The sequence below is a fragment of the Ischnura elegans genome, chromosome 7 (genome assembly GCF_921293095.1).
Source record: "Ischnura elegans chromosome 7, ioIscEleg1.1, whole genome shotgun sequence".
NCBI lineage: Eukaryota > Metazoa > Arthropoda > Insecta > Odonata > Coenagrionidae > Ischnura > Ischnura elegans.
Window position 1 is genome coordinate 104207606 of NC_060252.1, and position 72089 is coordinate 104279694.

General features: G+C 40.1%; 1 protein-coding gene and 2 long non-coding RNA genes across 5 annotated transcripts; all 3 read left to right on the top strand.

Moving 5' to 3' along the window:
- The first annotated feature begins 12220 nt into the window (after window positions 1-12220).
- LOC124162768 lies at window positions 12221-13859 on the top strand. The gene is made up of 2 exons (XR_006865666.1): window positions 12221-13679; window positions 13784-13859. It is a non-coding gene; the product is annotated as an uncharacterized LOC124162768 (long non-coding RNA).
- A 3894-nt stretch (window positions 13860-17753) lies between these two features.
- LOC124162767 lies at window positions 17754-20623 on the top strand. 3 transcript variants are annotated; one of them, XR_006865664.1, is made up of 5 exons: window positions 17754-18839; window positions 18929-19119; window positions 19210-19356; window positions 19441-19919; window positions 20586-20623. It is a non-coding gene; the product is annotated as an uncharacterized LOC124162767 (long non-coding RNA). The 3 variants fall into 3 exon arrangements; XR_006865665.1 differs by lacking the exon at window positions 20586-20623 and having other exon boundaries at window positions 17755-18839; window positions 19441-19508; window positions 19814-20080; XR_006865663.1 differs by lacking the exon at window positions 20586-20623 and having other exon boundaries at window positions 17755-18839; window positions 19441-20080.
- Window positions 20624-22442: 1819 nt separating this feature from the next.
- LOC124162765 lies at window positions 22443-57896 on the top strand. The gene is made up of 4 exons (XM_046539401.1): window positions 22443-22519; window positions 30036-30170; window positions 47958-48281; window positions 54141-57896. Exons 3-4 carry the CDS (start codon window positions 48049-48051, stop codon window positions 55186-55188), a joined length of 1281 nt encoding a protein of 426 aa, XP_046395357.1. The 5' UTR covers window positions 22443-22519; window positions 30036-30170; window positions 47958-48048; the 3' UTR covers window positions 55189-57896.
- Window positions 57897-72089: the final 14193 nt, after the last annotated feature.

Below are 72089 nucleotides of genomic sequence, written 5' to 3' on the forward strand. Positions count from 1 at the left end.
TCCACGGCTTCTTTAGTTTTACGGTCCCAATAGCCCAGTGTTCTTCCAAGTTGGGCAGTTTCTTCCCAGTGGATATTGTGATTTTCCTGGACACAGTGTTCAGCAATGGCCGATTTTTCAAACTGTCCGAGTCGAAGGTGGCGTCGATGCTCCTTCACCCTCGCCTCAATGGTCCTCTCCGTCTCTCCAATATACACTTTACCACATTCGCATGGAATGCGGTAAATGCCGGCTGTCTTGAGACCAATAGGGTTCTTAGCTCGCACCAACTGATCCCGGTGTTTGCCAGGAGGAAGGTGAATGCTACGAATATTGTGTTTAGCAAGAATCCTTGCTATCTTCCCCGAGACCGTGGAGACGTAAGGCAGGATGGCTTTTGATGCTGGAGGCCGTTCTTCGTTTTGTTTGTCTCCTTTGTCTTGTCTAAAGGCCCTTTTGAGGCCTACACCATGAAGGTCCACCAAATATCGAAGAGCAAGCAGGTCTTGTGGCCGCTCAAGGTGCTGCTGTAACAAAGAGAGATGAGATTTGTGATGCACTAATTGTGCGAAATATTAACAATAATTTATATATTTTTATCAATTTTAATTAACTTATTTAGTTATCTTATTAGATTTTATTAATTTTAAATTTCAATAATTAATTTTGGAAAAGTGATAAAATTGATAAGTTAGCAAAAAAAAAATAAAATAAAATAAGAAGAGAGCGCAGAACTGTGAAAATTTTAGGACCATAAGCCTGACGACCCACGCATCGAAGATATTGACGCGGATCATCTACGGGAGATAAAGCGAAAACCGGAAGAGTTCCTGGATGAAGACCAGTTCGGATTCAGGAAGGGCAAGGGTGGAAGCATTTGAAATGTGGTGCTACAGGAGAAAGCTGAAGATAAAATGATTAGACCGAGTGAGTAATGAAGAAGTCCTAAGAAGAACGGGAGAAAATATAAGACTTTTTGAAAACCCTGAGAAAAAGACGCTGCTACTTGATTGGCCACAGCATGAGGCATAATGAGCTGATGAAAATGACCATCATCAAAGGACAAGTGGACGGGAAGAACGGCAGGGGAAGACCTCGCATTAGTTATTTAGGACAAGTAATTAAGGATGTGAAAGAGGAGAAATACGTAGGCATGCAAAAGGTAGCTGATAAGAGTAGAGTGGAGAGCCGCGTCAAACCAATCCTAGGATTGCTGACCCTTGATGATGAATTGCTAACTAGGAAATTCTACCTTGCAAAATCTAATAAATTTATCCTTTTACTTGTCACGTTGAATACTGGATATTTAATTCCAATCCATTGGGAACTAGGAGTTTAAAGGGGTTCCAACCAAGATTTCTTATTTTGAAAGCTGTTTCAACTAAAAGCATGAAAATAAAACGCGATTGATATAAATGAACACAAAATTTATAGTTTATTTATCAAAGCACCTAATTTGTCCAATAATGCGTCCTGTCTTGCCATCCTCTCCCGGTGGCGCCTTTCGTTTCCTTCCTCAGCTATGCGCCGGCTTTCCAATATGGCTGAGGAGAGGTCTTCTGTCTTTTTTCCTAGGCGCTTCTTGGGCGGTGGTGCTGGAGAAGCATCATCCTCCACGTCTTCTTCAGTTCGTCCTCTCCTGGAACTTCCGGAGCTGGATGAGGCCAGTGCCACGGGCTCCATATAAGGGCGTTCGCCCAGGAGACTTTCCGTGGCCTCCAAGTATGGCCACGTTCTAGGGCCGTTGCCAGACTTGGCGTTGTGGTCTTTAAACGACTTGTATGTCCTTTTCATCCCATTTAATTTTGAATGACATTGTGGCCCAGTTACGTCGTGGCCATGGGATTTTAAAGTATTGGTAATGATATTCCAGACCTTCTTCTGGCTCATTTTTCCGCCAACAAGGTCCCCCTCATGGCACCGGTAACTTTCCAATAGGAGGAGGATGGCGGCATGAGGCCACTTGAAGTTGGGTACTTCATCTACGGTACTGCTGGCAGAGCTTCCCGGTCTTGGCTCCTCCGGCTGCTGCTGTCCATCTTGAGCAGCCAATGCAGCCTCCATCTTCTGAGCGAACGCTAAATCTAAAAAATTAATATAAAATAAAATAAAACCTTAAGTCCAAAATCACAAATAGGGGCCGAAACCACAGGAAGATATTATTTCACGGTCGACTGTTAGAAAATCTTAATGAACTGGGATTCCAAATAAATAGTGGGCTATCACTTACCCGAATAGCCCCACCACTTTCTACGACTGGCTTCCATTAAGCAATGTAGCTACCGTGAAGATAATTTCACCGGGAATAACACTAATTCTTTTAATGATTTCGAGGGTGTTTAAAATTAGCGTGTAATAATATGTGCTCTTACGACACATAAAACGTAGATTTCGATCATTCAAAACTACGAATGCTGAACGTGATATAATGTAACTTGCAATTAGCACATTAAAAACGGTATAGTCACATGAAATTATATATTAATAAAAATAAATAATTACCATTTTGTGCTCGTTCGGCATCAAGGGTGCAAGGTTCTGGTGTGCAACGCTCGGGTGTGCAAGGTACTTCCGGTTGAGAGCTAGGATAAGAGACCAGCGGCTGCGTCTGGGGCTCCGGTTGGAGTCCAACCTGCGTTAAGGGTATTCCCTTTCTCGTGCAGGGGACAGGGTCCACGGACGCTGACAGTCCCGGGGCCCTTGGACTCAGTAACTGCCTTGAGAAGAATAGGCAGCCAGGATGGCGGCTCCTCCGGGTTGATGGGCTGCTGCCTCGTGCCAATCAGACTGGATGGTAAGGAAGATGCGTGAGATCCAGCTGGTGAGGTGTTCGGGATCAGAGCTGGCTAAGGTGAGTTGCGCCGTGGTAAGCGGGAGCGCGAGCGGCTGCGACCGGCTCTACTGCGGCCCCCCGGTTCGCAGACCCCTTCTTGGTCTTGGAACCCATGCTGCGATCGTACTTGTCGCTGGTACCAGTGCCGAGAGCGAAACGGTAGGCGCAAGTGTGACAGACAGACTGGGCGCCTGTCGACGTAACCCGTCGTGTTAATCACGAACGTCATGTCCAGCTTTTCCCAGGGGGACTCTGGCGGATTACAATGTCCCATTTTCCCTGGGGAACTAAAATGAGCAATCGCAGCTACCCGCGACACGTCCTCAGGGATGGGTGAGATCCATAATGCCTTTCTCCGGAATCTTCCAGAGGGAGCTTTATTGGAAGTTCTTTTATATTTGAATCAAATTTGGGCAGAGAGAAGCTTTCCACCGTCCTGGCGCGATTCTATAGTTGTTCTAATTTTAAAACAGGGCAAAGATAAATACAATCCGAACAACTATCGTCCAATTTCTCTCGCCAGCTGTCTGTGTAAGGTGATGGAAAGATAGTGAACCGACGACTTGTTTGCTGGCTCCGGCGCCTAAACCTTCTTTCCAATGTCCAATGTGGCTTGCGACGCGGCCGATCGACATTTGACCACCTTGTCAGGACAGAGAACTACATCCAGGAGGCTTTCGTCCTTCGTCAGCACGTTGTAGGTATTTTCTTGGATATAGAGAAGGCTTATGACCGGGTATGGCGTCGAAAAAAACTCATGACGCTCCACAAATGGGGATTTAGAGGCTTCTGCCATTTATAGAAACATTTATAAGAACCGCACCTTTAAGGTTAGAATAGGCCGAGACTTATCGCAATCATATACCTTGGAAAATGGGCACCACAGGGCTCCGTATTGAGCTTGACATTTTTTGCGATAGCCGTCAATGACGTGGCGGATTGTGTCGAAGTCCCTACTATGAGCTCGCTCTTCCTGGATGGCCTGGCAATCTTATGCCGATCGTCCAAACTTGCATCTGTAGCCAGGCAACTACAGCTAGCTTTAAATAACCTGGCTACTGGTCGCGGATGAATGGTTTTAAATTCTCAGCGGAGAAAACCAAATTTGTGCATTTTCACCGGAAGAGAGGTTATTTTGCCCCTCCAGTTTTAAAACTGGATGGCAGACCCCATCCGTACGTGGAGTCGGCTCGGTCCTAGGTATGGCCATAGACCACTGATTAAATTGGCGGGAACATATTCAGTTTTTAGGAAGTAGTTGTCTTAGGACCCTAAATATTGTAAAGTTTTTAACCCACTCCTCATGGGGCGCCGACCGCAACACGATGCTTTTATTATATCGCACACTTATTCGGTCCAAGCTTGACAATGGAAGTTTTATTTAATCGTCTGGCCGCGAGTCAATTTTTTTAATTGGGGCGAAGCCCCCGCGGACCTTCCTCCACCCCCCTAGGTTTCAAGTTTAGAACTTATTTCCTAGGGGCTGCTTTTTCAGCCTTTAATTCTAACATGTATGCCGACTGTTCGTCTGCGCTTAGCGTTTGTATTCGTTTTGCCTCGGCTTACGCCGGGCTAGTGTCCCCCTCCCCTCCCGTATGGCTGCGGCAGGATAATTGGGATCGGCATTAGGCTGTTACACTTATTCTTCTGGTGCATCTTATGTTCTTAGACTGGCTTTTATTTGGGGTAGCTGTTTCATAGTTTTTTTTGTTGTTTCAAATATTTTTGGTTCCACGATTGATTTCCTATTTAGATTCAGATAATGTTGTTGTAATTTTTCAATTAAAGGTCCCCTTGTATTTTGTAATTCACTACATTCTTCTGAAATATGCCTGGCCGTTTCATCTATAATTTTACAGAAAGTGCATTTTCCTAAGTCAGTCAGATTAAAGGATTGTAATTTTTTGTTAAAATTGCCGTGTCCTGTAAAGAATTGGACTGTTAGGTGGTTCAAATCTTTGGCCTTTTTGCGAAGTCTAGCTTGCACGTTATCAAAGTAAAAATAAGTTTCTCTTCCTTTTTCTGAATTTTCCCATTGATTCTGCCATTTTTGAATCGTCTCTGTTGTGTGAGTTTTTCTTCATATGCCGCTGTCCGCGTTCGTCATTTTATCTTCAAACATTTTTATTCTTTCTTCAATTAATAGGTCGATGTGGATGCATCCGGCCAGCACAGACAAGCTTTCCGTGGACACCGTTCAATAGGCCTTTGCAACGACGAGTAATGCGATCCTCTGTGTTCTGAGTAATCTTTGCCTGCTCTTCCTTCTTATGTTTATTTCCTTCCCCCAGGCTTCGCATGCATATAAGATCATTGGCTGTGCAACACCGGTGTACAATTTCCTCAGGGAGTCGCACGTGTATCCCTGGTATTCTTTGGCCAGTCTTCTTGGAGGTAAAACACTTCCTTGATTCTTTTAATTACGTTACTGCAGTGATCGTTAAATTTCAGGCCTTCCGTTATGGTTATTCCTAAATATTTTATTTTTCATTGTATTTTATTGTGACCCCGTTCATTTTTATTATAGGTTTCCTGGTTAGTTTGCCTTTAAGAAGTGTGCATTCCGTCTTCACCAGTGAAAATTGTAACTTTTTAGTGGTGCCCCATTTGCTTATTGTTTCTAGTGATTCATTTCCTTTACTTTCCATTTCTCGTCTGTTTTCATCTTTAATTAAAATCAGGGCGTCGTCTGCGAATGCTAAAATTTCTGAGCCTGCACGTAAGTCAATATTTAAAAGATCATTAAATAAAATATTCCAGAACAAAGGGCCAAGAACTGACCCCTGTGGGCATCCCTTGCTCAGACTCTTTGTCTCAGAAATTCTATTTATCTCCAGTTTGGTTCGTCGGTTGTTAAAATAATCCCTCGTTAAGTTAAAAAGTGTTCGTACATCCCTGCGTCAGAAGTTCATTTAAAATGTTAGGCTACCACGCGTTGTCGAAGGCACTGGCAATGTCTAAAAATAGACCCATTACATATTTTTGCGGTGAATGTTCAGCTATGGATATGACTTTTGCAATGGCGTCTACAGTGCCTTTTCCTGGCATGAAACCATATTGGTTTTGATTAAAATATTTCCTCTGTTCGAGTTCGTGGCTGAGTTGTTTTGCGATCAGCGATAAATTTTTCCAGGCACTGGAAGAAGTCCCCGCACGGGGAGAAGAGAGTAATCTCTTCATTTGGGGAGCCGCGCCCCCACGGACCCGAGCCCACCGAGGAGACAAGCTCGTTAAAAAACCCCGTCGCTCGCTCGGACGGTGTCCAGTCAGCATGTGACTGCTGTTCTGAGTAGCCGTAACATCTGGCGTCCAGAATCACCCACGTGTTTGCCGTGCGTGGAGACCCGTACATGGGGGAGAAAGGGATCCTGGTGGGTGAGTTCTCCGGCACCCAGCTGGGCGTCGGAAACCCGGTATGGGCCGGAGATCAATACCCCACTTCGGCCCTGGATTGACAGAAAAACGGGCGGCCGAGAAGAGCCCAGCTCGGTCAATTGGCTCCTGGCGGCTGGGGAGCTTGGCGGCTCCTTCCGAGCGTACGCCAGGACGGGTTAGTGCTGGAGATATGGGGGTCTCCGTAGGGCGGCCGAAGGCGTGTGGGTTCGGAGGGCCCCCGCGCTGGAGGTTCTAACCCGAAAGAGACCCCCTTTCGAAGGTTCCTATTTCCCTTGGGTAGCCCTGGCGACTCACCGGATCTCGGTGCGGCGTCCCGAATGTGTGGCTCCGTGGTGGGTGGGGAGCCCAGGGGATGAATTTTGTATGTGTGTATGGATAATAACTTCTTACCTCCAACGAAAAGATCCCGTCCGGAAACGGGCGGGGGAGTAAATATAACTTCCGCTTGCCGCAGATTTCTTGTGATGAAATGTGTTAACGAAGGGGAGACCCTTACTAAGGTGTCTCCTTTCTTATTACGTAGAGTCCTTTCAGCAACGGTGACTAATGACCTAAAATCCGCCAAAAAATTAAGAGACGGATCGCTTCTAATACAGACAACAAACGAAGCACAAAGCGAAAAATTACTCGCATTAGAGAAATTTAATAATATTCCTGTCAAGATTCAAGGGCACCGCACCCTTAACATTTGCCGGGGTGTAATCAGCAATTATGACCTCCTCTATGTGTCCGATTAAAAATTAAAAGGAACGGCGAGCTGATAAATAGCACATCTGTAATCCTAACATTCTCACGCGACACACTTCCCGAAAAGATATATGTGGGCTACGAATCTGTGTCAATCCGACCATTCATCCCCAGTCCTATGCGATGCCTCCAATGCCAGCGTTTCGGCCACTTCGCAACAAGATGCCAGGGCAAGGCCACCTGCCCACGCTGTGGCAAAGATAAACATGACGGTGATTCGTGCACCTCAGATCCATCCTGCGTCAATTGCGAGGGTACACACCCAGTGTACGCCCGTGATTGTCCTAAAATGATGGAAGAGAAGAAAATCATGGAAATCAAGACTGTGGAGAAGTTACCCTATTTTGAAGCCCGCAAAAAATTCAGAACGTTAATGGCACCTACCTTTTCAAGATCGTACGCTGCAGTAGTAGACATCTCAGTTAATAATAATAATAACAATGTAAGCCAAGGAAACAAAAAAAAACGTGAAAGAGAACAAAGCAACGGACAACAGCAACAACCATGCCAAACCGGATAAGGCTATTAAATCGGTAACAAAGAACATTATGACAGAAAAAAATGACGCAGTGTTGGATTCTTCGAAGAAGAACCGGAACTCCCGTACACAGCGTGGGAAGAACCGTAAACAAGCGTGGGAAGTCCCAGTCCCCCGGTCCATCTGGTAAGGCTACACATAGCCTACCAGAGTCCATGGATGAAGACGATATCTCGGAGTCAGAGTTAAACCGGGCGAAGGCTAAGGAGAAGAGACGATTTCAGCGTTGAGTCTCCCTCTAGCCTAGTGAACCAGTTTTAGTTTATTTATTTAACTTATTCCCTATTTTAATGACTTTTATCATACAGTGGAACTGTAATGGTTTTTACCGACACAGGGAGGAGCTTACCATTTTAATTCGTGATTTTAACCCTAGTTGTGTTTGTCTCCAAGAGACGCATTTTAAAGTTTCAGAAAAAGGAATTTTAAAGGGTTTTAATGTTTTTTGACACGACGACACCAGTGGTCAAAGAGCCCAAGGTGGAGTGGCAATTGCTATTCGGGAGACCATTTACACCTCCCGATTGCACTTGACCACTCCATTTCAAACAGTAGCGTGACAATCCATGCTCCAGAGACTATAACGTTATGCAACGTTTACCTACCGGAGGGTGCGCCGGTCACGCGGTGCAACTTGGAGAACCTTACCCGCCAACTACCTAACCCCTTTATATTGCTTGGAGATTTTAACGCGCATGACGCCTTGTGGGGTAGCACAAGGACCCAGCAAAACCGGCGAGGAAGAATTTTATCTAATTTTATTATAGATTCTAACCTTATTTTAGTGAACAGCGAGGAAAAGACACGTTATAACAGTTTTAATGGTGAGTACTCCTCCATAGACCTTTGTATTTTATCAAGCAGTCTTATAACGAAGACTAGCGTGGCCGTGCACGACGACCTATGTGGGATTGATCACTTCCCGCTTTTAATTACAGAAGACCACTGTGTAAATGACAATTTTAATCGACCGGTTACCTGGCTTCCCCGTAAAGCCGACTGGGACCATTTTAAAGAATTTTTAAATACTTGCACGATAATAATCGGGACGCTGTACAAAACATCGAGCTCTTAACTTCGGCCATCATAGAAGCTGCAAATGTTAGTGTACCGCGATCTCGAGGTAAGGCAAAACGACCACGGGTACCATGGTGGAACGATGAATGTGCCAGAGCTATTAGTATTCGTAAGAAGGCTCTTCGAATATTTAATAAATACCCCACAGCAACAAACTTGGCCTCTTTCCGCCGCCTGCGATCCAAAGCTCGTCGTGTGGTGAAAGTGGCTAAAAGGATCTCATGGATGGAATTTATTGCCAGTGTTAACTACAAAACACCACTTGCGCAGGTATGGCGCAAGGTCAAATCCATTTTAGCTTCGGGACAGCCTAACAACGTGTCCTACTTGAAAATTGACGGCAATTTATTGACAACAGCGCCCGCCATTTCGGAAGCTTTTGGGCAGGTCCTAGCCAACACAAGCAGCGATGATAACTTTCACGGCTCCTTTCTCCACCGTAAACGTCAACACGAAACCTCTCGCCTTTCTTTCTTAGAAGGAGATACAGATGCTCCGTACAATGACCCGTTCACCCTGTGGGAACTCACTTCCGCCATCGAAGACACCAGGAACACCTCGCCAGGGTTGGACGAGGTACATCATGCATTCCTCCGTAATATTCCGGAAAAGGCATAGGACGAAGTTCTGCTAACTTTAAACCAACTTTGGGTTGACAGGGATTTTCCATCGTCATGGCGGGAGTCAATAGTGGTACCTATCCCTAAACAAGGAAAAGAAAAAGCTGATCCGAATAATTACAGACCCATTTCCCTCACAAGCTGCCTATGTAAAGTCATGGAGAAAATGATAAATCGAAGACTCATGTGGTGGCTGGAAAGTCAAAAGCTTCTCTCAAACATTCAATGTGGCTTCCGCCGAGGTAGATCCACATTACATCACCTCGTCCGCGCAGAAAATTTTATTCAGGAAGCCTTCCTCCTTCGACAGCATGTCGTAGCAGTCTTTTTCGACCTAGAAAAGGCGTATAACAGAGTCTGGCGGAGGAGAATGCTAGACAGGCTTCATGCGTGGGATTTTAGGGGGAACTTGCCGATTTTTATTCAAAACTTTTTAACCGACCGAGTTTTTAAGGTACGAACAGGAAGGCATCTCTCACAATTTTATTCACTTGACAATGGCATACCCCAGGCCTCAGTTTTAAGCGTGACTCTCTTCGCCATTGCTATTGACGACGTAGTCGACTGTATTCAGGAACCGTTGATGGGATCTCTATTTGTAGACGACTTGGTGATATGTTGCCGTTCGTCTAGAGTTGCAACAGCAGGACGGCAGTTGCAAATTACTCTCAACAGGCTGAACGTGTGGTCCAAGCGAAACGGATTTCGATTCTCTGGGGAGAAAACTAAGTGCCTGCATTTCCAATGTTTGCGTGGGATTCATCTCCCACCAAACCCTCGCCTAGGCAATGCTGTACTCCCTTTCGTTGAGTCATAGCGCTTCTTGTGGATGATATTTGACCGACGGTTAAACTGGCGTGAACACACAAAAGACTTGCGGGAGAGATGTCTGAAGATTTTTAAATATTTTACGGTTTTTAACTGGAACGGCTTGGGGAGCGGATCGCTCCTCAATGATTTTACTGTACCGCGCACTAGTACGCTCCAGATTAGATTACGGGTCCATAGTCTATTCGTCCGGACGTGACTCCTACCTGAAACCACTATTAACCGTACACCATGCTGGCCTGCGCTTGGCAACTGGGGCTTTCAGGACGTCACCCATCCTGAGTTTGTGTGCTGAAGCTGGAGAGCCACCTCTCGAAACGCGACGGAAGTTTCTAATGTGCAACTACGCTGCAAAAATTTTAGCGACGAGAAATCACCCAGCGCATAATGTCATTTTCAAACCGCGATTTTTAGAAATATTTAACCGACGACGGAAAGCCACCACACCAGTAAGCGTACGGCTAAGAAACTTTTTAGACGAATGTCCGTTCAACGTTCCCGTATAATTCCCCGCTGTTACTTGTAGACTACCTCCATGGGAGAAGACGAGACCGTTATGCGATACGCAACTCCACAGACGTATTTAGATTTCCACCTCGGCCGCCGAGTTCAAGCAGCTCTTCAACGAATTCTTAGCCCTCAACCCAGAGTTAATTCCCGTGTACACGGACGGGTCGAAAACTGATTCGGCGTGTGCATGTGCCGTGGTCTCAAATCACCACGGTATCATCAAGCGGAAGCTTAGCCCTCTGTGCGGCATTCTCACGGCTAAATTGATTGCTCTGTGGATGGCCCTTCAGGGAATCCATCAAAACGACACACCTTATGTCATCTGCACTGACTCAATGAGCTCTCTGCAGACCATACTCCGTTTCTGTCCATCGCATCCCATTGCAAACGAAATTTATGTTGCCCTCCACTCCCTCCAAATGAGGGGTGCGAAAATCAGTTTCATGTGGATACCAGGGCATATGGGAATACGCGGATACGAAAAGGCAGACAGCGGCGAAAGAGGCTCTATCCGATATAGAACGCAATACACTGCTAGTACCTGCAGGTGGTCTCCAGGTATCGTGGAAGAGAATCGTTTTAAATCAGTGGAAAGAACGCTGGTGTTCCCAAACGGGGAGAAACTCCGTAGCGTGAAACCTGACGTTTCAGAGTGGGCCTCTTCGGTAGGGAATACTCGGAGAGAGGAGGTAGTCATCACACGACTGAGGATAGGGCACTGCGCCATGACTCACTCCTATCTATTCACGGAAGAGAAAATCCCGCCTCATTGTGAGGAATGTGACTATAATCAGTGTGAGACATATCCTTACGGAATGTGACCTATATCGGGTATTGCGATATAGGATGAACCTTGTTGGAGGACTAAACGACATGCTTCGTGACGACCCTAAACGTCTTAGTCGGGTAATAAAATTTCTGAAAACTATTGGTCTGCTGAATGAAATCTAACCTCGTTACACAATTTGTATTCACGCACACACCTTTCTCACCTATTATTTTATATTCCGAGGAAATAAATATCCAGATTCCTTCAGGTTCAGGTTTATGACGTGATCCTTCCAAAATGAATTTTTACGAATGGAATAATGCCGTGCAAAATGACCTAAGATGTCGACGCACCCTAAAAACAACAATAACTAACTAAGATCACAAGCCATCCAAACGGTGAGATAAAAAGCACCACCTCCGTGATCCTCACGTTCGCTATGGAAACTCTCCCCAACAGGGTATTTATTGGGTACGAATCGGATCCCGTGAGACCGTTCATCCCCAGCCCCGTGCGTATTTTCCAGTGCCAGCGCTTCGGCCACATCGCTGCGCGATGTGAGGACAAGGCCACCTGCCCGCGCTGCGGCAAGGACAATCACGATGGGGACAAGTGCGCTGAAGAGGCCTGCTGCGTGAATTGCGAGGGTACCCATGCGGCTTACTCTCGCGGTTGCCCGAAAATGATAGAGGAACGGAAGATAATGGAAATTAAAACTCTGGAAAAAATGTCTTAACTAGAGGCAAGGAAAAAGTTTAAAGCCCTTAGTGCCCCCACTTTCTCGCGTTCCTTTGCCGCAATCGCCTCCGCTCCAGTTAAGAAGTGCACCATCTCCACACAGACTAGCAGCAGACTTTTTCTAGCTAGACTTTTTCTAGGCAATGCCTTAAAGTTAAGGCCTGTCTCGTCAGCATTGTATATTTGCTGCGTTGAATAGTTTCCAGCAGCGATCAGGTCAGCAAATGTATTTACATATTCAGATGCAGCAGCCACATCAGAAGACAGACGCTCCCCAGTTATGGCTAACTGACGAATCCCGTGGCGGTTCTTGAAACGATTAAGCCAACCTGAGCTGGCTTTGAATGAATCGTCTCCGTTCATTAATTCATTTAATTGCAGGGCTTCTTCTTTGACCAAGGACCCACTAATCGGGATACCCTTTTCCCTCTCCTGAGAAAACCAGACAAACAGAGCGCTGTCAAGCTTATCTAGTGATGTGCTTTTAGCTGTTTCACGAGTTTCAGTACACTTACTTGTTGTTGCTATGCTAAACTGTTCGATTTTATTTCGGTTTTTCTTCCAGTCGGCGATTGTTGAATTTCCCACTCCAAACTCCATAGCCAATTTCGATGCACTTTCCCCTTTATCCAAACGTTTTAACACTTCAAGTTTATCCTGCAGTGTAATCGAAGTATGTTTACGTTTAAGGCCATTACACTGCACTAACAAAACTAAAATTGTTTACTGTATAAACATTAAGATAAACAACGGAGATTGCGTAAAATATCGCTTAGTAAAACTACACTTAACTTCAGTCTGTAATTGTAATAAATAACAGTCACAATGTTAACGCAACGCGACGACTCACTGGGCTCAATAAGTGACAAGGAGGCAATGGGCGGGGCGGGATAGGTATCAGCGGTATCAGCACAATCTACAACGTAGGTTTTTCTGCTACCTATCGGATTTCTTTTCAACTACGAACTCAAGCGGTAGCCGTGCAGAGCGTTGCAGTACGGCGTACATAATGAAGTTGGTTGTTTCTCATACCGTATGGACGTGAAACGGCGTTTCGGCGATTAATTTATGTAGTTGCAGGTTGTATTTAATAATTTAGCGTTAAATTAATAACAGTCCGCTTAATCCGAAATATTCGCTAATCCGAAATGGGTCCGGTCCCAATTATTTCGGATTAGCGGGGCTCCACTGTAGTACAATTTTGTTTCTCAAGGAAATAGGTCTTTTTAATAAAATTTAAAAGTTCCCCTCTATTTAATGTAAACAAATTGCGTAGTAGATCCATTTATAATGCGTCTTGAATCAAACCATTGAGTAGTGGCGCAAAATGACCTGCCGTCGACGCACCCTTTCGCTCAATTCTACAACGATTAGAACGACTGGCAAGGAGACGGGGCACCCAGGCGACTTTACAGAGACTGGCAGGCAGACTGGCGACTGACTGAATGACTGCTCCCGGTCAAAAGAGCCTGGACCATAGGGGGCATAAGCGCTCTGAGGTGAAGCCAGGCATAACCAGGCATAACGGTACTTTTGCGCATTTAGCCATCATGCTGTGCCCTGCTTCGTCGATTTGCCGTAAGCTTACATGTTAAGTAAATATTGTTTTTTTCTGAAACCAGTGGCTACAGAGGTCATATAAAGGTACGTAAATATTTATTAGTGTGTTTGTTTTCATGGATATTATTATCTACATCCGGAAACATTCCGTTAGGCAGATATATGCTATTTAAACTTTGCATTCGCAGATGGTTTGCTGCTCGGCTTACGGGTGCAATAATCGCACGGAAAGGAAGAATACAGGCCTTACTTTCCACCGGTGAGTAAAATATAGAATAAAATAGTCAAAAAAATGCAATATAGCGTGAGATGTTCGCTACACCTGATACATATTGAATTTGTTACCTACAACGTGCTAGTGTTTTGGGTGCCTTTTAATGTGAATAGTTGATAATGTTATTAGTCAACGGTAGTAATTAAGTATTTTATTTGTATTTTAAGTGTCATGTTAACTATTTTGTTGCGAGTATAATAGTAACGATGGGAAATAATGCGACTGAAACACGTGCCACACACACCTTTTTGATGGCTTGTAAGGTATTATGCGGAGTTATGTGGTGTTCTGTAATTTTTCAGTTACAATATTGAAGAAGACATAGCAGTTATGATGCCTTGGAAGTGTGTAATATTAATTATTTCAATGACGGAAAGAACTAGTGAAAAAGTGGCCTTAGCGTGCTTTATGCTGTGTTCATCGGTACTCAATGTTTAAAACGTAGAGAAAGAAAGTATGATACCTAGGGATTTGTTACTAAGTTTGTGAATATAGGTATCGGTGAAGAAATAATTGCAGGGAAGTGTGATTATTTAGCAATTTAAATTTCAACTGTAGCTGATCATTTGATCGTTAAACCGACCCTTGTATTTCGTAATGAATTAGGCAATAGTAGCTTTAGTGAGTTACTTTACTTAAGATTCATTACTTCTCGCGTTGCCTTCAATATTATCCCGTATAGTTATGACGTGTAATTAATGAAGTGAATTAGTCAATTTTATTTTTAAACTATCTGTTCCCTAAGATGCTGAAGTAGGATTTTAGAAGTTTTATGTATTAAATCGAAGAAGTAAAGGAAAGTATACTATGCATACACAATCAGGGGTGGAAATGTTGAAATCACGTTAAGTTCACATTACATACTTTCGATTACAGAGGGATGCACACTAACATTGAGATAATTAATCCCGCTAGTTTAACTTTTCTATGTACTGCTGTGTTAGCGGGTATGTTACATTATGGTAAGAGTAACGGCTGGAGGTATTTTTGACTTCCTCTCGATGGCAATGGTGCATGGCCGCTATGTTATCTTAAAGCAACTCTTGTATTATAAGAGGTGGGAGGGATTATGACCTATAACTTTCCCACCGCAGGAAACTATGTTAAAGGATCCACAATATCAAGTTTTCATGAATGGCCCTTGTATAATTAACTCGAAAACTTATTTCTGGATTCATTTTACACTTGATGGGTGTGTGTTCTTATTTATTGTTTGAGCATGACAAGGATATGATGAATTAAATATAAATGAAGTCAGTCACATTCTAAGGTATGCATCTATGAAATTCTGTGGTGACCACATTGAGTGCATTGGTATTTGATGTGCTATTTCAATTGCCGAGTAAATGTAATTATTTATCATTTTCACATTATTTCCACTGCGTAATTGCTGACCCAGTTGACAGTATTAATTCATCAACCTAGCATGGTGAATATAATATTCTACATGTTGCTGCCTTCTGATGATAGAATGAGTGATGGAATTTCTGCAAATAAGTAGCGCATTGTGACTCATTGCATTTGTTGGGTGGAATTTGGTACTCCACTATTTCCTTTCTAGTTTTCCTAAGGATGAGACACGGAGGGCAGCTTGGGTGAAAGCAGTGAGGAGGAAGGATTGGTCTCCAAGCAGCAGCAGTGTTCTATGCTCGGAGCATTTCAATCCAAATGACTTTGACAGGACATCCCTAAGTTGTGTTCGATTGCGGGATGGTGTTGTGCCATCAGTTTTTCCATCGTTTCCATCTCACTTAGCTCCGGTGAGTAGCAAGGAATAAGTTTTGGGAGTGAAATGATAGTTGCATCACCTAATAAAATGGTAATATTAACTGACTTAATGAATATCTCTACTTAAGTTGTTCCCCTGAATCATTAACCATTAGAGAGTGGACTTAACTCTTGGTTGAGGCGGATTTTAATAGCAAACAAAATAAGATATTTCAGCCACATTAGCATTATCTCCCTGAATTATTTAAGAGAGGAAGACCGGTTATTACTTTCAGGGATTACTCCTGCCAGTTATGTCATTCGGTCACTGAGAATTTGGGAATGAGTTTTTCAATTACTTGCAGTGCTGCTGAAGAATTTTTCCATTATTACTCTGTATTTATATCTGTAGTTCACGACTGCTTTTCTTACAGAAAGTATCTAAGAGAGAGCGCACTTCTTCGAAAAGGAGGGCAGAGCAGGCTGGAGGCCTGAGTAAAAGGAAATTGACGGAGGAGGTAACTGCCATATGTGCCCCAGCTTCACCAGGGCAACATGTTATTGAGGTCTGCGTCATTGAGCCTGTGCAGCCTGTTACTTGGTGTCATGGGGTTGACTGCTGCAAGGAAGTTCATAAACTGCGAGTGGAACTGGAGAGGATGGCAAAGCTTTACCAGAGTGCCAGGAGAAAGATTAAGGTGTTTCAGTAAGCGAAGAGGAGACATGGGAAGGCAAATAAGAAATTGGCCAATCTTGTGGGCGACCTGGAGAAGAAAAATTTGATGGATACCAGTGGCCTTGGCATCCTGAAGAACATTCCGGGCTCATGCAGATTTTTAATGCAGAGGCTCATATTAAGTGGAGAGGAAAGGGCACTCCCCCAAAAGTATGAGGCAGAATTGAGAGCTTTTGCGCTAACTCTCCATTTCTATTCGCCCAAGGCATATTGTTACGTAAGGGAGCACTATAATACATGCTTGCCTCACCCAAGGACCATATCTAAGTGGTATGGTAGTGTCCATGGGAATCCTGGGATATCCTTGGAGGCTCTCAGCACATTGAAAAGCAGGGCAGATAGTTGTGCATATAAAATTTTTGTAAATATTGTTATTGACGAAATGGCCATAAGACAGCATGTGGAGTGGGATGGCTACAGGTATTATGGCTACGTGGACTTCGGTCATGACTTTAATTGTGATAGTATGCCTATTGCAAAGGAGGTGCTTGTTGTAATGGCTGTGGGGATAAACGACAAGTGGAAACTGCCTGTGGCCTACTACTTCACTAATGGTGTCTCTGGGGAACAGCGGGCAAATACTGTCAGCCAGGTGCTGACAGAAATTCATCAAACTGGAATGAATGTTAGTTCCCTTACTTTCGATGGGGCAGCATCGAATGTAACAATGGCTAATATACTGGGTTGTCGCTTCACCCCTGGAGATATGATTACATATTTCCAACATCCGGTTACCAGGAGCCCAGTTTATGTTTTTCTTGACCCATGTCATATGTTAAAGTTGGTGAGAAACACTTTGGGGGATAAGAGACTGCTCCGGGATGGTGATGAAGGGGGAATAGACTGGAAGTTTCTAGAGGCGTTAAAAAATCTTCAGGACATGGAGGGTGTTCATCTGGGCAATAAATTGAGGGCTGCCCATATGGACTGGAGGAGGCAGAAGATGAAGGTGCGACTGGCAGCACAAGTCCTAAGTGACTCAGTGGCCGACGCCCTTGCATTTTGTGAAGAATTGGACCTTCCAGATTTTCAAGGATCTGCACCTCTCTGTCCCTTCCTTAAAATTTTTAACCGCCTATTTGATGTACTAAATTCCAGGAATGCACTGCAAAAGGGATGGAAAAAACCAATTCACCGGGGTAACATTGAAGAGGTGTCGGAATTTTTCAGTGAAGCGAAAGAGTACATTCTAACACTGAGAGATGCAACTGGTCAGTTAGTGGTACAGTCCAATAGGAAACTGGGTTTCCTTGTGTGCATATCAAGTACTCTTGGGCTGTATCAATCATTACTGAAGGAGGGCAGTAATGAGGTACGTTTTCTCCCAACGCACAGAATCAGCCAAGACCACTTGGAAATATTCTTCTCCAGCATAAGGTCGCAAGGTGGCTTCAATAACAACCCCACTGCGAGACAGTTTCGAGCGGCTTATAAAAAACTGATAACACATTGTCAAGTAGTTGGAAATGCAAGAGGCAGCTGCATTCCTATTCAAAATATCCCTATTTTATATACAAGCAGTACTTCTGGCAATAGCTCCATAATAACCATCAATGACTCTACGGACATATTTGACATAAACATAGATGATCCTACTCCCATCGATCACTCCTACCTTACTATGCCCCACCCTGTGGAGCTTACTGAAGTATCAGAAAGTGTTGTGGGGTATATAGCTAGATTTGTGGCAAGGAAATTGATGCGAACCTTGAAGTGCTTCGTTTGCAGGCCACTTTTAACTAGCGAGAATAAATCAAGCAAGTTATTAAACAAGAAGAATAGAGGAGGGTTAACACAACCATCATCTGATGTCTTCAAAATATGCAGAATTTGTGAAAAAATTGTGAGAGTGGCAATTAAAATAGGAAACACAAAATTATTGCCTTTAGTTATACGTGCGCAAGAAATCTGTGGAAATAGTAACATATTCCCAAATTTAATTGATCATTCCCTTAACCAGCATCCAGATGAAAATCATCAAATCCATCTCGTGAGGGCTGTATCTATTGCTTATTGCCAAATAAGGTTGACACACCATGCCAAATGTGTAACTGAGACTCTACAGACGAACAAAGTCAGGCAAATTTTCACAAAACTTATACAGTTTAGAGGACAGTAAATTAATTTGTGGAGTAATCGATGAGCACATATAGTTTATTTATATCGTGTGCCTCCTTCTGTTCACCCAAGGCTGCCCCCCTTTGAGTGAATGTACTTTATTGTGGACTCTTTGATGAGCGAACACTGTGTATTTATATAATGTGCCTCCTTCTGTTCACCCAAGGCTGCCTCCCTTTGAGTGAATGTACCTGTATCCATCCTCTTGTACAACCTGCAGGATTTAACATGAACCTGTTCCTAAAATTCTTGATACTGGTAATGACATTGAATAATTAGTTGCCTGCAGTCTACCGGAAATCATCTGTATCCATTGGGTCCATCATCTTTTTGGAGGAGAATGTTGCAAAAGTCATCTTCTTTGATCTGAAAATTGCACACCAAAAGAACTTTCAAGTACTCGTGAAATGTAAGTTTTTCATATCCTTTCCTGGAAATATGCAGCTGCTATTCTTGTCGTTTATTTAAATGATTTTTATCCTCTTGTACAACCTGCAGGATTTAACACGAACCTGTTCCTAAAATTCTTGATGCTGGTAATGACATTGAAGAATTAGTTGCCTGCAGTCTACCTGAAATCATCTGTATATCTATTGGGTCCATCATCTTTTTGGAGGAGAATGTTGCAAAAATCATCCTGTTTGAGCTGAAAATTGCACACTAAAAGAACTTTCAACTACTCGTGAAATGTTTGTCTTTTGTATCCTAATAATGAAATATGTACCTACTATTCGTGTCATAACCTTAAATGATATTTACTCCTCTTTAACACCCTGCAGGATTTAACACGAACCTGGAGCTGGTTATCATTGATGTTTGAAAAAATTATGTGATTTCTGATATCTTGAATGCAATCCATTGTATTTAGTTCCTTCTTCTGCTGGAGATGAATGTTATTACTTGGAAGATTCTCAGTTCTCTCTGGAGTGAGTGTCCTTTCTCCTCTCATTGTTTGATATTTTGGTGTTTGTTGATATTGAATGATATTGAATCTTTTCATTGCCTTGCAGGTTGTATTATGAAGTGTCAGATGATTGCAGGTTGTATAAAGATGTCAGAGAAACTGTTGATGATGGTGGTAAATGTTTAAGAATCAGTTATTTAGCACCTCACTTCTTTATAATCCATTGTATTTGGTTCTATCGTCTTCTTGGATGTCAATGTTAAGCATTATATTTTTATATAGTTTTCCCAGCCTTCATTGTAAGTCCCTTTTGCTGACAGGATACTCAAGGTTAATGTGGTATCATTCCATTTTTGGATATAAGGTGTTAGATTTATCCTTGAAGATCCTCTATTGTACTAATTTTTATAATTGCATGAGAAAATTTTGCGAATTTCTGTTATTTATTCTCTACCATTTAATTCTGTGTTTATTTTCAGGTGTGCGATAACTTGAAATCGTGTGGCATTGGATTCAATTTTGGATTTTGTGTTGAGAGTTACCATTGCATCATTATTTGATTTCCATGAGAATAAACTATGAATGGTAAACTTTCATACAATATTATTTGAATACTGACCCAGTTTCGACGCGTAGTGTCATTATCAAGGTACAAATTTTTGCCTTCCTCGCTTTATATATACCGTCCAGCAAGAGAAGGTTGGGGTGGGAAGGATAGCAAGGGAGTGGGGAGACAGTTTGACTAAAAAGTTCGGTCATTGAAGGAGGGGGGGGGGGGGGTCAAGAGATTCCTTAAGGGTAGTGAATGGGGAAGGTAGGAAGAGAAGTCATAGAAACCATGAAAAGAGCGGGCGTTGGTGAAGGTCAGAAATTTGAAACATCTGTGTAGTCATAGAGTGGGGAGGAATGTTTAGGGTTCAAAGAGGCGATTAAGTAGAATACACTTTATTCTTACAAAGAATATGCGGGCAGTTAACAATGTCAATTTTCTCTTAGGTCCAGCTTCTACCCTTTGTAATTACCTTAACGCATCACAGGACACTGTTAATTACGTTATTTGATTGTTATTCTCAGCATATGTTAAACTTTACGGGGCAGGAAGTGGTAATTATTGCTAGTACCTTAATTTAAATACATTATCTATAGTAATATTTTTTGGAATTGGTGTATTTATAAAAATAATGGTTATTGTAGAGGAAATTTCTTTCCACCTATTCGTATTCACTTTCGCAGCCTTTCTACTTTTTTCAGGATATCCTTGGAAGTTTGCTGGTCCTTTTATTAAGCCATTTCCGAAAACCTTTCACCATTTACTTTCCTGTGATGAATCATGAAGAGTGGCAGTTGCTCACTGGAAAAATTATGAATTGCAATCGCCTTAGCTGTTTGCATTTCGGTTTTGCATTTTTGGCCTCACCCATGCATTGTGTATGTTTACATTTGCTGTTGATCTGCCAAAGTTGAATCTTGTACTTGAACAATGTGAAAATTTTTTGTGTCGTGAATTAATCTTTCTGTAATTTGCCCATTAAATGAATTTTTATGCTTGATTTTGTTTTTCTTTGAAAAATCATAATATTTCGACCTTTTCGTCAAGTTAAATTTAGAGGCACTCACTCAGACGAGTTCACTCGCGTGCAAAGGGGCATTACTTGATGTAGTATGGATATTTTCCAGGGGCTTGGGTAGTAAAAATAAAATAATTTGTATCGAAAACGTAGTGATTTCGCAATCTTTCGTCCGTCAATCTTACTTGAGCATGGTCAACTGCGGACGTACGCACTCGTAGTGCATTAACTTGCATTACGAGAGGTAGCACCGTTCTTTTTCGGGGGCTTTGACAGTGAAAATGGAATTATATGGAACAAAGTCGTGAGTTCTTTCTGCGTAATGTCGTAAAACTTATTTTAACTTCGGGTTTGGTCAATATTTCTATCGTACAGGAGCAGTTCATGACGAGTTCAATGGTGATTACTATGTTCGTAGAAGTAACGACGGTGCATAGCAACATATTCAATCGATCTTTAATTTCCGGATTAAGATTCATTAAGTTGAAATTAATGCAATTTTCGAATTGCCAGTCATTGTTTAGCTAGTAATATTGAGTCAATTATGCTTGACTAAACACCTCATTGTCCGTTGATTATTGTCTTCCTGCAGGTCACAAGGGCTCTGATCCAGCATAAATTTATTCTTTGGGCATGTATTACTATTTATTTTCATCGTACCTTTCTTGAAAATGCCTAAAGGTATTATTTAATGAGTTAAAAGCAAAAATTTGTCGTTGCCCCGTAAGACTCTGTGTTATAGCAGGGCACGGCATCATGGCTAAATGCGCAATTTGGCCACGCCCCCCTGGCTTCACTTCCCGCTATTGGAAAGGATAGGGCGCGCCCCCTCCAGTAACCTCTATGGCCTGGACAACACATCATCGCTCGTCTCGTGCGATCGGTGCGTCAGCGCCCCTCGCGGCTCCCTGGTAGACCAACAGCGTCACCAGGCGCGAACGACTCAAACAATCTACGTTGACCAGTATTTTTGTAATTTTATTGATTTTTTTCGTATGTAGTCAGTACAGCCGCTCTTGATTTATAAACGGTTAAACTAAACTGTTCATTGATTATTAGGCGGTGCGAAGTTCGCCGGATCAGCTAGTTCAACTATGAATATGGATACATGCTATCATACTCCCTTAAAGCAAAGTGGTCGAAGTCTTGATTTTTTTTGCTCTAAAATTACGTATGCATTATTATCATATTGCAAACTCTGGCTGTATATTGAAATAATAATGTTATTGTTTACCCAACTCAGTGACAAAAAGTCACCTAATACAAGTTTTAACATATATTGATAGTAAAATTTAGCGACATCAAATGTGGCAGAGGTTTTCTTATGGCCACTTTGCAAATCACCCATCCAAATATTTATATCGGTTATTTTGTGAGATGAGGGGTAGCTGGGCCTCATTGGGCCCCCTGATAGTGCCTCACTGCACCGTATCTCGCCATTTGATATCATAGCTGTTATCAATGCGGATTTGGTAATCTCGAGTGCTGTGAATAATATCAAAGATTCTCCTGGGGTAAATAACAACGCAACAGGGGAAAACTTTCCACTCGTGGACGCTCCAGAGCTTATGGACGGCGCGCCGCCAGCCCTTTCCTTTGGAGTTTATCATTAAATTGGTAAGTGCAACACGCTGAAATTATCATTTGTTATCCAATACTGATATTATGAAAAGCAGGTTTAAATTTTGCCGAAATATGTCGTAATGAATAGACGGATGTAAGGGTTAAAATTCTATGCAGTCCTTCAGCGTATCATCCTCCACTTCTGCAAAAATTCATCTGCCTATCGATCTGTGAAATGCTCAGCAGGAAGAGAACTCTTCCGGTTAAAAACATTTTGCAAAAAATAGGCTAAGGCTGGCATTTTACTGCAATGCTCTCCTTCATTAACGTTGTCATCCGTTCCTGTAAAATTGAGTAGCTATCCTACAATTTAATATTTCAAAGTAAAGACAGCACTTATATTAGAAATTGATCGTTTATAAGATTTTATCTAAAACTAAAAAGAATTAAAATAAACTTTTATAAAAAATGTTTTTACCACGAACTAAAAAGTATGCAATAAATGTTCAACCATTGATAATAATTGCACTCAATCAACTGTATGAGAATGATTTAAATGAGAGATAGCCTACCAATAGTAATTCTGAAACCTTACTTTTACTTACATTATAATTATGTAAAACCCCAGAGTGCTTTTTTGCGTTTTATGATAGCGACAAGTCGAAGAGAGGAAGCTCTTGAGATGCCCTGGAGATGTCATCGGCAATTTTCTTCTTCTTCGCATTGTATTTTAATCCACTGTTCACTGTAGAACTAAGTGGTTTATATTTAGATAAACAGAGAGTCGGCGACGAAGATAAGTTGCAATATTTTAATTTGCAAGCGGATTTTGGATGATTACTTTTATTGTTAGAAGCGGGCATTTTTAAATCAGCGAGAAACCAGCATTTAAAGCATGGACGTCAATTACAACTTACAACTACAAGTCCTATAATTGAAAATTGCTTAAAAACAGTTTCTTAATGCTTCTCGGAAAATTTCACTTTACTGAGATCGCATTTGTTCCCCGAGATTGTGGTGATCGCGTACGATAACATAAGATAAAAATAAATGCTTATAAAAACAACATTTTTATCGCGGGATAACAAGAATGGAATACATTTTCTTTCAGCCTGACACAGTCTCGCAATAAATTGCTTCATTAACAACGCAAAACGTTTAAACATCGTATCACAACGAAACTACGATGCATAGTTAATTAAATTTTAATTGACGTTAAGTATAAATAGATTGTAATGCTTGAACACGCGCCCAAGTTTTGTCGTTGTATATGAAGCAATTTATTTAGAGACTGTCTGGCTCATAGAAACTCAATTGAATTCTCTGAAGTTCGCGACAACATTTTTTTTATAAAAATTTGTTTTTATTTTCAATTATTATTTTCATTCTTTTTACATTTAGATGTCTTAAAAATGATCAATTTCTAGTGTACAAAACCACAATTTACAAAGCAAGAGTCTAAAGACTAATGATAATTAAAGCAGAAATTTCATGGTGAGTCATGGAGAAGTATTGATTTTTTGTTTTTCAAATTTCGGTAAGGGTAGAAATACTCTTGAATTATGAATTCCTGGAGAAATACACATTACTTATCCTTTCAGCTGCTAAATTAGATAGTATTCGGCCAACTGTATACGCTGGTATAGTTTCAATAAGTTATGATTACGAAAAAATGATAATATCGAGTTTAAAGTGATAACAACACCAATTTTTTCAGCGTGGAATTGTTCATATGTACACAAGCCATGAAGAATTTGACTTTTCAAGAATCACATCGTCAATTTCTCACCAAACGTGTATCCTCTTCGTGTTTTAGCTCTTTGTTATTATTTCGTCTGTAATTTTTTTCAGCCAATTTTACAATGAACTTCGATATTACCAAATTCGTTGCTATGACTCGGTTTTTCTCTTTTCTTAAAATGATCCCAGCGTCTCCATTGTATTTTAGTGACCATTAACAATAAAATTAATTTTATTCCTGCTAGGTTACAAAAGTAACATAGAAATCGTCAAGTTAGAGAGGAAAAACAAAACATGAATTGAATACATAAATGACAGCTGACTGATACATATTTTAGCTTTCAATACTCACCAGACAACAAATATTACATATATAATCGTCAATATAGATATATCAGCGCATGAAATAAGAACATAATAGACGTACATGAAAGATCACAGTGATTTAATACATGCATTATGGCTTGGTTATGGAGTTCTTTTTGTTAACACATTTTTTTTACATAAGTCATAGTACTCATCAGTATCACTACTCGCAGAATTTTGCAACAGAAGTATTTTTAATGCGTACTTGATTTAGTTGATATTTACAATTTTTAAATATCTTGTGGTAGAAAGTGAAGGTTAGCCCCTTAGCCATATGTTCCCTCACTTTCGGTTTAGATGACCTCGGTTCGACATAATAATAATATAACTCTATTCCACTTATATTCAAATACATTACATCATTACACTTTAATAATGGTGGAATATATAGGTACTCCTTTTGGAATCGTTTTGGGGCTACCATATCTCACACTGATTGTACTGGTCTGGTGCAATCACACATGAAAAATAAATTTATTTCGTTGTATTCAGTGATTTGTTTTCTTACCGAGTGCAATTACTTGTGATATTCCAAAAATATACACATGGATAGCTTACTTTCTTACGTAGACGCATAAGAATTACATACATACAATAGACCTTTTATTGAAAACGTTTTTATGCCACCTTTCTTAACAGAAACTCTACCTCCTCATACCGCATAAGCCATTTTTTGACAGTGGATGTAAATCCCCATCTTTTTTCCTTGTTTGCCACATTGATTGGATGCAATACAAATATGAATATAAAATAACAAATATGAAACAATTTTTTCATGCTTTTGCAGGGTGTTTATTTGATGTATTTCGCAGTTTAGATTAAATGTGTTCAGATTTTTTTTACATATATTATTAAATTAAAAATATACAACGAATTAAGAGACGTTATTTGCGAGGATTGAAAACGTGGTCTGCATGACTCCCTAGAGGATAGATTGGGAATAGCCCTGATTGCCTGTTTTCGTAATTTAAAAACTATGAAATTGGTGTGAGCTACCCCAGAAAATAATTCCGAATGATAGATTTGACTGCAAATTTGCATAATATAGGCATTTTCGAATACCGATACAAGTACTTATTTTTAAATATCTTAACCCATTTATGCCGAGAACTTTTTTGTCGCATAACTGTATCAAATATAGCTATTTCTGTATCAATTCCTTATGAGCGTTTCTACGCGTGTCTGACTGACCGTTACACCTGGTTTTTGTTTATTTATTTCCCCTTTGACTTAATACTAATCAATGTGGAAACTTTATAGAGGTTTTCTCCCACAGTAAGAAGTCAATGAAGGCATACACTGGCTTTGGTACCACCCTGTGACCCCTGTAGAACCGGAGATTTTGAATTTCAAAGTCGTCGTTACTGACTGACAAAAATGAAACCCCGTTTTGTGACATCGTCACATTTCTTATGATTGCTCTGAAAGTATGCAAGATTTAGAAAAACCACGAAATTCGTAAAATAGTACTTGGTATTGTCCAAACGGTTTCGAAACCGCGACTTTTCGTAAGCGTTGGTTTCCTCTCTTTGATCATAAAAACGGAGTGTCACAGACGGAAGCATGAAGTTTGTTGCTTGTAACGTTTTGTTTTCCATGGAATAATCATTGAAAAATGTAAATATATAACACGCTAAATTCATCGAAATGAATCACCTTGTACCCATTGGCAGTAATTTTACTTCGATATCGAGTCTAATGCTCACTTAAAGTGGTGAGTACATCTAGCACTGTGATCTACAGTCATAGGAGACAATTTAATTATATTTCTACCAACTACCTCCACGTGATGAATAGACTGTGTTTCGTATGGGTTTAATGCCGTAACACTGTTGGTCCAGCATTGTTTTTGACGCAGTAATTTCGTCTACAGGGATCTCTGCAAATGCTATTCTCTTGCTATTTTTTATTACACACTTGCACAAAGCTAGCGATTCTCATTGTTCAACTGCGTCGACAGCAATCTTGCCATGCTTTTATTTTTAAAAGTTGCATTTCATGAAAATTCAGAATATTTCGGACAGATAGGTTATGTTACATGGAGTAATTTTGTTTTTTAAGTGGATTGAAAAGCCATTTGAGTAAATAACTGTCTTCCGTGCCAGGTTTTACCACCATTCTTCTCCGAGTAGGTATTTGAATGCAGAGTCAATATGGTACTTATCCTTATCCGTTTTATCACATGCCTGGGCGTAAGATTTTACCGAATAGGTGCAAGTGCTGCGACCCCATCCACCTGCAATTTCCGGCTCTCTCTTTTCCTTGAACATTGGAAATATATAGTGTCCTTATTATAAAATTCGTCGACAGCGTTCCGGACCTCTTTCCTGGCTATGAAGTGGCACGACGGGCACGACGATCTCGTTGCTGCTTTCAATTGTTCCTTTTTAATTTATCGGATTCACCGCTTTGCTTTTTCTTCTCACGCTGCCTTCTGCTCCCGTCTTTGGCATCTTAGGTTGGGCCAACCGACCCTGGATACGTCATCAGCCCCTATAATAATAATAATAATAATAATAATAAATTTTTTATTTGTCCAAGGATCTTGTGAAAACAACATAGATATAAGACACGTCAAAGTAATCAACATAACACTTAAAAATGTAAAAATGGTCAGAGTTCATTTGTCATTTAAAAATTCATTTACACTGTAGTAGCACTTATTAATTAAAAATTTCTTTAAAGAAGATTTAAATTCCCTATTAGAATTAATCAATTTAATACTTTTGGGAAGGAAATTAAATATTTTTGATCCCATTGCAATGGGACTTTTTGCTGTTATACGTTTTTTATGGAGGGTAACATGGATGTGGCGATGAGACCTAGTTAGGTAGTATGCTATTTATTATAGTAGAGAAGAAAATTTAGGAAATGAAATTGCGTAACAATGCACAAAGCAACGTATGTATTGTGCGTTTGGCTCGAAATTGTTGTATTTCGTTAATGTTCTTATTATTTTATTTTTGAAGAAGTCATACAGACACAACCGATTCAAGAACTTAATCAATCAACAACTCACATTATTATACCGTAACATGGTAACCTAGAAACATTGATCATATGAGAAATTGCACACTCTAACACTCCTCCTCAATTTCTCATTCATCTCTACCCTTATCTTTTAATTTTATTCATTTAACTCAATGTACAACTTTACGTCATTAACCTTCATCAGACCAAGTTCTGCTCTGCGTTTTGAAAATGATGCATATGGTAACCCTTTGGTGAAAATGTCTGCTACTTGACAATCAGTAGGTATATATTGAACATTAACAACTTCTTATTGACTAATTCTCTTACAAAATTAAATTTTACATTAATATGCTTCATTCTCTTTTGATCCCATTTGGACAAAGAATTAATGCAAGCTTGATTATCCTCATATATAACAATTGGACGTTTCACCTGAATTTTCAATTCAACTAGTAAATTATACAACCAAAGCAGTTCTGCAGTAGCTGAAGCTAGGGCATAAAACTCAGCTTCAGTAGATGAAAGTGCAACTGTGCGCTGTTTTCTTGAAGCCCAAACAACTTCATCTCCATAAACTTTGAAAACATAGCCTGACACAGACTTTCTATCATTATGATTAGCATAGTCTGCATCAGCATATCCAACAACATTGCTATCATTAAGACCTTTGAAGAACAACCCATAGTTCTTAGTTCCTTTCAAATAACACATAACTCTTTTTAAACCAGTCCAAAGAGCTTTAGTGGGTTTGGTCTGATCCTGACCATAAAAACTAATTGATGCCGAAATATCTGGCCTTGTTGCTACATATGCATACATAAGTCCTATCAACTCTCTATATCTATTATGTTGAATTGGTTCCGATTGAACATCACAGAATTTGCCGGATGCCAAAGGAGTATCTCTTGGATTTGCTGTAACCATATTAAATCTCTCAAGTAATTTTTCAATATATTTAGTTTGACTTAGAAACATACTTCCCTTCTTCATCTTACAATTCCTAATGACTATGCCTGAGGAGTACGATGCTTTAGTGTCAGGATTGGAGCCCTTGACTACGGAGATGTTAACCATGGAGTTCTGGCGTCTTCGTATTAGTGAGGAGGAAGCAAAGAAGAAGGAGAGGAAAGTAGGGAGAAGTCCACCAGATGTCACTGATGCTGTTGATAGGCACCACCTCCTGGTCGGAAGCAGTCGGCAATCTTGTGTCCAACAATTCCACAGTTATTGAATGGGAATCGGAAAATTGGCTTTGGTGAAGTCATACCTCCTCTTCCTCTGAAACCAGCAAACGCCGTTGGCTGGAAATTCACATCGTTCAGTCTCTTCTTTCTGTCATGGCCTTGCTCATATTCTTCTATTTGCTGTCTCACTATTTCCATATTCAAATCTTGAGTTGCAGCAACAGTTCGTAATGAAGTTACTACACTGTCATATTCACTTGGCATAGTAATGAGATAATGGAATTATCTGTTGCCTTAGATCATTCTTGGTTCCCGCTTCATAAAGTTCACGAACAGTCTTATCGAATTCTGTACAAAATTTCTCAAACGTGTTTTGGTTAGGCAAATGTCTTAGATTTTGAAATGGTGAGACTAATTACACTCGCCATGGACCTTTTCTCGTATCTATTTTTCAGTGCAATCCACATTTCGTGAGCAGTGACGAAACCTTTAACTATTTCCAACAACTCCATTTTGATTATTTCAGCTATATATCTCTTCATTCTCTTATTATCTCTCTCATATTCTTCCAATTTCACTTCTCTTGATTTCTTCGCTGCTGTGGTTTCACCGTCTGGGGCAGTTGCGTAAGGTGCTATTATTTCTGAATACGGCTTCTCTATTATATACCTTACGTTCTTTTCGTCCAGTATTAATTCCATTAAGAATTTCCAACTATCGTAATTCTTCCCGTCAAATTGTTGCATCTTAAATCTGTCTTCTTCTTCCATTTTCAAGGTCTCCAGTCAAACAGAATAATCTATGTTCACTATCTTCAATATTCCACAAAACACGCGAGGCACCGCGGCCAGGCACTGAGTTTAGCAGATCCACATAAAACTTTTCTTCTTTCATATCGTGACTGGGCCCATAACCTGTTGTACTTTGTTAATATTCTTATTATTTTATTTTTGAAGAAGTCATACAGACACAACCGATACAAGAACTTAATCAATCAACAACTCACATTATTATACCGTAACATGGTAACCTATAAACATTGATCATATGAGTAATTGCACACTCTAACAGAAATCATATGATGATATGCTCCCAGGCCGATTTTTAGGGGCCGACGCTTTTTGCCTTTCATTTGATTTCGCAACGCAGAGCTGTGACGGGCAAAATTTGCTGGCGGGGCTGGAGCTCTCGTGGCGTCGACGCAACGCAGAGCTGTGAAGGCACTGTTAATGACTTGGATTTTTCGCTTTATGTAAATTAGGAATATTATTACACATAATTTAATGAACTCTTATTTTTCTTTCAAGGTAACGAGACATTCGGCGCTTGAGATAAGGTTTTTATAGTTCCACTGTGAAGTGGGATGTTCAAGTGATTGCTGGTTTTCTTGGAGAAGGCAGTTATAGAAGCAACGTACAAGCCGTGAGCAACAATTACAACTTGTAAGTGCGATGATTATGAATCTGTATAAAAAAGTTGTTTCTAAATATTTATAGGTGAATTTTGCGTGCATGGCATCACTTCCTCGTGTATAATCATCCTAATTACTGTGTAAAACAATCGGGAAAGTAGTCGCTTGCTTCCCGTCCAAAAGCAAATTATACGATCGACAAATATGGACCAGTAAAAAACATTTTTAAGCATCTCCTCAGAGTTAAATTTTTTTCTTTCAATGCTGTCCATGAATATTGCAGCTAAAAGAGGTGAAAGCGGACATCAAATCAACGGTATAATTTTTGGTCAAATGAAAAATGATTTTGACTGGCGCAAAGTTGTATGAGTTTTAAAAGTTGAGTGGCGGCTCCCAAAGTGTCTAAGAAAAAAAGGGTCACGTGCAAGCAGGTTCGAAACATCAAAAGAAAACTGTTATGAATTAATTGGTAGAGTCATCGAGTTTGGAGTTCGTGAAAGTCCAATTGAGTTTTTTTGATTCCAAATTTCTGAGTGAATTACGAGGGTGGTTTGGAAAGTTCTCGGAATGAAATGGAAAAAATGTTCTTACATCACTGAAACTAATTTCATTTTTCAATATAGTCTCCTTGTAGATTGCTACATTTGGTCCAACGATATTCTAGTGGCTTGATCCCATCTAGAAAATGAGATTTCTCTAGGCCTGCAAAATAGTTTTCAACTCCGGCTATTAGTTCTTCATTTGAAATGAATCATTTCATCCACCAAGTGCACCATGAAAAAAATTCAGTTTTGGGAAGAGATGGAAGTCTGACGGAGGCACATGAGATGAATAAAACGGAAGTGGCAACAATTAATACCATAGTTTGTGTTATTTTGCCATGACGACAGCACATGTGTGCATTGTATTGATAGATGATGACTTTCTTCCTAGCTAAACCTGGCCTTTTTTCGCGTATATTTTGTATGCAATTAGTCCAAGAGTAAAGTAAAGTAGTCTCTAGTAAAGTAAAAGAGTAAAGTATTCTCTAGTAGTTGTTTGCCTAGTGGGGAGACAATCTATAAACAGAATCCCCTTCTCATCCCAGAACACTAATGCCATGACCTTTTTAGTCGAAATAATTGTCTTTGCTTTCTTTGGTGGTGGATAATCATCATGTATCCACAGCTTTGGCTGTGTTTTTGTCTCTGGGGAATAGTAATGGACCCAAGTTTCATCTTTGGTCACAAACCGATCCAAAAAAACTTGTTCATTTTCCTTAAAACGGGTCAAACATTATTCCAATGTGTCCATTCTCATGCGTTTTTGATCCAGCGTCAAAAGTCGCGGCACTCATCTGGCAGATAATTTTTTTCATTACTAATTTTTCAATTAAAATATAATATACCCTTTTGTATGACATCTAGCAAGCAAGAGCAATTTCACCCACTTTCAATCAGCGATCCTCCATTACCATTTTGTGCACCTTTGTAATGAATTCTGGAGTAGTGACACTTCTTGGCCGACCTTTGCGCGGACCAATGGGGCGACATACCCATAAGGATAATGCGTATAGGTTTTGATACATCAGTGCCATCTATGCCAGTGGTCCAACGCTGCCGCGAAGTTTGAATGCACATCTCGGCGCGTGTTCTTTTACGCGTCACGATAGGGCGTGCTATTCAGGCTTAATAATGCTACTGCAATTGCGAGAAACTTAAAAGCAATGAATGTAGGAAAATATTCCTGAAGAACTTCCCCAGGTTACTAAAGCAGTAACCATTATACAAGATTAATGTACAAAGTCATCTGGCGATCTGGTGGTTGGTAAGAAAAATGATCTCGGAAACTTACTTCAGTGGACATTGGTATTTATTGATACAATGACTGGTAAAATAAATACAACAATAAAAATTTCAATATGACATACTAGAGATGAAATCTGAGGAAGTTAACAATTCTACAAGCACATGAGATGCACAAGCAACAAATATCAATGACAACATGAGAGATGAGCAGCCTTTGCGTAATAGGAGTCAGATTCCATAACTTCAGTAAACACTCCACACTTATAGACAAAGAGGGTGACCCAATTTTCCTTGAGGTAGATGTATCTTGCAACAGCTCAGGGACAGGGAAAATAATGCTAATCCTGAAACCATAGACCATAACAACACTTCACTAGAAATAAGCATGCAAGTTTGGATATCATTTCATGGAAGATAATTATTTAATTATGAAAGGAGAAGGACATTATTTCGTAGGAAGTAGTTCATGATGAGTACCGATTAAGATAACATATCTTGGCAGAGGAGTCTTAAAATGAAAGGTTTTTAGATGTTAATATCCATCACTTATGCAAAAGAAAGTATTCCAAAAGTAGACAACGAGAAAAGTGATGAATATTTTATATCAATGTAGTAGAAATTAAGTTCTCACTTAAAAACGAAAGAGAAAGTTTTACGAAATGTAAACATTGTAGAACACTTAATGAATTATGCTCAATTGATGACAATTAAACAGTTGAATGGACAAAGTTGAAATAGCAAATTAAATACATAACCAACAAAATGATTAGCTTTAAACAAAACCAAAGTATATCAGTAGCGATTCGTGAGTAGTTTGAACACTAGAAAAACTGCAAATACAATGAAAAACATATAGAAATATTAGGAATACAAGACACCATGAAATGTTGAAAACATGAGAAAAGGTTTGCTAATCACAGGTTGAAATCAAAATGGAATAATGAAGGAAACAAATTACTCACATCTCACATTTTCATCACCAAATACATTTCATACCCATGCAATTTAGCAATAACCAAGTTCACTGAGACTCGTATCCTTCATCGAGCACATTCCAAAATCGTAAGGGACACTGTAAGCAATAAAAAAAGTCTGCAGTTAACACTAATGACTATCAATAAGCCTCAATATCACGTTTGTTTACAGCGAGATTCAATATGGCAGCCTCCACAAGCCTCCAGTTCGTTACTGCTCAGAAAAACAGGCTACACCAGCGCCTCTATGTTGGGTAGGCCGTTGGACCATTGGGGCTCCGGAAAAATCAAAACAAAAGATGTTTTCTATACGATATATCGCAGTTCTGTCGCCCCCTTGGCGCGGACCATCATCTAAGCTCTCCCGACCAAATTTAAATTCAATTGTCCTTTTAACAACAGTTGACTATGAAGAAGCAGAGTCCCTTAGTGTATTCTGGAAATCGGCATGAATGTCCTTTGCTTTCATACCTATTTTTACGAAGTACTTAATCACCGCACGAACCTCGATTTTTTGCATCTTCGCGAATCACTCTGCGGGAACAGAAAAAGCCACGTCACCGCCACAGTTCTCTTCCACTAGCATTGACGTGGCATGTGTTTACAGCGAACAGTCCTATGGATATCACGTGTAAAGTTCGTTGCACTATCGCTGACAACTCGTGGTGATTTCGAGAACTTTTCAAACCACCCTCGTATGGCATGCTGCGGAAAAGAGAAAGACAATTCGTAAGCTAGCTTCTGCGTTGAAGATTAAACGTTTGATATAACAGATCTGACTGGATAATTGATCTTGTGCATTTTAAGGAGGACATAGAACCTCGGTGGTGAAGGGTTCCTATTGATAAGACCATGTTTCTCTCTCTGTGTCGATAAGAAGCAACAACTGTTGAGCACTTGTTTCATTTGTCTCTGATGTACAAGGATCGGATCATGTATGCAAGATACACAATTGTTACCCTCAATGAATGGGGAACATGCAGGAAATTTGTTCATAATGGTTCTAAGTCTCATTGAATAGACAATTTTCTCAAGAGTCCAAGTATACATATCGGACAAAACTACCCTATTACTCCACAAACGTCATTAAATGATAACTAAAAGTGTCAAATTACTAAAGGTTTCGCGGTCCATGTTTGTAGATCTATGGTTTTTTGGGAATATCCCGCGTCAGGTTATTAAAATGGCCGACGTTTCTTCTCCTATGCCGGAGACCTCATCAGGGCGAATGACCGTGTTGTCTTTATTTCGCATCAATTTATAGGTGGTGGGTGGTGGTAGGGAGTTAGGGAGGGGAGAGGGGGGTAGGGAGTTTTCTGGAAACTTGTTTTTCTGGAAATGACCGGAAGCCATGTGTCACTGATCCTCTACCCGTTATATCTGTTGAAGTTGTTTTTATGCTTTTTGATTTCTAAGGCTTCCCGGAAAATCCTCGTTTTAAAGTATTTCTCCCTGGCGAGAATTTTTGGGTTGTTTACATCGATGGTATGTCCTTGTGCGGCATGTTCAGCGACTGCTGACTTATCGGCGTGGCCCAGTCGAATCGCCGCGCTGTGCTCCTTCACTCTGGTTCTTATTGTGCGTCCAGTTTCACCCACGTACACTTGGTCGCATGTGCCGCATTTTAATTGGTATACTCCCTCCGTTTCCAATTTTTCCTTTCCTTTCACGTTTCGAATGATGTCTCTAATTTGCGTGCGTGGCTTAAACACGGTTTTTATCTGATGTTTATGTAGTATTCTGGATATTTTATCCGTGACCCCTTTAATATACGGCAGGAAGGCTTTTTTCTGCTGCTCTTCGGTCTTCTCTTCTTCCATCCTTGAGTCCTTTTTACTTAATTTGCGGGAGATGGCCGTCCTTATTTCTCTCCGTCTGTATCCATTCTTCATAAGTATGTTCGTTAATTTGTTTAGTTCTTCGGCCCCGTGGTCCTCGTCCGTGAGAGTGATCGATCGGTGGATCATTGTGGACATCACTCCATTAATTTGAGCTGGATGGTGATGTGATCCGGCTAGTAGGTACTTGTTTGTGTTTGTTGGTTTTCTATAGACGGTGTGGCCCAATGATCCGTCTTCTTTTCTTATGATGAGGAGATCCAAGAAGGGCAATTTCCCGTCGCTTTCCACTTCCTTCGTGAATTTGATGTCCTCGTCAATGTTTTTTCTAAGGATAAATTGACTTCATGGGCATGTGAGGCGCAATACGACAATTTATCTTCGGGCGACTCCCTTAAGGCGGCTGATTTCCTGTAAATCAGTGATGACTTCGTCACTACCGCGATACGTTAAGAAGTAAGCCGGTAAATAATAATGCGATTAATAAAAAGTATATTGCGAACATTTTTTAACATTGATTTATGAATTACTGGGTAAGATTTAATAGATCCATTGCTAGCTGAAAATCTATGCATGTATTTACTTAGTAAGCTACCTATCGGAACTTAGATAATTCACCCCAGTCGGCCGGAGTTGAGATGCTAATAAACGTTAAAAGGTAATAAAAAAGTATTTGATGGACACAAATAATGTTCAGGTACTATTTACGTTGTATTTACTCGAGTTCCTGTTTTTGAACCGAGACCCACTGCAAAAACGAGTCGAAATTTTAGGTTTTGCGTTGACATGCAGCGAACGTTATGGGCATCGCAGTAGCAAATATTGAGTTAGCCTTGCCAAAAGCATCATATTTGTCGTATGTTGCTTATTCATCCCCGTGATTTAATCGTGATCAGTATTTATTCTCGTGAATAGCCACCTCCCTTTATATTTAAACCTTACAAAGGGCATACTAACAGGTACATGACTACCCCTATGAAAAAATTGTATAAACCTGTTTCAAAATTTTATACAATTTATACAATTACCATGGTAATTGTATAAATTGTATAAAATTTTGAAACAGGTTTATACAATTTTTTCATTGGGGTAGGGTTGTTTAGAAATTGACATAAAGTGATACATCCTAAATTTGGTGGTCATCCGAGAAAAAACTGGCGACTTGATAAAGCCCTACGGTAACCCTGATTCAAGGGTGTATTAACGTTGAGAATATCACGCTGACTATAGATAAAGTATTAAAATCCATTCTGCAGATCATCAATCACGATGGGGCACTATACATTATTTATATGGTATTTACACGATTTTTATTGAAGATCCATGCTGCAACTTACTTCATTAAGTAATTGATCTAATTGTCTAACGTGGATCACAATCTACAATAAACTTATTTTCATTTTATCTTTCCAAATCTCCCAAAACAATCCCCTTTATTTATTTCAACAACGCCTTGGCAACCCAGCATATTCACAATCTGTAGTTTCAGGTTTAAGGAGGAACCATCATTTCAAACATGCCCGAAAACCTCCCCTTATTTTGACATATGTTGTTGCTCATTATTTTTTCTATCGAATAGTGAAAAAATATTACTATGTCACCGGCCATTTAAGAAAGATTTATGGATTTGAAAATGACGGATTTCCACCTTGAAATACATTGTCTTTATGGGAGAATGATGACCTTCCCTTGTAAAACATTTTTATCTCAAATTTGGCCCGAAATATATCGTTGAAAAATTAGCACAGCATAGAATAGACATCGATGCTTAATATATCTATTTTTTTAGAAGGGGTTACCGATATGTTAGCACCAGTATTTAAGTTTAAAGAACATACTTCCGGTTTTCTGCAGAGCGAGCAGCCATTATGCGGCGGAGGTAGTGGCAACGTTGCAAATATACGGAGGTTAAATATGAAGAGCGATATTGCACCTGTCGACCGCTGCATAATTCCAGTGAATTGGATTTTTCGGAGTCATTTTTATACGTATTCATTAAACGAATATTCAGTTCATCTCGAAACGTGCTATACACCGAAGTATGAAATTTATCAGTGCTGGTTGTTAAAGTAATTCCTATATGCGACTACATTTTATTAAACATGCGAATAATCATGACCGGAATTCAATACATCCCTTGAAATTGTCGGCGTATCGCTTCAAAAGCGAAAATGATAGAATATAATGAGACTTGCGATAGTTTATCTGTTCTTCTGAATACTACTTTTTTTTACGTTTATTTCGAAAAATATGCATCGTTTTCAGCTTGTAGAAAATACTTATTTCAATAGAAGTTCTAAGCGTAAAGTAGAAAATCTAGCGCATTATGTATTTAATGATCAATTTAATTGATATTAAATGCCTAGAATAAGGTGTACAGGTAAATTAATGTACCACGAGACAAGCATATTGTTGTTGGGTACCGACTATGTAGTATTTGGAAATACAACTTCGCGAACGTACTAATTAATCGAATATTCACCCATGTAATTCTTCGAAAGTATAAAATAAAATAGACAGGAGTACTTCCTTTTTCACTGACCAAACAATTTACTTTGATACGTTTTCCAAAGGTCCAATTAGCATAATTTGAAAAAAACAACAGTAAATACATTTACCTATTCATGAAGTCATTGCAGGAGGATAAAAATTAGGATGCATTCCTGAACAATCGATGGCAGCTGACATAAGTGAGTCCGTAGAAGTTGTAATGCCAGCCTTCCAAATTTACTGAAACTTCGGCACTAGGAACAAGTATTATTTAATTATCCTGATACTAATGATTCGATTAACATTTGGGTTATAACTGACACATTAGTTTCTAATTTTCACTAATCAACTCCTTATTAATAGTATGGATGAGGCTATTGAATGGAAAATCTACAAAGAAATAAACATTAAAGAGTTTTGTGTCAGTCATTCGACAGGGACTTTAATCTTCATAAATCAAGACATAAACATTGATTATTTAAACATTGATGGACACTTTATGTTGGGAAATATTGCAAAAATTTCTTAATAAATTAAAAATGCACGTAAACGATTCGGTATCCTTCAACAGATGCACTCGTTGAAATCGCTTCGATGGAATTGATGGATTCACTTTCGGCCACATTTCGTTTCCTCAAATAATCCAAGCTCTTACCTTTACCTTCAGACACAAATATGCCTTTAAATCGGCATAATGACGCCATCACTTTAGCCCAAAGGTATATTTAATAACTTAAGGCTAAGTAAAAGGGATAATAAAACGAGTAATATTGTCACAATGCAACGTAACTCTACGAGGTAACGTAAACAAACAAAGGTGCTCAACCGCTGTGAAACTACGATATGTTGGCAGCGTTGTCAAGTTGGTGGTCAGCAATTATAAATAAACCATTTTTCCAAATTAGGTTGAAATTAACAGAGCAAAAGGTCTCATTAGTTAAGTTCATTTTATTCATCACAAATGATGTAGTTATAAAGCTTTTCTGTATTTCCAGAGAAAGTACTTAAATTCTTCCGATACCTAAGAGTCAATATAACAGCCATTCTTCATATCACTAGATTATTCCATTTTAAGTAAAATTCATGCATTGTACAGCTATTTTGATTGATTTAGCATTACTTTTAATTTTTATGAATGACTAATTGAGCAATTTTAACTCGTTGTTATCGAGTTTATCTAACTAATGAAAGCAGTATTTCGAAGCGCAGGTTCCTCCTTAAACAAATTATTTTCGCCAATTTGGCGTTTGAGCCCCGACATTGACAGATTTTCTGTCCACTTCCTCAGTCTGTCATCAGTGAATACAGAGCCGTGACTTCACTGCTTGAAAACACGACGCTCCGTAGACGTCGCGTCGTGTTTTCAAGCTAGTCGATGAAGATTAATTTTTAAAGACTCATAACTCAGGCAAAAACATTCATCCGCGAAATTTTCGGCGAGTACATTGAGGTCATTCTTATTCTAGTACTTTAAAAAAATCTGTGCACGTTTCCCATTGTTGACACTTCATGGCCTACTCCTTTCGATTTAATATATAACCACACTGTTTCCTTTGTCGCTACGGGTGATAGTAAGGTCCCCATGTTTACATGCGTATTCAGTGCTTCTGATCACTCTTGCTGTATTTGACGGTTCACAGGTCAGGTTCGTCGCCATTAATGGATCTTTTTTTTGCGATTATAGATGCTGCATAGTATTTTTCTTTTATCCGCCGCTAAACTTAAAATTTGTCTTTTAATCTGCTTAACAATAATTCATTAAGGAGGTTAGTCGAAATAGAATTTCTTGGAGAAATTTTTTCTCTCTAAAAATCTATTTAAATACTTTTTAAACAACCTTTGGTCTGAATGAGTGAATGACGATGGGTTCTCTACGCGAGGGAGAGAAAATCAGCAGCTTCCCGGTGACAAATTATCTTTATAGCTATTTTGGAGCCTTTCCACCTCGTCATAGCTTACAATTTGGATTTAACTCGGAGGTAATTGACCTGGATCCGCCCAAAATTTTTTTTGAGATTAATAGTTGATATTCTAGGGGAATGCCTAGGGTCTCATTTTTACTACATTCTGAAAATATAACATTGATCGGTTGTGTTGTTTCCGAGATACAGGTTGTGACATAAATGTTACATTGGGCGGATCTGTTGTCTTTTGGTGCAAGGTAATATTTCCCCAGATAAATAAAATATTTTTTGCATTTATGTGCACTACTTTCAAGTTTCTGTTTACATTTAAAGTAAATTATTGAATATTTAGCAATAAGTTTCGGTGTTTCATTGTCTGCAATTCATAAATGTTTCGATGTAAAGTGTGACGTTTTAAAGTGTTTAAAATTTTTGGATTTATAAAATGTTATTTCACAAATGTGGGGTAGATTTAAATTTATAATGTTTATATTATAAACTTGTCGAATACACATGAAGAAAAATTATTTTTAATTTGTGTAAAGTTTTCGTCAGGAGTGTTATGAAATTACAGAACCTTGAATTGACACAATCAATGGATTTTTTGAAGGTTCATTTAAATAATATTTTTACATGGCGAACAAGTAAAACAGTTGAAAATGCATTTCCCCAATTTTGGAAAATTCACAGAATAAATGAAATTTTCAAAATATTCTCACAATACATAAGTTTAATATAGCAAAAACTTGAGTGAAATATGAATCAATTTGTTTCAAATACGCTAAAGATGGATTTATAGTTGAATGCCGGCGTATGCATGCTATTTTGAGTGGTAAGCAGAAAAGCAATATTTTTCCATATTACATGTATCGCATGCAGTGCGGTTGACGGAAGCGCTATATTCCTCAGCACGGCGACGCTATATAGTATAATAGGGACTGAAAGATCATTAGCAATGTAACATATTTAATTGCCCACCTTTGATGAAAATGAAGTGGTGTGGCTTCTTGGCTTGGCATCGATGTATGGCCAGATATGTTTGCACTAGTACACGCCTGAACTCTGTGACACACAAGGACCAGATTTCCGCTCGTGAACAGATTGTGAACAGCTACATCCAAAAGCCAAGAAAAAACACTCCACCACCACCACCAAAAAGGATTGACTTCCCACAATTTGTCTTTCATGTCGGGAATCGTATTGTCTGCACAGTGAAGGTATTTACTTATCTCAAGGAACCTATTCCTTCGCTTGGCTACGGTAACCATTGAGTTGTGAACATTCCCAGAATCTTCCCAGGAGCATCGCTTGGATGGAAACCTGTTACTACCTCAAAACAGTAAAATTCCAATGAAAATTTTCATTTCCTATTTACTGATACTAGGAGATGAAAAAATAATAAACGTAGTATAATTATCTGATTCTCCTATGAGAAAAATAGAATGTTATCCGAAAAAATCATTTCAAAAATTTCTACACTTGATTTTTCCCTATATTCAGGAAGATCTGTTTCGGGGAATAACCTATTTCTTACAAAGAGACCGTCGCAAATTAGCTGCTTCTCTTTTTACTTTTTTCCGTTGGAAAAGTGATTTCGGCTTCGTTGACTTTGAAACCTTTTCCTTACGTGTAACTGATACCGAAATTCTTCCGGACTTCTCTTGAAATTCTTTAGCATTATCACAATCAAGCCGCAAAACAAGCTCCACTCTTGCCCCATGTTGTGTTCCCGTTCAATTTTCCACAAGTCCACCAGCCTGGTCATCTGTAATGTCCTCATCAGAGACAACCGCTGCTTCTGGTGGCTCAAGGTATATTGATTACACTCCGTCAAAGTCTTCGTTTTTCGGAAGCTCTTTGGCTTCACGCAGTGTAATGTCTCTGAGCTATCGATATCACTTAGAATAAAAATTTTAATTCAAACGTAATTACCGGGATAAAAGTTAATCAATGCAAATTTATCGATTAATTGATAAATAATAAATCGTTTGGCGAGAATACGAAGGAAAAAACGTTGAAATTGCAATGCATTCTGACTAGAGCATAAAATTCTCAACTTTGAAGATTTGAATAGGGATCCGCCCAATGCGACATTTATGTCACAGTACCATTTATCAGAGAATATTACAGAAATGGAAAGCAATACCAAACATATTAATGTATTATTAATAATTTTGTATCATTATGTTGATATATACCAAAAATTGTCGCCGCAGCGCTTATAGTTAATGAAATAATTAAATACTTACACAAAGCGAACGTCCATTTTTAGTGTCTATGAAAGGCACCCAAGTACCAGGCTTAAATTGCTCAATATCAAATTGCTTAAATCAATGCTTAAAGGGTAGATTTTCACTCTCACTTGACAATTCTTACCCTGAATTGAAGCACTTAGCTTCCTCTTTCTATTAAAGTATAAAATACAACAATGTACCGTGCCCGAGAGATGCAAGAGCCACAGCAGTGGAGCGATACAGGGTGTGATATTTTTATTACATTGGGCGGATCCAGGTTGATGTTAGCAAGTCTCAACATCATATATAACGCCCTCGGTCTTCTAAATCATTCGTACTACGTTTACAAGGTTTGTCCGGAAAGTAGTAGGACTGAGTCGATTTAAAAAAATGTATTGAGCCAATCGTTACAATTCTTTAAAAACTTTCAAAATGGGCTCCTTCTGCGTTGATGCATTGCTGCCAGCGCAATTTCCAAGCATTGAAGGCGTCACGGAAGGCATTTTCCGGAATAGCCTTGAGAGCCGAGGTGCATGCTGCTTGGATCCCCTCTGTCGTCTCAAAATGCTTGCCTTTCATCGGCCATTTCAGGCAAGGAACAAAAAATGTCCGGGGGGCCACATCTGGGCTGTAGGGCAGTTGCAGAAGCGTTGGGATGCCGGCCTTGGTTAGGTAGCTGTTCACAAGAAAGGCGATGTAAGCCGCAATTTCTGGTCGTCAGTGAGCACTTTTGGGACCATCTTCGCGCACACCTTGCGCATGTTCAAACGCTCTGTCACAATATCACGAACCACAGATTTTGATAAATTTAACATCTGGGCAATTAAACGAATACTTAGTCGACGGTCTGAGTTCAAAACTTTGCGCACACGAGTCACATTGTCGGTGTTTGTCGAAGTCGCAGGTCTTCCAGTACGGTCTTCATCAGCGACCTCTTCCCGGCCCTCCAAAAAGGCCTGGTGCCATCGAAACACACCACTTCTTGCTAAAGCAACATCTGGGTAAGCCTGCTTGATCATATCAAACGTCTCTGTCGCAGATTTACAGAGTTTCACACAGAATTTAATCGCGTACCTCTGCTCTAACGAACGCTGCATTTTCGGCTTGCACCACTCACAGAAACACGTCGGGCAAAATTGTCTGTCCTGACTCTCCAGGTGCTCGGATACAACTAACCAGCCGCTCGTTCGTTAGCTATAAACACCCTCTACCGAATCCAGTCAGTGCGCGCACGCTCCGAAGTACAGTCGCGGCGGAAGAAAATCAGTCCTATTACTTTCCGGACAAACCCTGTACATAACGTATTCATTACAATCGACACTTACGAAATTCAAGTGAGATAAATATTTAACCCTTACACTTTTGGACAATTTAATAGCAGTTCAGTTTAGTGTCGAAAACTTATAAAATCTCGTTTAGAAATAGTAGTAGTATTGGTCGTTAGGGTGCGTCGACGGCTAGGTCATTCTGCACCACAACTCAGTCATTGGATTCAAGTCGTATATTAGGAGGATCGTCTCTGCATAATTTATATATATAGATTAGAAACAATAAAAATTTAAATTTGATTAAACAGACCCGTTTCCCTGAGAAACAAAATTATACCATTCAGATTAGTCGGGTTGTCTCCGAGGAGGGATTCAAGGTCCCCCCCTATATTGAGCCGAATCCGCACGTCACGGTATTTGTCGCACTCTGTCAGGATATGACGGATACTTAAAAGACATCCGCCCTCATCACACTGAGGCGCTTCCTTCTCTTGCGTAAAGAGAAAGGAAAGAGTCAAGCGTAATCTAGGGGGAGACCTAAAAACCCTTTTAGGAGACAACCCTACCAACTTAATCTGTACATTTCGGTTTCTCAGAGAAATAAACATTTTTAATAAAGTCTAATTATGTACACTTTCAACGAAGACATCAGATGCAGTAGATTACTTTATACATAACTTTTGTAATTAAATAGCACAGTAGTGGTGCAAAATGACCTTGCCGTCGACGCACCCTAAATCCAAATACTACTACTAAGAGTCAAGCGACAGTGCCCAATCCTCAGCCGAGAAATTACCACTTCCTCCCTTCTATTGTTCCTGGCCGAGGAGGGCCAAGCTGAAGTTGTCGCCTTGATGTTTCGCAATTTAATATCGTTCTGAGTCCTCCACGACTCCATCCACTGTTCAAGCACAGCTTTTCTAAGGGACGCTCTCAAGTCTTCGTATGGAACTAGCATTGATGTGTGCACTTCGTCGCTGAGAGCTTCCTTGGCCAAGACGTCTGCTTTTCGTTCGTTCGTAACTCGTTTAGAAATGGCGTTGAAACAGGTAAATTTATATTTTCGGAAAAACTCAGGAATTTTTAATTTATTACACGTAGAATTTGTACCTGGCCCGTTTTCCTCCTGGAATCCGTGAAGGCTTAGCCTGTGCAAAGGTTTTCCAGGGACAGGACCACCAAAAATGCACATGTCCTGAGTAATGAAAAAATCCAGGAGCCCCTCCGTGATCATCATGCTAGGTCTCCATCAGGGCCCACTATTTCTTTAACCCTTTAAAGGCCAAACGAACTCACCAACTGAGTTTTGCTATTTCTTTTGCATATCCTATTTATTTCATAACTAATCAGGAGATATTAGGAAAAAAACTCTAAAAAATTTTTTAAATGCGTTTTCAAGCATGTTCCCAAAAACACGCCACAAAATTTGTTATTACTTGAAAAATAAATGTACATTTAATATATAATTATAATATTTATTGTTCTTGGACAAATATCCATTAAGAACATAAGATGAATATTGCATACAAAAGAGATCACAAAATAAACTTGTACAAAATATATCAAATATTTCCGAATGGAATTCAGCACAACTAACACATCAGGGCATAGAAATGAAATCTTGAAGTTAACTCAATCAATCATAGCAAGAAAACCTAAGTATGCACGTATACCCATCACAACATTTAGGGTAGAACATGAGAAAATAATTAAATAACTAAATAAGTAGAACATAAATAATGATAAATCATTTACTCCAACAAATATGGCATTCGATTTCAAACAGACCTGAGGTTAATGTTATAAAACATTAATTATAAATAGTTGAAATCTCAATGACGAATAAATAAATGCATACTTAACAAGTTTAAAAACCAGTGAATACTTTCCAGTAACATGGACATATATTTTTAAACGTGCTAATGGCATTGCAACTGCGATATATTATGTATTTCACATTATTCGAGAGCTTGCAGGTGTTTTTTTTTTGCACCATCCCTTATTGCTACCAAACCCACATCTATACAAACTAAAAATATTTATAAATGGTAACCACAGGAGTAGGCAGACACATTACAATAAAAAACAATACAAGAGCACAAAACGAGGTCATACATTTTCGAGGGTTTTTTTGAATTGAAGAAATCTTTGCTTAAAAGAAGATCGAGACATAAAATCTTTTACATTCTTTGGAATGCTATTCCACAGACGTGTTCCGACTACAGAAAATGATTTTTCATAGGTGGTGGTTCTGTGTCGGGGGGTGATGAGAAAATCTGGAGCCATTCTTGTCAAGATTTGAGATTTTTTATCTCTGACCGAAAAAATAGCCTAAGGTAGCTTGGCTGATCAGTATTGAAAAGAGAGAAGAGGTATATACCAAGCAGGTACTTTCTCTTGGCTTTTGCTTTCAACCAACCAAGACGATTGAAGTAGGGGGAAATGTGATCATTCTTTTTTATATTAAAGATAAACCTAACGCACATATTTAATGAGCGTTGAATCTTAGCATTGTGCTCTTCAGTTAGATCCTGATGGACCAAACAGCAATAATCGATATGAGGCAATATTAGCGAGGACACTAACTGCTTGCGAGTGTGAGGTGGCAGAAGGTCTTTTTGGGTTTTAAGCTGGTAGAGGATCACATTAACCCTATTGCACACGGCTTGCACATGATTCTTCCAAGACAAGTTACACATCAACGTGACACCCATGTTTTAACACAATTTGAATATGGTATTTCGGTATCACCAACTGTTATCTTCGGTATAGCGTTTACATCCAAGTTTCTGAGTAGATTTGAGGTACCAAGTATAATTGATTTGGTTTTGTTACAGTTAAGAACAAAGTTGTTTCCAACAGCCCATGGGCTGATGGCTGTAACATCTTGATTTACTTTCGCAATTGCATCAATCAACTCATTCTTATGACAATGGTAGTAGATCTGCAAATCGTCAGCATATAGCATGTATTTACAGTGTTCAATACCGCTCGGGAGGTCACGGATGTAGAGAGAAAATAAAAGAGGGCCAAGAACTGAGCCCTGAGGTACTCCACAGTGAAGATTAGCCCAATCCGATGTATTGCCAGTAGGGTCCTTGACTGCTTGTTTTCGTCCATTTAGGTATGAGTGGAACCAATTTAGTGTTGCGCAGGAAAAATTAAGGTTTTTCATTTTTTGGAGAAGTCGGGCATGATTCACAAGACCGAAAGCATTTGTAAAGTCAAAAAGAACAAGAATAGTGATCATTTGTTGATCAATTGCATGACGGATGTCGTCCGTGACTTTTAGTAGCGCTGACCGCGTGGAGAAATTTTTCCGAAAACCAGATTGATAAGGGTCAAATAAGTTATTCCGGTTTAGGTAATCATTGACCTGCTTGGAGACTATTCTTTCAAGGCATTTTGAGAGGGCACACGGACTAGTGATTGGGCGGTAGTCCCGAGGAGTGACAGGATTTTTTACCTTTTTAATTGGTGTGACAAGAGATGATTTCCAAACCTCCGGAAATTCAGATGACATTAAGGATAAGTTAATAATATCAAGAATTTGAGAGAAAATTGCTGTTAATGAAGACTTTATAAGTTTAGCTGAAATGCCATGAATCCCAACGGAATTGATAGCAGATATTGATAATGTTGTTCGTAGAGCTTCAGGCGTGACATATTGGGAATAGAAACCATTTTCTTTATATGGTACAAGTGGTGCTACATCAAGGATATTAAATGTATTTAAGGCAGTATTTGCCTCAGAGTTAGCAGTATGCGCAAAATGTTTGTTTAGTTCGTTTATTGAGAATTTGTGTTTAGGTTCGTTTTTAGGTCGGTGCACAAGGCCAAGATTTCTCAGTTCTTTCCAAATCTGGTTTGGCTGAGTCAAGTTAGAGAATGTGGCTGCGTAGTGTTTTCTCTTGGCTTCTCTGACAAAGCGTTATACTTCATTGCGTAATCTAATAAACTCAGCGTAGGCTGTTGAGCTTCTTGTACGAATAAAGATCTTACGTGGTTTATCTCTTTCCTTCATTTTTTGTTTAAGGTCATTCGTTATCCATGGGGATGAGAATCGTCGAGGTTTACAAGTCCGCCAAGGGGCATGACGATTTAAACGGTCCAAGAAGTTTGAATTAAAGCATTCCAGTTTGGAATCAACGGAGTAGATTCTGAAAAGTGTTGCCATTCGCTAGACATCAAGTCTTCCCGAAACAGGACTACATCAAATTTTTTTAGATCGCAGTAGACAATTTTTGGCGGAAGCGGACAAGGCGTATTGAATTTGCAGGAAAATGCAACTTTGTCGTGAGCGGAGAGAAAGGGGACCGGGGATTGTGAAAATGATGAGACTTTGCATGCGGAATCAACGATGCAGAGGTCCAAAAGGGTATGAGTATGCTCAGTATGATGGGTTGGTTGCGTAGAAACAAGATGAAGATTATAGCTATAAATAAAATTCTTCAAAAAAGGGGAGGAGTAGCTATCTCGTAACAGATCAGCATTAAAATCGCCAAAAATTACGATATTTTTATAATTAGGATTAAATGTCGTTTAAACATGTTCAATGTCAGTAAGATATCCGACTTTTGGTGGACAATAAACGATGAATATTAGAATTTTGGAAAATTTTAAACCATAAACTTCGAGAACGATGAACTCCGCGTGTCCTTCGTAAGTGGGAGAGGAAGTCGCCACCACAAATGAATGGAGACGATGGTGAATGTAAGCTCCGACACCACCGCCACCTTTTCCAGTCCGGTCATGTCTGAGTAGCGGTAGTCGGCGAGTTCCACCATGTTGTCGGGGATGCTAGGTTTGAGCCAAGTTTCAGTCATACAGATAACATCATACGAGCTCAGCACAAAATGGTCTTTAAATTCGTCAAAATGAGGTAGAAGTGACTGACAGTTCACAAGGGATAAACGAAGAGATTGAGCAGACGATTTGACCAATAAACTAAATTTAACTAAGTAATATCCATGGGCATTTGGAATTAACGAACATTTGTTACTGGAGAGCGAGCGTAGAGAAAAATATCGAATAGACCGCAGACTCACTACAGAGGTGATGTAAAAAACCAACTTTGAAAATGTAACGACCAATGCATACACAAGTCATGCGATTCACTTTAAAAACTACTTCCATACTTTATTTACATAATAAAAGTTATAAAAGTAATCTCATGTTCGAAATATTATTTTCGTGAGTTTTTATAAATGTGTTCCCTAATGGGAACATTGGACTGTTATCGGTTAATTTATTTTAACATTCAGGTGTGATTGTATCGCTGTAAATAACTTGAGTGCTGTTTTCGTGTTGTCTTCTAAAACAGGGCCTACCCAAATTGAGATTATTTTCACGACATCACCTGAAGGATCCCTTGAAGAATCAGGACGTCCGTGGATTTGTGTCATCTCCCGGCCATGCCACCATTCGCGCGCGAGCAGCCATTCGCCACCGGCCGGATGTTTGACGGCGGTGGACACCGAGAACTCAAGCACGGCGTCGACTATCAACTGACGCAGACGATCCATCTCCTGCTGCGTGCCATGAGAACTGACGCGAATCGGTCCTTCGAAATAGCATCTGACATCGGGGCCGGAGGAAAATTCGACGACATTGCCTGGGTGGAACCAAAAGCCGACGGAGAAGGAAGGTAAGCACTGCAGAATGGAAAAGTTTGTAAAATTCGATCTTTATGAAACTAGAAGTGACTAGGTTCATTCAATTTTTTTTCAATCGCCTCGTTCTTGTGATGCCAAATTAATCGGGGTAATCCCATACTCTTCGATCCACGGGAACGACATACTGAGCGATTGATAGGGACTCAAATATGAAAAATAATCATACAACTGCATACTTCCCCTGAAGCCGCCAAAAATTTGCTGGTGATTAATCACCACTTGCCAAACACCCTAGAGGTAGCTCGCAGGATATTATGTAGATGTAGAAATAGGTGTGTGGCAAAGGTTGTTAGGACACCAGCTGTTGACAAATGAAAAAGAAATGCCCTAACAAAGTTCAGTATATCATTTATTGAAGTCGATTATTGTTCGAGGGAAAATTCCCATAGCAATCCGTTCGGCAAAATATCTCTCTTAATTTATCGATTCTGTCGGACCTGGAAATATATTGGGGTTCTTCGTGTCGCTCTGAAAGATGGAATCGAGATATTGAAATTATCAATGGCTGATCAACACAATCAATGGCGGGTATCCGTTCTGTTAAGAAAGTGGAGGGCCATTTGAGATAAAGGAAGGGTGGTGAGATGAATCTGCACTTTTTAAAGTAAAGATATCTTGGAAAAAATGAGAGTCGTAGAATCAGAAGAAGGTGACTTGTTTACTTTGAATTGGACCGGATGAGGCCACAAGCCGACACCCTCTCCCCTGCCCACAAATCTTTCACTGAGTTTTAGTCAGTAATAAAATGTGCAGGTGGTTCGGAGTTCGGAAATTGAATTAATGATCGACTCCCAAGCCGATTGAAGTAACTGTCTCCTATGCAGTGGTATGAATGGTTCGGATAGGCTTTTCTATCTTTGGTCTAGTAGGAAAAAGTCTTACTCCGGTAGCAAACGCAGCCTCTCTGCTAACGCAGGTGGTTGGCCAGATTTTCTTAACCTATACGTAGATGACAAATCTACATCTACGTATTATCATGCGAGCCACCTCTAGGATGTTTGGCGGGGGATGAATATCCACTAGCTTGCGAGACAACCCCACCATACATTCCACACGGTCATAAGAAAAATAATAATACGGATAATAAAAAATATGTCCGCGTTCATACATAGGAAAACCTTGCCTGCGATAAGTAATTGCTATAGTAAATCCGTGAAAGGTTAAATCATTGGAAAATAAAAACATACAACGAGTCGTTGCAGCAAGTGACGCCATTATTTTTACTAATCGAAAGGCCGTTGCCATCTTTCATAGTACGAGGACAGAATGACCCTTTAAATCTCTCTGTTTTGTATTATATTTCCTTTATTTTCTTCTCGTGATCCCGCCTACCCTAATACGACGCTAAACAAGGAATGTGTTTCACGTTGTATGGGAAAAAATCTTCTCTGAATTTCCCGGCCTCTTTTCCATGTGACTGGACTTATTTTCTTAATAAACGGGGTAAGATCCAGTTAAATTCTCACTTAATAAAATAAAAAGGAAAGATTTACTATTCGCACTAAACTGCAACGGGCGTACAGAAAGCATTATTTGGATGTTAAACGAATTAGGTTTGGATCTGCAAGTGACTTGAATGGTATGCTTACATTGCTGGAGCAATGGAAAATGGATACCTATCATAGCGACTCAGAGAAAATGTTATAAGCTCTCTATATTTCTTGTACCGACAGAAACAAAAATGAAGAGAGATATTTTGCCCAACGAATAGATATTGGATTTCGCTTTTACCCCGAACAATTTTCTTCTTGTTTTAGTATACCGAGACTAGCCTCTGTGATAACTTTTACGGAGTCACCCGCAATGCACAAATTGTGCGAAAAATCCACAGAGGAAAAATCATTCGCCTTGACCGGGATTCGAACCCGGATCTCTCGATTTCCGGCCGAGTGCTTGAGCCAGTTGAGCTACCGAGGCATCATTCTCCCCTGTGGAAATTTGTGGGCACAAGGTGGAATGGACTGTTAAGTATGTTATGCGACTAGTAGTCCAAGTTGTGCGCATGGCGCCTCAGCCGGAGAGCAAGGCCCGAACTTTGAACACGAAGAGGTGTTCGCTCTAGACTAATTTAAGTGTACCGGGACTAGCCTCGGTGAAAACTTTCACGGAGTCACCCACAATGCACAAATTGTTCGAAAAATCACAAATGCAAATTTCCAGAGGGGAGAATGACGCCTCGGTAGCTTAACTGGATAAAGCACTCGGCCGGAAATCGAGGGATCCGGGTTGGAATCCCGATCAAGGCGAATGATTTTTCCTCTGTGGATTTTTCGCACAATTGTTCTTATTCCTTCCAGGATTAGGCTACTAAGCCTGTTCCTGGTCCACATTACCATATTTTTCTTGGTCTTACATTACTTATCTTGCCAAATGGCTGATATTTCATTGCTTGTTTTGGAATTCTTTCATTTGGCATTTGAAGCAGTGACATGATGGCAAAATTAGCAGTGCCGGAACGCACTTTCCTCACTATTTTTTTAAGAAGTGAAATATTACTTTGTGTTTTTATTACAAGGTATTATTTACATTTTATTACATTTTTTGCTTTGGTTACGAATGCATATAATAGAAGTTTTGATTCAACAAAATTGATAAAAGTGTTATTTGACTATTATGTCTTTTGTTAACCAGTGTCGGAACGGCGTTCCGGCACCATGACACCAACGATTCGAAGTATGTGTTCCTTTCATCTGTGTTTGTAGTTTTTAAATTTATCAGTGACTGCCTGGACACCCAGTTCATCTCTTATTTGAGTGTTTCTTAATTTATCCAATCTTGTGCAGCCTTTCAATGATCTTTAAAATTTCATTTCCGATGATTCTATCTGCCTTAATTCATTATTTTTTGGTACCCAACATTCTGATCCGTAGAGTAGGGTAGGGACTCCCATCACTTTATAAAATTTTATTTGTTTATTAAAATCTTAAGAAAGCTATTATACAAATATCTAGTGAAGTTAAGGGCACCAGAAATAATAAGAAACGGAAAAGAGGTTTAAAAATCTGGAACGAAGAGATAGCACGGGTCATCGAAAATAAAAAAAAGCATACAGAGAATACCTACGGAGAAAAACAGAGGAAACGAAAGAAAAATATCACAACCCCGAACAATGAAGGGCTTAAATAAAAGCTAGGCAGAATTTCGTAAGCGCATTTTGTATTTTTATTAACGGCTGGTATTGTAGCGCCCTCGCCACACGCCTATTGAGGCGACATGAAACATTTTGTTGTCCACCCGATGGGCTTAACTGGCAAGGGATAAAAAAAAACTTTCTTATATTCCACACGATTTTATTTTCCTCCAATTCAACGCCAACGTATTGTTGCGTCAATACATGTACCTTTTTTTTTACCTAGAACCAATCGGCACTCAACGACAGACGTAAAATTGTACGAGGTGTGTTAAGGAAATAACAGAAATTTTAGATTTTTGAAAAAGTGTATATTTATTCGTCTGCAATAATGTTGTCTTCTTTAAAATATTCCACATTATATAGCCATTAGATTAGATTTCCATAACCATTCCTTTCACTTTTTCCTTGTTATAATCAGTTGTTGAGCTGCTTGGACGTCCGCTGCGTTCGTCTTCAATATCTTCACATATATCTTGAAAACGCTTACACCACTCGTAAATTCTTGTCTTACTCATAGCAGACTCACCTTTGTTAACATTTAACACGGTTTGTTGCTCTTTATTTGTCGATCGTTCTTTTGGATTGCACTGATCCTTTGATCCATGTCTTCATTAACCGAAAATCGCCGAGCTCGTAAAAACACGTATAATTTTATCGGCTACCTCAAACTAAGTAAGAATGCAGCTAAAATTTGATCATACGTCAGGGCGATGTACACAAACATAATAAAAAATTGACAATGGGACTCTCAAAGCCCGAGAAATTTGAAAATTCCCGTTGTTTTCTGAACACACGTCTTATGCATGATCATAGTGCTTCGCAACGTCATAAATGAGGTCCTTATATCGCCTTGCTGATTTCCTTGTTAGATATAACTTTAATGATTGGACTACCCCCACCCCCCAAACGTTCACTTTATCGGTAAAAGTAAATCTTCCGATCGAGATGAGACATGAATCAACCAGTGCGACACTTTTATTTTTAGAATTAATATTTTGAGGCGTGACTTCTTTAAGTAGCTTCATGTTGAATAAAAGAACTTCGTAAATTTCGCATATGTTTTAATAACTACTAGTTTCGTCGCTATCCGACTTCATCAGGTGCAAATACAGAATAGAGAGAGAGTATGACCTTATATTCATTGAGAAGGCTGGCCAAGGCGGTAAACAAATTGCACGCATAGAAACGAGCTCATTTATTTCGGTGTGTGCAATTTGTGTACCAGTGCCTGCGCTGAAGAAGCTATGAACCTAGTGGAAATCGCCCTTATCAAGGCTGGTACTCCTTCCCCTGTGATAAGTGAATTCCATTCTTAGACAAAAGTGTGTGTGAAACAGAATTATTTCCAATTCAATGGCAAAGTTTATGAAGAACGTGACGGCATCGCTATGGGATCTCCTTTGTCGCCTCTTTTCGCAGACTTACGCGTGGACAGTTTTGAAAAACATTTTGCTAACCCACGATAGGGAAGTTGTTAAAGATGTGTATTGCTGGTATAGATATGTCGATGATATATTTTGTATTTGTTGTGGCACAATGGGGCAACTTGAGTTGTTCACAAATCTTCTAAATGTTATTGACAAATGTTTAACTTTCACCAAGGAGAAATTGATGGATCACTCAACTTCCTCGATATCACCGTTTTCAAAGTTAGCCAGAAACTAGAATTTTCCATTTTTAGAAAGCATTCATGTACAGATCAATTCATCCACTCCTCATCCAGACATAACTTTTCACAAAAAATGGCGTCTTTTCATTCACTTCTTCACAGATTGCTTAGCATCCCCATGTCAACCTGCCCAAGCATAACTAAAGAAATGGACACAATCAAACAGATAGCAACAGACAATGGATAGATACTCCAAGAGTCTCATTGATAGCCAATGCAAAAGGATACGACGCAAGCTAGCCATGAAAAACATTTTCCCAACGCTCCCCACAGAAGAAAGAATGAGCTACGCCGAAGACAAGATAGACCCATTACAAAAGAGTAGTGTATATAAAATAACTTGTAATGCGTGCCAAAAATATACATTCCACAAGCGGGAAGGAACTTCAAATCGCGAGTAAAAGAACACAAAGTATATTTCAAGAATAACAATTCCTCTTCATAGTTCGCAAAACACTTGTTTGAAGCTAATCATGTCACGGTTTTTGCGCCAGAGATCCTGCATGTGGAAAAGAGGGGACGCAAGCTGGATGCCTTAGAGTCCGTGGAAATTTTACATCATGATCAAGGCATTTTACTCAATGAAGTTCTTTTCCTATCCCATTCCTTTTGTTTACTTAATCTTCTGCCACCTGCGGTCACTACCCGTCCAATGAATGTACCTTCCCTCCCACTATCTGACATTGTTGCGCAGGACAGCCGTATCCTCCTTCATACCTTCCCATCTTTATCCCCCACCTCCCATTTTCATCATTGTATGCCTCCCATTTGGCAACTTTGTATGACTTAAGGACCACCATTCCCCCCTTACTAGCTTACGAAAGTGGTTGATATTAAAAGTCATATGTGAAATTTACATAGTTCTTTTACTATTAGTTTTTTTTGGAAGTGTGGCGTAGGTTCCCTAAAAAAGTGATGCATGAATCATATCATGTGCAAAGCTAATATAAAGTGGTTTATTTCTAAGACACTAGCCACTGTTTGTGTTTACGATTTTGACTTATTTGACTCAAAATTCATCTTTTCCAGGTTGATCTCGCTGATCCAAGTAAAACACGTTCAAAAGTGCAGCAAAAAAATCTGCCTGAACCGTCTGCTGTCGCATGAAGTCTCCAAAAATCCATTCAGCCTGCCCAAGTACTTCCTGCCTTATTTGAGAATCAAGGGGAACAAGTCGTCGGACGGACTGCTTGAGCCAAAGGATACCATTCAGAGTTTAATCATACTCACCAACTCTGACTTTGCCTACGGAAACCAATGCGGAGCTTTAGAGTTGCGGGAAGATGTGTTAGAGGCAGTCGAAGATGAAATGCTGTTTCCGAACTCCACGATCCGTTTCAAGTCGGATTTCGATGGAAAGTTTGAATTGGCTCTTCGCCTTAGAAGGGGCGTAGTGGGAATGCCGTTGGAGTTTTCCCATTGCGTGAGAGACGGAAAGCGTTTCATTCACAAAATGGGGAGCAGTGATCCAGCATTGAACGAACTGGAAGCCGAGTACTGGCGAGTATTGACTACCGAAGTCATAAGCAAGCACGGCAATAAGTTCACCGCGGAATTCATCCTGGGTGATGCACTATCGAGGGCCGCCAGACATTTCCGCGACGAGTTGCACTCAATGTGTGCGGAAAGTGATGGAGGATATAACGAGGACTTGTTCAGGAAGTACCTCTCCAGCCGTCCTATTCAGTATCCTCAGAGGAAAAGAGCCAGTGCAATGAGAGGTGCCCCGGCGACACACGCGAACCTAGACGCGATTCAGCCAAGCTTTCCAAAATCAGCTGAGGAGCTAGATTCCGACCTGGAAGACTTCTTGAAGAAGCTCAAGTTCGTCCTGAATCAGCCTGATAACGATGATACGATGCAATCCTCTTACAAGGAGCTGTCCGAACGTTTTGATGTAGATAATGAACACCCGTTTATTGAGATATTTTACGCTTTTCTGCGGTTCAAAATTGATTGTTGGATGAACCACAAGTCAGCCAATTTCGTGAAGAAAGCGGACTTGGAGAGGTTCTTCGTAAACTATGGAGACCCGCTTTCGTTTTCTGGATTTGGTTCTCGCTTCCATGAGGATTAATTTGCGATGGCCGCGAAGCGTGCAGGAGAGGCAAATGCGCATCGTTCTTCGAATCCTATTCGGGTCAGTGTGGGCAGAGCTTATTTTTTCTCACATTTCATTTTCTCTATCCGTCTAACTTAAAATACCTTGCGATGCACCAAGATTGGGCATAACGACGAGAAAACTTAAACTTTTCTGGCACCGATTCTTCCAATGCAAATTTCCTTTTCGAATTGCGATGTTGGCTTTCGTCGATATTGCTATGATAGTTCTTATATTTCGATATTTTTCATTATATCCACTACAGGTGGCAGATCGAGCTGTGATGTGATATTTTCAAATTTTCATGCAAACCTGCTTCTTTCTATTTTTTTGGAACATTATCATAGTTTCCGATCATTTATTTCTCCGTAAATTCGTGATGTCTTATGTACTTACTATAAATTTAAATGTTCAAATTTAAGTATAATTAATATAAATCCAAAAATATCTTATTCGACCCGAAAAAAAGGCTCCAGTTTCTTTTCTGGTCACGGAAACGAACATTTTTTTCAATTGCGAGCTCCTGAAGAGCGAAAAACAAATGTAGCCTTGCTAATTTGCTCTAGCCCGCGCTCACCCGTAATTTGCTAACTCCTTGCAGCGCGTGCCTCGGGGAATCTGACGCCATCTTCATTTCCCCGCTTCGCATAAACGCCTCAGAATATTTCGCGACTCAGTTGAGTCGACGCATCCGCCCTCCCTGGCAACCCTTTCCATCAATCGTCCGATCCAACTCGCGGATTCCTGTTTCCCGTGGGGACGGAATTCCGGTTCCAGAGGCGATGTCCGGGACGCGAGGCTGTCGAGCGGAAAAAATGAGCATCAGTGGTCAGAAATCTTTCGTCGCCTGCTTTGTGGTCGGCGCTTGTTCACGGGTTTGCTATTTTATAGCCCACCCGTCAATAAGCGCCGACCACAATGCGGGGTTTTATGCGAAGGATAATATATAGGGAGTTTCCGGAGGAATCTGCAATAATCCAGAATGTATTACGGGGAGACAAATTTCGCTTTGCCATAGTTCAGTGACTAAGGCGTTAATGACAAAATATGCTTAGAAGTTTTTGCATGCACTTTGCAGTTACCTTGAAAACAGTTTTTCTTGGTTATCCAGCCTTCTCAACATTTTATTCAATACACTGGATTGAGATTAAATAATTAAGTTTTGACGAAAATGTGCAATTGTGATTGTCTTAAATAATCAATCCCAAAATGGGTGACATTGCGCAATCTTGTTCTCGATACTCGCATCAAAGCTCATCTCGTTTAATGAAGGTCAAACTTTAAAATTTTTCAGACTATTATAATCGTCCAACGTTAATTAATTAACGTCCTTAAAAATCCTGTCTTAAATGAAATGTTGAAAAGGCTGGACACCCAAGGAAAACCGAATTCATGGTAACTGCTAAGAGCATCCATAAAATGTTTGCGTTGCCATACCTCAGTGTCTAAGTACTTAACACCCTATGTTTATAGGCAAACATTAAAATTTAAAATTTTCTCCCCTACCACCTCCTGAAGTATTGCATATTCCTCCTGTATCACACTGTATTTCCGATTGTCGATGCTCGTCGCATCCCCGCTCGAAATCCTCTCCTCAAGCGCGTCGCCCCGTGTAACCCAAACTCGGTTCCCCCGGTAATCGGAAAACCGCGGGTTTCATCGGGCGATTGGTTGAAACGGTTGCCAGGGACGACGACGGTGTCGATTTTACCAATGGCCCGACGGAAATCAGAGATCTTTCGGGGAAGCGGTGATCCTTAGTTCGCATTTGATACCTCTGACTGTTTAGAACAATTATGTTCATTGTGAAAAAACCTGCTTCTACTCGGAAAAATGTTATGTGGATTTTAATTCGTTGAGAAAATTTTCCGCCAAAAGATAAAGATTACAGTTTGTTGTTGAAAAAAGGAAATGTCTAAGGCAAAAAAAGAATTGTAAAATGGTAGAATTTCATTGTCAATGGTACATGCTGTTAATGATTCATGCACTAAATGCACAACCGATGTAAAAATGTAAGTTTTAAGTCTCCTTGTTCACGCCACCAAGCCCAACTATGGTAACGCAAATAAATGCGCCAAAATTAAATTTCTTCTGTGAACTGGGTGATTGGATTAAGTCGAAGGGGTCATCGGAGCATCAAAAACATTCGCACCTTTGGCGCGCGCGGCCAACTTGGAATACAATGTGTGCATGCTCAAGCACTTTTTGAGTTATCGCCTTCACTCATCAACTTTGCGTGCGAGTTCGTTTGTTTTCTCGGCTGAAGGGTATTGAATCAAGGTTTACTGCAGAAGTAAGAGACACTTTAACGGTGGTTTAGTAACTTTTTCATTTAGTGCTACTAATAAAATGTATTTAAGTGATCGTGAAGTGACCAAGAAATGGATATAGTTTTGGTATGAATTCTTGGTTTCCCTTTTATCAGGGGAGGAACCAACTACTGGGCTTAGGGAAAGGATATATCAGTTATGATTCCATTGAAATATTTTTTTCATAGATTACTGGTAGAATTTATACTTTTGAATAACCTGTGTTGGTAATTTGATTTTCCTTTGTAAATTGTATCGTATGAATAATTATAGTTGAGTGCCACATTTTTATGACGTGTATCACGCACCAGAAGATTTACTGAATCAATTCTAGTTGTAATGAAGAAGGTAAAATAAAATATGCATGGAAAATTATGCATTCTTTGTTTATATTCCTTTATGACTTAAGGTGGGTGCATTAGGAGAGAGGCAGCTTAAGAGTTAGTGGCTGCAATGAGGCAGTCTAGTTAAATAATTACAGTATGTTTTACAGAAGTGTGATCTGGAATATTCTATCACCCAAGCTCTCTGCGCTCTCTCGCCGCAGTTCGAAAATGGAATTTCGGTATTTTCTGTAGAACTGGGAGGAGGGTGATTGGTGCAATATCCCCACCTCCCGCATTCCCAATTTTAATCGCTACATCATTCAAGGGAAATTCATACGGGATATCTAAACTGTTAAATACCACATAAATAGTTCAGCTCATGCTAGATTAAAAAAAAACCACCCTCAGAGCTTTTATTTACTTTCTCTGGTAAATTGGCCAATCCGTCTAGGCTTATTTTCTTACCACTAACGCCTTAGTACTATGGTGAGACATAACAACAAGGCTGTGGAATTAAAATTGAGGAAGAGATTGGTGAAATGCTATGTGTGGAGTGTGTTTATGTATGGATGTGGGACTTGAACGATGGGGAAGAGAGACAGGGACAGGATTGGGGCGTTCGAGATGTGGATTTGGAGGAAGATGGAGGGAATCCGGTGGACGGAAATAGGATAGAGGAGAAAAGAACGTTGATGGACAAAATAAATCAATGAAAGGGTAATTGGCTGGGACATTTGATGAGAGGGAATGGAATTTTGAAAGTAGCTTTTGGAGGGATCGGTGGAAGGGGTCAGAAGAAAGGGAAGGAGAAGGCTGAAGTTTATCGACAACGTAAAAATTGGAAGATGTGGAGACTTCAAGAAGATGGCCGCAGACAGGAGGGATTGGAGAAAGCATTGCCGCGGGGGACCTGCCGACGGGCACAATACCACAAGATGATGAACGCCTTAGTACTTTGATGAGACATAAAGAAAGCAAACTATATTAGAATACTAGCTGACCCAGCGAACGTTCTTTTGCCATAAATATTATTTTTATGGAATATTTTCGTAGTCAAATAAAAATAAACAAACTTAGGTAAGTGCAGCGTGGAGATGTGGCATATGGCTAAAAGAGTAATGGCATGCTGTGAACGATTACGGCGTAAAAAATAAAAGAACATCAAATATTCATGTTTTGACTCCAATGTACTTTTATTATCTTAGTCAATAAATTCAAAATTTTATCCCTATCACAAATTATAACAATTACAAAAAGTATCATCAGTCTGTTAGTGCAGTGGCGTGTATTATATATTTAGTGAGTCCATCTTTAGCCTACACTTCGTAGTAGTAATACATCTCTTTGGCGCGTGCCATTCAAAATGCTGTTTTTTTGTAGTGTTTAGCATTATCTTTCCGTAGTGACAGTGGTTCCCCACGGCATGAAATCCGCCAACAATACTCCCTCTCAGTCCCAAAACAGTTGCCACGACCATGGCTGACAGAATTTGTTTGACCTTTTCCGGTTTCGGAGACGTCTGGTGGCACCATTGTTTATACTGTTGCTTTGTCTCGGGATTGAAGTGGTGAACACTGGTCTCATCACTCATTGCCATTGAACAAAAGTCATCTCCTCCTCTTTGAAACGGCGCACAACAACAGCCACGAAAATTAGATCTCTAGGCTTCATATTGTAGTGGCGCCTGTGTGTGATCTGGGCGTCGCTGGCAGTTTGTTGATATTGATTCTTTGCATTGGAGTTAATCAGTTCTGATAAGATATCGTTGATTGAAGCGTTTTAAATAAAGTGCTGCTGTATTCTCAAGTGTGGACAGTTAATTTCGATTAGAACACGTAACAATTGCTGTCGGAAGCGGGATTCTTTTATAGATTAAACTAAGAGAATTAAAAGTGGCCGACCTAAAACGCGAGGTGGAGGAACGCGATTTTAATACTTCGGACAAGAAGTCTGCGTTACATGATTGTCTTCGAGAAGCGATATTGGAGGAAGGGAAGGATCCTGCAAGTATTCTATTCGAGACAGCAGATATCAGCCAACTGCTCACTTCCATGGAAAATTGGAAGGAGATAGTTCACGAAAATATTTCAGATCTCCAAGGGAATATAAATTTATTGCAAGACACTTTAGACAATAAAATTAAAGGACTTGTAGATTTGATGAATGAGGAAGCGAGTGAGGTGGAAGATGATTTAAAAACTATAGAAGGTCGGCTAAGGCGACTTGAGTGTGTGGCTGGAAATTCCACTAATCAAGAAAAGGTGACCGAATCTATTGGAGTTTCACAATCATCTGGGCATGAAGAAGTATCTACTTCAGTTAAGGAAGATACTCTAAGTAGACAGTTCATCGTTCCGCAGCACACTGGTTTGCCAACGTACGATGGGAAGACACCATTGGAGGACTTCCAGACATTGCTGGAGACCGCTACTGAATTGTATGGTTGGTCACCTGTAGCAAAGGCGTATGTTGTGTGTCTATCACTCCGAGGTGAAGCACTGTCCATTCTCAAGACTCTACCATCTGCTGAGATGCGAAACTTCAGCGAGATGTGGAGACGTCTTGAGATGAGATTTGGCAGCAAACAAATGGAGCAGCTACATCGATCCCAGCTCAATAACAGAGTCCAGAGACTAATGAGACCCTACAGGAGTTTGAAGCAGACATTGCTCGCCTTGTGAGGAGTGCTTACCCAGCTGTAGATGACAGCACATATGAAAGCCTAGCCTTAGACAAGTTCCTCAATGGACTGAGAATACCTGAGACTCAGCAGGCCATCAAACTTGCAAGATCGAGGACACTTAGTGATGCCTTAGCACAAGCCTTGGAGTTTGAAGCAGTTAGGCAACCAGTGACAGGACATTTCCAAGTACGAGTTATGGAAGCTGATGCCATTGGAGCTCGTAGTATTCGAGAGATAGTGGAGATGGTGTTGGAAAAATTAAAATATAAGAAGAGAGAAATTCGATGCTGGGCTTGTGGGGAGGTTGGGCACATAAGGAACAAGTGCACCGCGAAGTTAGATGGTAAGGTGCAGGTAAACTAAAGAGGGTTGATAGGGAGGGGCGGCTGTCAACCCGCGACCAGAAGACCCCGAAAACAATAAAAAAAGTTAGCATCCTTAACTGGCGGTATAGGTAGCGTGTATATAGATGGCTTTGTGGATAGTCAATCAAGGCAGCTACTTCTCGACACGGGAGCTACCGTGACCATCTTGAACCGGACAATAGTGAAGAGGAAGGAGAAGATAAAGCCAACAAAATGGATACTATGTACTGCTACCGGTAATCTGGTAAGAGTACGGGGAGGTAGCTGCTACCTTCCTTATTGGGGGCAGTACCTTCAAACATCGGGTTCTGGTGGCAGAAATACATGAAAATGTCAACCTTGGAATGGACTTCCTCACCAAATTTGGACTCAAGTTGGATTTGAATAAGAAGGCAGTGGTTATTGGTGATGAGGTCATCCTACACTCAGAGAAGCCTGGCCACAGTAGAGTATTACTGCTCACTGATATTACTCTACCAGCAAGGACTCAGCTTGTGACATGGGGAAAAACGAAAGAAAATGTAGAGGAAGGTCAAACTGCACTACTGGAGCCTATAGTAGAGGAAGACAGCCTCCACCGAGGAGTGCTAGTGGCCAGATCCTTATTTCTGACTGGTAGCAAATTCCCAGTGCGTATCATGATGATGAATGACTACAAAATTACTCTAAAAAGGGAGCACAATTGGATACTGTTCTGCAGCATTAGTGGTGAGACAGATTGAGAGGTCTGAACCAGTCCATAAGGGTCTTCCAGAGGATCTTCAGAATTTTGTGAGATTAAACTGTCAAGAACTTAGTGATGAGGAAGCTGAGAATGTTGAGTCATCAGTTATAATCCTAGACCTAGTCATCAGATACCAGGACATATTTGAAATTGGAATAGGGCAGAAAGGTAGAACGAATATTGTGCAGCATGCAATACATAATGGTGATGCAAGGCCCATAAGACAGAATCCACGGATACTACCATTGGCAAAAAGGGAAGATGCTAGAAAGGTTATCAAGGAAATGAAAACCGCTGGAATCGAAGAGCCTTCAAGCAGTCCATGGGTATCTCCAGTTGTATTAGTCAAAAAGAAAGATGGGTCAACGAGATTCTGCATAGACTACCGGCTTTTGAACAATATCACTAAGAAGGACAGTTATCATTTGCCGAGAATATATGACACATCGGACAGCCTTGAAGGATGCAGATTATTTTCGACATTGGACCTAAAGAGTGGATTCTCGCAAGTGGGGTTGAAGCCTGAGGACAAAGAGAAGACTGCATTCTCAATTGGAGAAGAACTATGGCATTTCAATGTCATGCCATTTAGTCATTGTTATACTCAGCTACATTTGAAAGGTTTGTGGAAAATGTGTTGAGAGGATTATCTTGGGAAATCTGTTTGGTCTACTTAGATGACATAATTGTTTTGGAAAGTCCCTCAATCACCACCTATCTGACTTGGAGCTGGTATTTCAGAGGTTGGGGCAGGCAAATATCAAGCTGAATCCAAAGAAGTGCAATCTCTTCAGAAGGCAAGTCAACTACCTTGGACATGTGGTGTCCGACTCTGAAGTTGCCCCAGACCCTCATAAAATAGAAGATGTAGCTAATTGGCCAGTTCCACGTGACAAGCATGAGATTAGACGTTGTCTTGGTCTGTGCACTCGTTACCGGCGGTTTTTAAAGGGATTCTACAATGTAGCAAAACCTCTAACTAAGTTGGCTGAAGAAAAGAGCAACTTCATTTGGGATGAGAACTGTCAGCAAGCATTTGAAGAGCTAAGACAGGCACTGATCAATTCCCCCATTCTGGGTTATCCAAGGGCAGAAGGGAAGTTCATCCTGGATACAGATGCTAGAAATGTGGCCATTGGAAGAGTTCTCTCACAGGAGCAGGAAGGAGTTGAGAAGGTCATTGGATGTTTCAGTAAGGTCCTGTCAAAACCTGAGTGCAACTAATGTGTCACTCGCAGGGAGCTATTGGCAATAGTTAAAGCTGTTGGACACTCATAAATATCTCTATGGAAGACATTTTCTACTCAGAACTGATCATGCAGCAATTTAAAGACTCCTGAAGGGCGCCCTTTCAAGAAGACCCTATGAGGAAAGCTGCAAGCACTGCTCACATCATGACAATAAGGAAGGCGCCTTGAAAAGAACTACTGTGGTTGATGATCTTTGGGAAAGTGAAAAACTTCGAAAAGACCAGGAGGAAGATCCTAACCTCAAATATCTCTGGAGATGGAAATGTTCCCGTGAAGGAAGGCCAGCTTGGCAGGAAGTGGCTCCTTTCTCACTATGTGTTAAGACATACTGGGCTCAGTGGAACTCGATTGTAGAAGATGATGGTGTGCTGAAAAGGGTGATTAAAAATTCAACTGGAGGCATAAAGAAACAGCAGGTTATTGTTCCACAAAACCGCATATCCGAGGTTTTGAGGAGTCTGCACGATGGTGCTTCTGGAGGACATCTTGGTCTACAAAAGACACTAAAAAAAGTCCTGGAGAGATTCTGCTGGCCAGATTTGAAGGAGGACGTCAGAGAATGGTGTAGGAAGTTTACAGTGCGTTCAGCGGCAAATGTCCACTGAAAAAGAGAAGAGCACAAATGAGGACCTACAATGTTGGTGACCTTTTGAGCGTGTGGCTATTGATATTGCTGGACCTTTTCCTCTGACAAAGGATGGGAACAAATACATCCTTGTAGCCATGGACTATTTCAGTAAGTGGGTTGAAGCATATGCCCTTCCAAATCAAGAGGCTACTACAGTGTCCGATGTGTTAGTGAAACAATTCTTCAGTCGCTTTGGTGTCCCATTTGGAGCTTCACTGTGACCAGGGAAGAAACTTTGAGTCTCCGAGTGTGTGAGTTGATGGGCATCAGGAAAACCAGGACAACACCACTTCACCCACAGTCTGATGGCATGGTTGAGCGTATGAACCGAACCCTGGGTAGATACCTGACGAAAATGGTTTCAGACAATCAACAGAATTGGGACCAGCATCTCCATTTCTTCCTTACGGCCTACAGCAGTTCCCTCAGTGAGACAACCAAAGAGACACCCGCTCACATCATTTTTGGGAGAGATCTGCGTTTGCCTTGTGATCTCCAATTTGTGTGCAGGCCTGGGGAGGATGTTGAGATAGAAAACTACATCACAAAGCTCAGGAAGAGTATGGATAAAACCCGTCGAAGAGTGCGTTCCAATCTTGAGGAAGTAAGTGGCAAAATGAAGGAGAGGTATGACATCAAGGCTGACGAGGGTGGCTACCAGGCAGGAGATTTGGGGTGGCTCTACAACCCAAAAAAGATCCGTGGGTACTCTCCAAAGCTCCAGAAACAGTGGGACGGACCGTATGAGGTAGTTACCAGGATCAATGATGTGGTGTGCAGGATCAAGAAACCTCCAAGAGGAAAGCCAAGGGTAGTCCATTTCAATCGCTTGGCCCCTTTCAATGGCTGTAATGGCGTGGGGAAAGGACAAGTAGCTCAGATGCAGTGCACGTTGACATCTGAGGGATTTAGGGGTGAAATTGATCCTCAGTTCCACAAGAAGTATGATGTGCATAATGGTCCATTTCGCGACCAGGGTAAAATGTTCAATGCTCGCCGCTCAGTTGAAGGAGATGTTGAGCCTGATCATATGACGTCTGTTGAGGGACATCTTATTGTGCAGCGAATGGCGTATTTCAACCCACAGATGACTTCGTCACCAGAGGAAGAAGAGCGTGAGGAGAAGGGTGTGGGTGAGGAGAGCTGTTCGAAGGAAGCACAGCCCGAGTCTGCCTCTAATGAGCCAAAGATTTATTCTACCCTGGTGTGATCTGGTAGCCCTGGAAGTGGAGGATTTGCTTCATCCAGTGGGTCAATTCCTGGTATCTCCGCCTCTCATGGCCCGTGGTGAAAGCAACGCGCTTTTTCTCTGAGACAGCAATTTCTTGGGGTGGGGGTAGTGTAGCGGCGCCTGTGTGTGATGTGGGCGTCGCTGGGTGACGGGCAGTTTGTTTATATTGATTCTTTGTATTGAAGCTAATCAGTACTGATGAGATATCGTTGATTGAGGTGTTTTAAATAAAGTGCTGCTGTATTCTCAAGTGTGGACAGATAATTTCGATTAGAACCCGTACCAATATTGTGGAACCACATAGTTAAAATGGGCAAATAAAAAGATGCAGGGTTTCTAGAGGAATACAGCTTTTTCTACTTGCTGCCTCCGGCGGTCTTCGGTGAGCTATTTGCGCACCCAACTGGCAGTGGACGTTTCTGCGTCGAGAAAGGAACTCGTAGCATCACTTACGATCGTTTTTAACATGCATACATTTTTCATCGAAAACTTCAACCAATTGGCGATGAACATCGATTGGTGCCACCTTTTTCGCGTTCAAAATTCGTATGACAGACCGAATGTCACACTAGAACGGAGACGTAAGGGGAAACTCAATGGAGACGATTGGCAACAATAAGCAATCGAGAGTGGTCGTGGAGCAACTAAGGAACACGATGGTGTTGGCGGATTGCGCAGAGCGCTTCGTGCGGCGACACAACCACTTAGGAGACCTTATTTTTAAGTTAACCCTCCTATTTGTCTCGACATCTCATTTCACGAATAATCTGAAAAAAATTCAAACAAGCCTGTAAAGTTATCGAGTGGCATTAGATAATATAAGAGGATTCAATAGCAATACAAGCATTGCTTAGTAATTAAACGATAAATGTATAACACTAATTCAGAGTGGAAAGGCATTTAGGGTTTTTAAAAATATAAGCGCAAATATAGTTCATTTTGGAAAACGATACTGATAAGTTTCCCATTACAGATAGTAGAATGATAACACTATAAGCTGCTGACATAAACAGCCACAAAAATTAGATTTCCAGGCTTCATATTGTGGAACCACATGGTACCACATTGTTAAAATGGGTAAATAGGATGTAGTATTCCTAGAGAAATACAATCAATCTATGTTTGTTGAAAATTTTCTCGGGATTCCCACCGGGTGTGGTGTTGGGTTAATTCTCCCAACGTTTCAATGGCTGAGTCTGCCATCGTCTTCAGGGGTTTACTCTTAATGGTACTTTTTTACGGTATATATCTATTTATTCATATCTCAGGTTGCCGTTATTGTTGTGTGCGGATGTAGCGATTAATTATGGCATTCCAGGCACTGCTCAGTTGGAAGCCTTTATCTTTGTTTAAGCTCTTCTCCTCAAGGCCAATAGCAATTGCCTCCTTTACAATTCTATCCCAATAGTTATTAGTGCGGCACAAAACCTTCGTATTTTTTAAGTCCATCCTATGACCGATCCATGTGTATATCTATTATCCTATCTATGTTTGTGTTGGCTTATAGTCATCATCAAGGTACTGGGGTGAGCTTTTAAACTCCACAAATATCCTTTGATAGTTGTAGAAGAATATCATTCAGCTGGTGGAAACAAATGAATGGGAAGAAGGAAGCAGTTTAGAAGTATGGTGGTGTAGGTGAGGTTAAGGTGCAATCCCTCTTCCCCTTCCTGAGTTGAGTTTGTCATATCCCTCTTCCTAAATCAATGAACTCTCGTTACACTATATATCTCCTCTTTCCCATTTTCCTGCCAATGTCATACCTGTGAATGACCTCCTCCTTGCAATTTCTTCAATTCCATGCCCACTGATCCTCTGATATGTTAGCATTTGAAATTGGATGTTAATGGAGATCATGAGCCCACCCAGGCACCTCAGTGGTCATAGGTCACCAGTTACATCTTAGGCTGGTTGTGTATGGAAAAGAGTTGTCTCCATCAATGCTTTTTATTTGTCTGTTTACAGCCATTCTCATTTTTACACTGATTTCAGGCGTGTGGAATGGGTTGAAAGAGCTAGTAACGCTATTTTAATGAATAAGCCTTTAAGTAAGATTAAAAAATCATATTTCCTGTGTGAACATCATTTCACTCCTGATCAATACATGTGCCCGATCGGAAAAGGCTGTCTTTTAGGAGCTTTGCCATTCATTTTCCAGGCTTCATCTACTGACCACATGGCCTCTGCTTCTTTGTTTGAATCTTCTCCTTCCAGTCATGATTTCTCCAACTTGGTTACTTCCACCTCTCCATACCCCCAAACACCTCCGTTCCCGCAGCTTTTTCTCCAGAAGCACATTCTCCTTCACGTAGTCACATTACTCAATCACCTCATTGTCCATCGTCCAATAAAATCCCAAGTTCCACATCACTCTTGTCCGCAATCCTTCCATCTGATTCCGTGCCTCTTCCTGTCCCACCCCACTCTGTTCCTGCCTCTTCAAATGGAGATGGAGAAGTAATCCATGCAGTAAGTACCAAGCAAATCCACTCCCAGAAAATCGAAATCTCTCATTAAGACCTTTAGCTGCCGGAGATTGATTGACTCCACTCCAAGGAAGAAGCAACTTTATCAGAAGCGGCGTCAATGCTCAAAAAGAGCCTCGTATATGAAGAAAAGGATGGAGTTTTTTATATTTCTTTATTATTCAAACGGGATTAAGATATAATGAGAAAGGTTTTATCTTCAATTAATTGCAATTGATCGAAGAAGATATTGACCTCACTTGTGAGTAACTCTTCAACTTACATAAAAATGCAAGACGGTGGACCATACAAGAAAAGATAGTGTTCCTATCATTTTATAGAAGAAGTCCTGAAGCATACCGTAATCTTTCTTCAATTTTGAATGTCCCATCTGTGACTACATTGAAATATCTTCTTCAGTGCTACCGAATTGGCAATTGTTTACATTTTGTTAATTCTGCAACTTTGTGTGTTACAGGGCTTATGGACTATGGGGCCGGGGTCAATGCTGAATTTTTGTGTTTTGTTTTTTGATTTATTTCACAGCTTAAACAGTTGTGAAAGGAAATCAGGAGTAAGATTTACAGTCCCCCATGCAGCCCCGGGCAGTCCTCATATCCGTTTTTGGGAATCCGCATTGCGGAGACTAAAATCTTAGGTATTTGAAAGTAGAATGTAGCCCAGATTGGAACTTTGTTTTGCTGCCTTCAGGCAAACCAAAAATACTCGTTAAATTCGTTATTCGTTAAATAAGTCTCACAATGGGTGGATTACCTCTATCAGGGGTGTTAAACTTCTATGGGCGCGGTTATACAAAGAGAGGGTAACACGCCTAGAAACCAAGAGGCTGAACCAGGGCCCCTTAGAAAATGCCTTTGGAAGTGTAAGGTTCCACAGTAGTTTCAATAGCAATCTTACTGTGCAACAGTTCACATCTGCCATCAAGCTTTCGATGGTCACTGGAACTCCAAAGGTAGGTTCCAAGGGTGGCAACTGCGAGGCAGATTCAGATGTATTTTTTCTGTTATGGAACAGTTTCTAAATGCTATTCTGGACGAGCTGGATACCTCATCTCGTGTAACCTGTACCTTCTCAGCCGATGACCCTCGACCAGTTGGGACAATAATCCATCAGAGGCACCTCTTAAAATTAACTCATAAGATTATGAGGAATATTTTGCAGCACTATGGCAGCACCAGTAGCATATGCACAGATGGGTCAATAATTGAGGAGAATTTCTGTAAAGATGACACCATTTTCTGCAGTGGAAGAAATAGGTATCCCTCAGAAAAACTTTTGACTTCTGTTCTAAAAATCCTTAAATGCTTACAGGGTATCATGCCATCTCTTGCTACAGAGAAAGAAAAAAGGCACTCCTTAAATATTCTTCTGCTAACATCTTATCTTGTGTAAAAATGTTTGTATGGATCACTTCATAAGGTCGATGAAATCTTGATTTTCTAAAAAGAGAAATATTTAGGAAGAGACAACAAATATTTTTTTATTCATAGCAAATTGTTACCTATGAAGCAGTCAATCTAACCCTGGCACGTAGCATCTGAGCCTCTGGCGGCCACCAGCATAATTAGTTTAAAAGCTGTGTAACGATTTCTGCTCTTAGCAGTGATTGACGAATCGTGCAGTCAAAAAAACGACAAACGCTACATAGTTCAGGAAATGAAGCTCATTAAAGTGCAAAATCTTGCGATTTTTTCAAACTGAACGGATTTGCAATAAAATTTTGGATTGGACTAATCACACCCCTAACTTCAAAATCTATATAATGCCGAAGGGCGCTTTTTATTTTTTAAGGGTGAAAACTACCCCTAAATGCTAAAACGTATAAAATTATATTTTAAAGCTAAATACGGGAAAAATTTAGTTAAAATTAGTTGTATAATTAACTTTTTATGTTTGGAATATTCTATTTTTACAATTTTCACCAGAGTACCCAGAAGAAGTTGAATTGTAATATAGTCCAACTTTTCTGCAACCAGATGAAACGCCACACCCTTTTTTACAATTACAAAAAAATCATATTTAGAAGTTCCTTAGTTGCTGGCGGTTCAAAAAAATTGAAGCAAAAGAGGTGGGATTTTTTCGTCAATATTATTGAAAACCTTGTCACTGGCAGGATATTCAATCCAGCGGCATATGGTACTTCTAATTTTCCGATGAATTAATTCTGAAGGAGTATCAATCAACCTTTCTTTTTCTTCTTCTTCGATACTTTGCTACCTATTATTGTATCATGCATCTTTGAGTTTATCATATAAACTACCATAAGTTACACCACCCATCCTGCTGGAAAAGACAATTTTATTTGATCTGCGTTGTAAACGTTCTTTGATCGTGTTTCAGTAGGAATTACATCAGAAAATTTATAGCTTCTTTGAGTTCTGTGATGGTAAATTGACATTCTTGACTTGAAAGCATAAATTTGAAGATTCTTCCATTGCTTGATCTACTTTACTTGAATATACCTTTTAAGGAATTTTTTTTTTCTGGATGTTGGTTGATCAACTTCATTAAACACTCATGATGATATTTTGCGCGCAAATTGACGAGATCTCTTGTATCGCAACGACGCTTATAAATTTCTCGATAAAAATAGTCTTCTAAATAGGAACGTTTTTGCAATGTGTTATTTGCAAAATCCGAAGAATCAACATATTTTATTTTCTTTCTAAGCTCTTGACGTTTTTTCTTCTCTTTTTCTCTGCTAGCTTCTTCTCCGCAAATACCGCAATTTTCCTCCCAATCGAAGGAACTGCAGAAAATATATAACAATAGGATAAACAGAACAAACTTCGCCATGGTAACGTAAACAAATAAATGTATATTTGTGTAGAAATTACATGAAACGGTGACTGTATGGCTTCCAGTCTTCCCACCACATGCATGCACACAGGTCACATGCGAGTGGGAGCACACATACAGGGTTTGTCCCAAAAGTAATGAGCCTTTTTTCAAAAAAATAGATTTATTGATCAAACATATAATACAATTTAATACTCTTCAAAATAGTCTCCTCCCGCGTCTATACACCTATTCCAACGTGTTTTCCATGCATCGTAGGTCCTCTGGAACTCGCTTCGCGAAATGCTGTTAAGGCACCTCGTCGTGGTTTTTTTAATGTTGTCCAGGGTCTCCATATGCTTTCCTTTCAGCTCCCTTTTCACCCTAGGAAACAAGAAGAAGTCTGCCGGGGATATAGGGGGGCTGTGGCACCGTTTAAACACCGATCCTGTAGGGGCTTTCTCTAACTCGATAGCAAGTCTTATCGACGTTGCTGCGTCGTTAGCTTATCGAAAATCTTCACTAACGACAATTGGTTTTCTCTACGCTAGCTTAACGATATTTTCTCGATAGCACTAACGAAAAATGCCGATAGCTTATCCGGGGACTCGGGAGCCCGTCTTAAGCTTATCGACGCCCGCTATAATGTTTTTAGGTATCGGTTGCTCAGTGCGTGGCAAAGTTATAATTATGCTACCACAAAGCGATAAAGGTATTTTTACTTGAAAAATTATACATACACTTTTGCAAAGGAGATGGAAAGCATTAAAACGTTTTGCAGCAATCAATGATTATAAAAAGTGGCAACAGAGACATTAGTTTTTGCGGGGGAGTGAACATGTTGTTTGAAGTAGATTTAAAAAAGTTATTTACCTTGTGAAAATAATATTTACACATTCCAATGATAGTGCTCCGATTATTTTCAGCCGGTAGTTTATTTAGGCTCGATTGATGGGTCTAAACTTTTTAGGTAGGGATCTAACCACATCTTGAGGAGAGAGCAAATGTAATTAAGCATCTAGTGTAGAGAAGACGACTTAGGAATGTTCAGAATCCTAATTTTCGCCGGATTTTTAATTGAAAACAACCTTTTGAATAACCCCCGATGTGGCCGTAACACTGACGGATTTTTTGACGCCTTTTTTTGGCTGGCTCAAGCCACCGTTCACGAAAATAATTACGGTTTCCCTCATTTACTCAGAACTCATTAGTCGTCACTTTTAACTTTTGCAATGCTATTAAACTAAGTCCCAACGAAAAATATGCCTGTGTTTTGATGGGTACATGCATACACTTATTTTAGTATCATTTTCAGCTGCTGATTGCAGTGATATCCTATGCCTAATTGTGGCTACCAACGATAAACCTATGCTACGCTTTGATTTGTGTGAATTTAATCAGTGAATCGATGCCTCAACATGGTGGGCGACTATGAAAATATTTATATTATTTCCTTAAATGCACATTTTTTCTATGTTTACTATATTGTGCTTATCTTCGCTTTTCGTAGAATATAATTATAAGTAATAACAACATTAACACTTCCGTAATATTTACTCAAGAAATTGACACTAAAAAGCGTTAATTATGTGACACGAGTTCACAATCACAACACTCACGATGATTCCTTCCTTGACATCCGCGTAATCTCGGTATTTTTTATCAACGAATTGATTTCAAGCATCTCAAAATATGATGAAAGCGTCAATAAGTTTTTCTAATTGAATAACTACCTCTGTGGAAGTTGTGGACTTCAAGCGGAAATAAGGCAAAAGATGTAAACAAGCCGTGGCTGAAGATGCACTCCGAAATTTACATTGTTACAATACTAATAAAAATAATTTTGTCACTACTATAATCACGACAGTAAAATTATTATAGGCGTAGGTGAACGAGTAAGTAGCAGACAAAGTCCTCTTCAAGATAATAATACTTGAACATCGCGATACATAGTGCACCAAAAGTAGCCGATATTCTTCTATCGACGACTGTAGAATCCTTGAATATACACGCTTATTTACACTAGTTTCCCCCTTATTTTATTTTGTTCTTCATGGAAATATATTACGACACATCATAAAAACAGCAAATGAATCC

Coding starts and splice junctions, on each gene's coding strand:
- LOC124162765 (XM_046539401.1), top strand. CDS start 48,049: ATGCCACCATTCGCGCGCGAGCAGCCATTCGCCACCGGCCGGATGTTT. Junction 48,282..54,140: donor AAAGCCGACGGAGAAGGAAG/GTAAGCACTGCA, acceptor CATCTTTTCCAG/GTTGATCTCGCTGATCCAAG.